Genomic DNA, 72,089 nt, shown 5'->3' on the forward strand with positions numbered 1-72,089 from the left:
TTCAATTAAATTGAGAGTACAATCTTATTCTTTTAGTGGAGATTAATAAATTATCTTGATTAATCATGAGTTAATTAAATCAAATTAATTTAATGGAGCTTAATTTAATTGGGTCCGATCAGGTCCCTTTAGTGGCTCGAATATAAACTCGGATAAATTATATGAGTTATAATTTATAGAATTTATAGGAATTAATTAATTAGATAATTGTGTCATTATCTATGGAAAGTTTATATCAGAAACTTCCTGATATAATATGATTTGATAATCCATTAATTTATGAAAAAGAGGTAATTGCATATTTTGGAATTATCTCACCTTTTTAGGCTACTTTATAAATAACGTAGTCGGGTAGAAACTACACACACATAATAATCCTATGTTTGAGTTTGCGAGAATACTAGAGAAGGCTTGGAAGTTTGAAGTGTAGATCCAATGTAGAGAAGAATTGTTAAAGCATGCTTCAAGGGTAATCTCTAATTCTTTATGTGTTGTGATTAACTATTCGTGCTAAATACGTAGAACAATCATGATCCTATGAAGTAGAGATTATTGGAATCACAAGAAACTAATTTTGTGATTTTGATATTCTCGACCTTAACTTTCAAATTATACCTATGTTGGATGAGCACAGGTATCAGGTGTAATTATTGGAGGTATCATAATGATTATACCTATGTTGTAGGATACATACATGTCTGTTGTGTACTATTAGTATTGCTACTAACTGTATTTATTGTTTACTAGATACCTGTTAGATCTACCCATACCTATAGAATTATGTGTTAGATGGATCATGAACTAGAGATACTTATATTGATTGTATCGTTACATTGATGATGGTTGTGTCTGTATCATGATTATTTATATCATGTCCATCATTGCACTACATGCTGATAAGTAAGTCTCCCTCTGTAGTTGAGAGAGTTGTATTCAGCTTGTCCTGGTTGTGCCAACTCGACCACTCTGTGTAGTGGTAGCTGGAGTCATGCAGACAGTGACTCTTCTTGCCATGTAGTTAGATAGCTATTCTGCATCTTGCCCATCTCGACCACATTAATGTAGTGGTAGCTTGGAGACACGTGCATATGCATATAATGCGCAGTGTATCTTTCATAGATATATCTGCATTTACTTGTGATTATTGCATTTGCTTGAGATAAGATTATTGCATATAGTTGTCATGCTTCATACGTGTTTATTTATCATACATGTATATGCTGTCATTTATATTGCTCAGGTGGTGTTATAAAAAACGGTAGGTGGTGACAGGGAAGTCGATGGTGACAGGGAAGTCAGTGACTGTCAGCTGCCTAAGCGGTTGAATTTTTTTAGGGTTCCTACAATAAAGAAGATAATATAACAAAATAATTAATAAAAATTCATCTTCATAATAATAATAAAAAAGTAATATCACTATTTATACCAAAAGTCTAAATTAAAATATTTAAAGTTTTAATTCAACATGACAACAAGTCAACAAGGACTCGACTAAATATAATTAATCTTTTAAATCATCTACACATGCAACTACATCCATAATCCTCTCATTATTGGACTCAAAATCAACATTTTTATTCTCCTCCTCCGATATATCTAAATCCTCATCAAATTCTCTAATAGAGATGTCTCCTTAGTTGTAGCATTTCATCCACTCCCAAGGCCTTCACCGTCATTTTCCAAGTAAGTCCCGAACCCAGTTCAACCTCATTTGCATCACCAACATCAACAAGCCAACCTTGAACTTCACCATCTTGAGAGGATAAAAGCAAATCTCCACTCATTTCTCTTTTACTCTTTTTCTTCATAAGATTGGCATTGAATTTGACATATACAAGATCATTCAATCTTAATATCTCAAGCTTATTCCTCTTTCTTAGTATGTATCTAAACAATTAGAAAATTATTTAAAATAATAAAAAGAAATAATATATAACATAATTAATGAATTACTACTTACCCCTTCAAATTGACTCCAATTTCTTTCACACCCCAATGAACTACTTGTTAAAGAGAGAAATCGCATTGCCATTTTCTGTAAGTTTGGAGTGTCCGTACCATAATTAGACCACCATCCAACTTTTAAAAAAAAAGTAAAGAAGAAAAATAAATAAATAAATAATAAATCCAAAAATAAATAAAAGAGACATGTATGCTAGTGAATAGAAATAAAGAAAAGAGATATACTTGGATCAAAGTCATGGTACACATCCACCTTCTCATATGTCATGACTACCATTTTTCATCCAAAGTTTCCAGATTTACTCTTATACTTCAACAATTCATCATTAAAAATGGTAGATTGTATATCCTCATCAGTGGAAAAAATTCTCTCAACACAATTTAAGAACTCATTCATAACATTGATGATCAACAAGTAAGCGGCATAATGCAAAGAACTATCAAGTCTATCTTTAGACTTCTCATCAATAATCTTCAAAATAGAGATGACATTTTCTTCTTTTTTTTGAAAGTTTTTTTAATCTCTTCCTTGGCTTGTTTAAATGCACCCCATAAAAAGGCCATTGAGGGTTTTTTGTCACCATCAACAAGGTTTAAAACTTCTACTAAAGGTGTGAAAACATTCAAAGCTAAAGAAACACCATTCCAAAAAAAAACTTATTACCGTCGCCTCCACTACTTTCCCCTTCACACTACTCCTTAATTTTGTGTTACTCCACTCCTCAGATGTAAACATAAATCTCAATTGATCTTTCTTGTCTTTGAGACTTTCCAATGTCAAAAAAATAGTAGCAAATCTAGTCACCCCGGGTCTCACAATATCCCTCTTCTTGGTATATTTCCTCATAATAGGCAAAGTACTATGGTGTGCATTGAATATTGTTAGTCTTTGCTTTTTCAAGTATTCTGCTAAACTTGAGTAACTTTCCAATTGCTTTAAGCATGAAGTTGATTGTATGACTCGCACAAGAGGTCCAAAAAATTTGAGGTTATGTAACCTTCAACAACTCCGCGGCTATCATATTGTTTGTTGCATTGTCTGTTACTACTTGAACCACATGTTGAGGGCCAATTTTATTGATATATTTTTCCACAAACTCAAAGATGTAAGTCCCGTTGTGTGCTTCCATGGATTCTTCAGTAGAACCAAAGTATGAAGTACCTAGTTTGCAATTAACACAAATTCATAATGCTTCTCTTCTTACAATCCATCCATGCATCGGTCATAATTGAACATCCATTTTTCATCCACTTTTCTTCATACTTTTTAAGAGATAATTTCTTTCTCTCAACTTCTTGTTTCAAAAGTGGCTCTCTTAGAAGATATTGACTTGGAGGTTTGTAGCCCGGACCGAATTGACCAACCATCTCTATAAATTGTCTAAAGCCTTGATTATTAATTGCATGAAAAGGAATCTTCGCCTCATAAATCCATCTTGCAAGATACTTATGCACATCATTTGTAAACTTTAACTTTAATGCATCATTTATGTTTTGTTGTCTTGCCTTTGTTAGATCAATTGTAGATGTCCACTTATCAATAGATCCGAGGTGCTTTGACTTTTTTTTAGAAGAATCTCCCTCCACTGGACAATATTCATCCTTACAGCAACACCTATATTTACTTCCACCCTCTCTTCTTTTAGTTCTTCCACCCTTTCTAGCTTCTTATTCTTGTTATTGTCAAGATGCTTCTTACTCTTTTTTTGTCTTCATCAGATACGTTAGGACATGCTTCAACTTGTCCTACAATACCTGCAATATGATATTTCATCCAATAAACTCCTCCTTTGATAAGCCTCTTACATAATTTACATGTGATCCAATCTCTTTTTTTCTCTACAATATTGTACCCCATAATTCAAAACAATATCATTAGACTTCCGCTTCAATTCTACTTTCGGTTGTTTCTCATTTTCCATCATTAATCTTCAATAATAAAAAAATTAAGAATTAAAAGTTAGTGCAATAATTTAATCTAAATATTAGAAAATTAAATATATAATAGACTAATAGTTAGGTATATCGTATATTGTACATGTGATCACTACATTTGAGATTTTTTTATTTTTTTTTTATTTTTTTTTTTTAGCTTGTGGGTATGCCATTTAGAATTTTGCCTTTAGGATTTAGAGGTTGGATTATGACATTAAGCATAAAAAAAAAATTAAACTGAAAAAATATTTTAGGTGTGGGCAGGGTATGCGATGTAAATTAGGTTTTAATTAGGTATATTTAAATTATCTCATTCATAGCTAAGAATTGATTAGAATTATTAATATAAAGTATCTAATTAAATTTGATTAAATCCTAAGTTTAAAAACAAATTAGAACAAAAAAAACCCTAGCTAGTTTCTGCTCCGTAAGAGCACGTGCGATGGACGCTCGCCAGACCTATCGCACGTGCATGGAAGCCTCATTAGACCCCGGTGATGCGTCAGAACACGTCGTCGAGCCAGGGCAATGTGTCTGAGCCTATCGCGGAGCCTCGGGGATGGGTCAGTGCCCTTGCGATGGGTTCGGCGAGGCATTCTTCGAGCGACCCTGCGAAGGAATCTCGGAGAAACTTTGAAATCTAGGTTTTTGTAAACCTTACCTGATGACAGCGGTGGCGGCGAGCCATAGCGACGAGCAGCGGTGGGCGGCTAGCTGCAGCAACTACGAAGCGCCTGCAGGCTGAAGGAGGCGAAGGCGGAAGGTGGAAGGCAATGAAGGGTTTTTTTTAACCTACCTGTTTTACCCTCGCCTTTTAAGGTCGCCTTCGACAAAAGCGAAGCGGATTACCTCCGCCTCCCACTAAGGCGGATTACCTCTTAGGAGGCCTCCTGCAATTCCATTTAGAACATGATTAGATCATGTTTTACCAAGACGAGGATCCAGTCAAGATCTCAACTTAGACTTCTAAAATAGATCTAAGTTGAACCAGCAACTATAGTCCCATTAGAGCTCGTCCTTACTAGATTACTCTCCTCTAGTGCTTACCTCAGACTTATTTAACTCTTGACCCATCAAGTCTTCCTGCCAGATGCCCCATCTACACTTCAGCTAGTTATCAGGTCTCATAGACCCAACTGGACTTCCTGCCATATATCAACCTATCTAGCCTTCATGCTAGTTCCCAACTAGACTTCAGTCTGGTGTTAGGTCTTATCAAGTTTTTCAGTCTTACACACTTAGTAAATAGGTTAAACCACAAGTTTAACTTTAATCTTTTTCATATATCAAAATCAGAGTTTGATTATTAGTGCAAACTGTACCAATAGTTTTGTCTTAGATTACAAATCAAATATTTTGTAGATGGAATTTTTATCCAACAACCAGCTTATACACTAAAGGTTTTAAAATGATTTTATATGGATAAAGCTCATCCATTAAGTTCCCCGATAGTTGTTCGCTCGCTTAATGTGAACAAAGATCCTTTTCGACCTAGTAAAATGGTGAAGAACTGCTTGATCTTGAAGTACCATATTTAAGTACATTTGGTACATTAATGTATCTTGATAATAAAACAAGACCAGATATAACATTTTTTATAAATTTATGAGTAAGATATAGTTCTTCTCCAACACATAGGCATTGGAATGAAATTAAACATATATTTAGGTATCTTTAAGGTACCATCAATTTGAGCTTGTTTTATTCTAATCTGTCTTCTTCAAAGTTAATTAATTAGTTATGCAAATGCAACATATTTATTTGATCCACATAAAGGTAGATCTCATACTGGTCATTTATGTGCATATGGTGGAACAACCACATTTTGACAATCTACCAAATAAATCATAGCTGCTACATCATCGAATCATTCAAAAATACTTGCAATACATGAAACAAGTCGGAAATGTGTTAGGTTGAGATCAATGATTCAACATATCAAGAAAAAATGTGGTTTAGCTGCTAATAAGAAAATTCAAACAATATTGTATTAAGATAACGGGACATGTATAGCTCAATTAAAGGAAGAGTACATCAAAAGGGATAGAATTAAACATATTTTGCCAAAGTTCTTCACTCATGATCTACAAAAGAATGACGATATTAAAGTTCAACAGATTCACTCTAGTAATAACTTGGCAGATTTATTCACCAAAGCATTACATATAACAACATTTAAGAAATTAATACATGGTATTGGCATGTGGTGATATAGAGATCTCAAATAATATTTCAAATAGAAGGAGTAAATTCTCACTATATCATATTATGTTATCTGGTAAATTTATAGTAATACAGTTACAGCATGACATACTCTTTTTTTCACTAGGTTTTTTCCCCATCGGATTTTTCTAGTAAGATTTTAATGAGACGGATTCCTTAATTATGGACATCCAAGGAGAAGTGTTGTCAAATAACATATATATGGACCTTCATGGACTCCGCCTTTATAAACCCCTAGTCTAGGAGCGGATTAGGGGTCACGATCTAGAGGATCCCACTCCATCATTGCTTAATAACCCATCATCTCTCATAACTTCCTAATTTATATAATGCATGAGCATGAGAATTTTAAGATGCTTATGTACCATAAGTACTTTCTTTTCGTATGCAATAATATTTGCTTCTGGTATGCAATTACTTCTAATTTCACAACATTATTGATATTTTTTAAAAAATATATCAATTGTCTTTAGTATTTTAATCCCTAAATAAGTCAATATAATTTGCCTTCCTCAATATATAATTTAGCATTCATAACTTAATTATTATTAATGACAACAAAATAAAATAGATAAAAATTAAATACGGACCCTTAGTATTATTATTATTAATATCATAAAAAAAAACACTCTTAGTTTTAAATTTATTATCTAATCAATACTCCATCTCCCTTCAGCCTAGTTTTTTTAAAAAAAAAAACCTTTAGTTTTTTGATAAGTAGCTACATCCATAACTACTATAATATAATATTAATCAATATTGACGAAGATGAAATATCTACGTTGAACTAGCTACTATTCATAATATAATATTAATCAATATTTACTAGAGACGAAGTGTCTATATTATAATAATTATAAACTATAATGATTACAATATAATATTACTAATGTTAATGGAACTACATATTATGACAATTATGGACCTCGAATAAGGATACTTTCAAGAAGAAAATGGATAAAAATAGGATAAGACGTTTTGATGATAAATAAAAAGAAAAGACATGGAGGATTCCAATAAGAAAAATACACCCTTTTAATTTTTATCCAAATAAATTATCTAAATGACTAATTGTATTAAATTAAAATTAGTCATATTAGAAGAGAGCAAGGCGAACAATTTAAGGGAACAAAGAATATAAGAAAAACAAAAAGTTCTTGCAATGGTTGAACAATTCATAGACTGAATCACAGGACTTATGATTCTAAAGCTTATATATGATGTTTTGAGATGATAAATTCACAAAATCAATCAAAATTGCATACCTGTATATTTTTAATACTTCAAAGAAAGACAGGATCAGATACATCCTCTTGTGCTCACTCAACAACCCACTTTTGCTCACCCAACAACCTCTTTCTCACCCAACAATCAGCTACTTCCTCTACAACTGCTTACCCAACAATCAGATACTTCAACTTAACTAGAAGTAGAAGACGGAGTGTTTACTGCCTCCATCGAACCCAGTGGGTCAAGCAATTAAACCTAAGAACCGGTTATCAATCTGATCTGGTTGAAATGATCAAAAAAATTTATCCTCCCAGGTAGGTCTTCAAAACTTTGTATAAATGGAATGCAGCAATCAACTAGTAGGATTCATCAGTTTCGGGCCAGCAATTTGATAGAAGATGGGATAAATGATCAATAATCTAAATCAGTTACAAAATCAGACTTACAGGAGTATCAAAAGCAATCAGGACATGGTATTAAGAAACTCAAAATAGTTATTTTTGCTCGCATATTCTTGTCTCCAAATCCTGTTCCGCTTCATCAATAATCTTAAGTTCTTCCAAATAAGCATTTAGTTTCCTCATCTGTTCTTCTTGGATGCTCAGAGGGGCTTTTTCTTTGTAACCTGCGTTATTCACTTCCTGTGCCAAAAGATCATGCTTCCTGCCAGTATCACCAAAAAGCATACAATGAGTACAAGGAACTAAAATTTATAACTAAGGAAATAAATACAGTTAAAAGTACAAGTAAAGGAACTAAAATTTATAACTAAGGAAATAAATACACTTAAAAAGTGGCTGACTAATAAGACAAATTAAGCGAATTAGATTTACTATGCAAATGGACTAAATTCAAATAATCATCTTTAATAACGGCAGAACAAGAATGTAGCGCTTACAACTGCAAATTTCAAATATTTTCTTTGGTCAATAAAAGAAAACCGGTTTGCAGGATTTGGTTCACTGATTCATCACCATTAAAGGAGTTGAAATTGTTAAATATCTCTTGGCATCAATGAGATAAAATGTCCGGGCACTGGAGAGCTAAAAGCGGTGCATGGTTACTGGAGATCAACAGTGAAGGTTCAAGGTTCTAAATGGTCGCTGAGGCAGCCACCTAGATGGGAGACGGACATCAACCGCACCACTTGAATTAAAGGCAGTATTTTAAGCGGTCAAAAGTCTACGTAAGCGGCTGTCGCTGCCATCGTCATTAAGTTGATATCTCACCATTTCGCCGGACTGGCACTACACAAGTACGACGTCAGCACGCCACAATGAGTCCGGGAGCATCTCCTGGGCCCGACGACTAATTTGGACCCCTCACACGAGCCCGAACGCGTCGCCCAAGCCAAGCGACAGGCCCGAATGCATCGCCCGAGCCCGGACGCATCGCCCGAGCCCGGCGACAGGCCCGGATGCATTGCCCCGAACCCTACATCCAGACACATCGCTCGGGTCCAGCAACACGTCCAAAATCGAAATAGAAAGAAAGTTAGGTTTTTCTTTTTTAACCGATTAATAATTTTAATCAACTCCTAACTATAATTGAGATAATTTAAATAGACTTAATTAAAACATAATTAAATATTTAGATTAATTTTTTTTTAATTAATGTATTTAAGCCTACTAAAATTATTATATATATATATATATATATATATATATATATATATATATATATATATAGGTTTGTTACCGTACACACCCGTTCGGTGCACACTCCTATATATATATATATATATAGAGAGAGAGAGAGAGAGAGAGGTTTGTTACCCTATACACTCGTTCGGTGCACACTCCTGGATGACCCTCACAACTCTAGGCGTCCAGATGCACCCTCGACGCCCAGATTCACTTTTGAGAATCAGGGCGCCCGGGGTGCATCAAGACATTCGGAGTTGTCAGGTCGCCCAGGGGCGTACACCCAACAAGTGCGCAAGGTAACAAAATATTATATATATATATATCTATATATAGAAATGTTCTCCTGCGGTGCATTTCTTGCGGTTTGGTGCGGTTGGTCGGTGATCGGCGTTTGACGCTGGCGGAACACCCCTCGGTCGGATCACAACCGGATTCCGGCCGAATCGCGGCCGGATTCCGGCCAGATGGCTGCCGGAATCAGGTCGTCTGCGCCGCGACGCTAGCAGACGCAACGCTGCCGATTCTGACCGCGATCCGGCCAGAATTCAGTCGCGATCTGGCCGAAATCCGGTCGCGACCGGATTCCGGCCGGATCGCGGCCAGAATCGGCAGCGTTGCGGCTGCTAGCGTCGCGGCAGATTTGGCCATGAAACGGCCGGATTCCGGCAGCTATCTGGCCGGAATCCGGCCGCGATTCGGCCGGAATCCGGTTGTGATCCGGCCGAGGGGTGTTCCGCCAGCGTCAAACGCCGATCACCGGCAAACGCCGGGAGAAGCGGAGGTTCCCTGATCGGTCCAGAGACCAATCAGGAGGTTCCCTGATCGGTCACCAGATCGATCAGGAAGGCAACCACACCAAACCGCAAGAAATGCACCGCAGGAGAACATTTATATATATATATATATATATAGTCAAAAAAATTCAACTGTATAAGCGGCAGAGGCAGTCAGTCTCACCACTGCCTACCGCCATTTACAACTCCAAAGATAAATAAATAACAGGAGAGACATTAAAAAAAATGCAGTGAAAATTACTTCTGTATCTCTTCTCTTCTTTTTCTCAGCTTTTCACGTTCAGCTTCTGCATCAAGTGTTCCTTGGAGTTGGAGATATACAGACAGTGATTCATTGACAACATCAACTGCACATCCAGCTGGAGCCATGTCATTCTCAGTTAGGACCTGCAGAAATCGACAACATAGATTAATATTTCAACAAGAGATCACAAACATTTTGTTGAGTTAATGCATAATCAGAAAGAGAATAGCGGCGGTGGAATTAACATGGTGAAGCCAAAACTAAATGAAATGAGCAAAGGTGCAACAAAAGGAACCAAATAGTACAAAAGAGAAGGATCAATCTACTAAAAACTACAAGTTTCAAATGCCATGCATCTTGGGGCTAATACAAGATTCAAATGAAGAATTTTAGCTGATTGAAGGGAACCACAGCATAGACCATAAATCAAATAACTCGAGTGACATGGAAAATAGGTAGCACAAATCTGAAAGAGAGGTAATAAAACATTATCCGCGTAATTAATATCATTAGGTTGGAAACTCAAAAGGAAAAATTAGGAACAAAAGAAGACATTATATTTTCTGAACTTCTATTGCATAATAAAACAAATAAGATATGTCACCAAATGTCAACTAGCTTGATATAGACAACAGATTAACCTTCAAAGAAGAGACTGTGGCAAGTGTTAGTATCTCAAACTCATAGGTCCTCATGGTGTTGGCAATATCATGTTGCCGACAAATTGCAAAAGCCGGATATCTGAAATGAGGATATAAACAGATATCAATAAAATTTCCCATCCATCAAGAAGCAAACTAAAATTATCATGCACATTTAGTAAGATACTTGTCAACCAGCATGACATTGTCATTTCAACCATTCTAGATAGGCATCATTTCATAAATGTAATCAACACAGCATGAACAGACAGACTGGATTTCATAGAATAGCTAGAACAATATAATTCTGGAATTTAAATTTCATCCCCTTAAGAAACTGACTACCAAATTGGTTAGTGAACATTTTGCAGCTTGTTTACATTTTCATAGAGAGGAATGAAAGAATTTTGTTCTAAGGGATATGTTAACTACAATGTTTGCTCCTGAAATTTGGATAGACTAGTGGGCAATGGAAACAAAAGACAGTCAATTAACCTGAAGAATATATATATATATGACGTACTGATAATGCTGGTCTGAAACCATATTATTATAAATAGCAAGCATTTAAATCCATGACTAACAAGAAAACTTGTTTTGATAGATTCTGTTTAAAAAACCTTTCACTTCTGTCACTTTGTGGACGCAAGGATCGAAGCTTCCTCACGGTAGCATTGACGATCTCCATATCATTCTCGATTTTCTCATTTGACCAAGCCTACAGAAAAGTGGAGGATTAAAATCTTAAAATTTGACAACAAATTCAAGGTAAGACAATGCTTACTTCTATAACTGAAGGGTAATCTGAAATCATAATAGATTCCTTCCTGCAGCTCCCTTCTATTTGAGGAAGACGCTGCCATAATTCTTCAGTAACAAATGGCATCAAGGGATGTAGCAAACGTAAGCCAGTATCTAGACAGATCCACAATGTATGCCTAGCATCTGCTCTAGCAGACTCAAACTTTGAATCGATGAAGTAGGGTTTGATAGCTTCAATGAATACATCACAGAGCTGAAATTGCCACCATGCATATACTGCTGTAGTTGCATCTGAGAATTTGTACAATTCAAAGGATGATATAGTTTTGGCTATAGCATTGTTTAGGACAGAAAGTATCCACTGACAAACAGGTGGCATGAATTTCACATCAAGCTTCTCTGGTGGAGCATAATCATCTCCAAGTTTCATCATCGCAAAACGTATAGCATTCCACAACTTATTACACCATTGTCGATAGCCAATAACTCTCAAGACATCCAGATTTATCTTGTCCGACTGACAGGAAAAAACCATGTTAATTCCACAAGACAAGCTTTGAAATGTCAACTAAATATGAGAAGAAGATGACCTGAGCTGTATAAGAAACAAGAGCAAAGCGAAGAGCATCAGCACCACATTCAGGAATACCATTGGGAAAATCTTTAGCCTGGTCCAACTTTGCCTTTTCCAGTTCACTTCGATCCAAATTACTAGCTTCCAACCTTTTGTGCAAGCCTTCCAGTGAAACTCCATTTGTTACCTCTAGCGGATCAATAACATTGCCTTTCGACTTTGACATTTTCTGGCCATGTGCATCTCTTATCATAGGGTGCAAATATACCTGAAGATAATAAAAAGTACAAGTGCCCAAGTAAAGTAGCCAATTTCATGTGCTAAATAGAAGCATTTCCTAACAAGCAATATCTAGTATGGAAAAAGTGTGGCAATTGAAAAGCAAACTAAATTGTCAATGGAAAAAAATATTGTGTGCTACAAAGATAGCACATTTGGTGAACAGCTAGGAGGGCAACAATACAATATATGATTGTAATGTACATCAATATCCATTGGACAACTGTGTTGTTTGACAACTTATGAATAAGAAAAGTAGCATTGAGGCAATTAGGAAAATATTTATAGGTATATCTTGGCAAAGCAAAAGGAAATACAGTAAATTGTTGCAACAACCTAAGACAATACTTCTAATGTTAATATATCAAGGGATACAATCACATCAAGTACAAATAGGTCAAACTATGGTAGACACTATGAGGTATAGAGGTTGAAGCTGCAAAATATTCCTTGAGTGATGACGTTATCATGTTGTTTCACCACATTATTTCTGCTTCCGCTCAGCTGGCATAAAAAACATAACCTTGAGAATTCTTTATTACACAATACAATAATTTTGCAGGATTTAGACTCTGAGCCAATGCCTCAAGGCTCAACACTGCAGCAAGGAACACCAGTGCCATACCAGTTGTAAGCACAGAAAGCATGCCAGAGAAGAAAATATACCACCACAGAAAACAAAGGGCAATGACTTCATTATTTTCCCTTTCTCTTTCTTCCTCTTTCAATCATCTCTCTCTTTAAATGCACGGCACTATTTCTTTTCTCGTCTCCCTATCTCTTTTTAAACAGCACAGAACTGCTCAGTTTTTTCTTTCATTTTGGTCAATAATGCCTTTATAATAAATAAAGAGAAATCCCATTCGAACATAGGTGACCAACTTAAAGAGAAATCCCATTCGAACATAGGTGACCAACTTAAAGAGAAATCCCATTCGAACATAGGTGACCGTAACTTTTTAATGAAGGTTTAGGTGACCAACTTAACTTAGGTAATTTAATTAGGTCAAATGAGCATAGAAATTTTAATTTTTATCGTAGAATTCAAACATCAGAAATAAAACAAACTTTAAATGAGATGCACAATGGAAAAACCGTTGGACCAGATGATATTCCGATAGAGGTATGGAAGTGCTTAGGGAAACAAGGTATTGAATGGCTTACAAAATTATTTAACATGATATTGAAAACGAAAAGAATACCTGATCAATGGAGGATAAGTACTCTAATTCCCTTATATAAGAACAAGGGAGACATACAAAATTTTGCAAACTATAGGGGTATTAAACTAATGAGTCATACTATGAAACTTTGAGAAAAAGTAATAGAAAAAAGATTAAGGAGACCACAGTGACAGAAAATCAATTTGGGTTCATGTCTGGAAGGTCGACAATAGAAGCTATACATCTCCTTAGACAATTCATTGAAAAATATCGAGAGCAAAAACAAGATCTACACATGGTATTCATTGACTTAGAAAAAACTTATGATAGAGTCCCAAGAAAAATTATATGGAGAATTTTAGAAAAGAGAGGTGTTAGCGTAACATATATTGAACTAATTAAGGATATGTATGAGGATGTAACGACCAGAGTAAAGACTATAGGGGGAGTAACTGAAAAGGGTTACATCAAGGATCAGCCCTAAGTCCCTATCTTTTTATACTAATTATGGACGAACTCACTGCGCACATTCAAGATACAGTACCGTGGTGCATGTTGTTTGCAGATAATATTATTTTGGTAGATGAGACACGTGAAGGAGTAAATGCTAAGCTAGAATCTTGGAGGGAAACACTAGAAGAGAAAAGTTTTAAGCTTAGTATATTAAAGACAGAATATATGGAATTTAAGTTTAGCAATATTAGAAATAATGAAACAATTGTTAAGATAGGAGAGGACGAATTGCCCGGAACCGAGAGATTTAAATATTTAGGATCATTTTTACAAAATGATGGAGGGATTGAGAGAGACGTCTTATATAGAATACAAGCTGGATGGGTGAAATGGAGGGGAGCGTCGAGTGTTTTATGTGACCGTAAAGTACCGCTGTTAGACCTGCTATGTTATATGGAGCTGAATGTTGGGCTATGACTCGAGCACATGAGCATAAGATGAGAGTTGCAGAGATGAGGATGTTAAGGTGGATGTGTGGACATACGAAGATGGACAAAATAAGGAATGAGAGCATTAGAGAGAAAGTCGGAGTTGCATCTAGTGAGGACAAACTCCGAGAGACACGTTTAAGATGGTACGGACATGTACTTAGACGACCAATAAATGCTCCAGTAAGGCGATGTGAAACTATGATAAACATGTATATCAAACGAGGAAAAGGAAGACCAAAAAAGACTTGGTTAGCAACAATAAAATAAGATAAAATTTATTTAAATCTAGATGATGATATAATAGGAGATAGAGCTCAATGGCATAAAAGGATTCATACAGCCGACCCCACCTAGTGGGAAAAGGCTTGGTTGTTGTTGTTGTTGTATACAAAACTGATCACTTTCTGAGCACTTTTTTGATCAACTACCATAAAGTCAAATCTGCAACCCAAAACAGACCCAAATCCCAACTTTGTTCCTTGTTATTATCTAAATTATTCAAACCCTCAAATTTTGCAGGCAGGAGAGTTCATAATATCTTTGACTGAAGTTACATAAATGCTACTCTTTGAACTGCAAAAATCATATGAAGTTGCTATATAATCCTAGTAATTCCTGTTATGAATGTTTACATACCTTTCTGAAGGGCACATCACCACCAAGTTGCATCCCCAGCATAACCATCCGTGCAACCCAGAAGAAAAGGATATCATGTCCAGTTTCAAGCACAGTAGTAGGATAAAATGCCTTAAAATCAGGTGTAACGTCTGGCCAGCCAAGAACAGACAATGGAAAAAGACCAGATGAAAACCATGTATCCAGCACGTCTGGATCTTGTGCAATCTCAAATTTCTTCCCTGAGAAAATCTTTTTTGCCTCAATGATTGCCTCCTGCTCATTTCTTCCAACCACCCAATGATCATTGTAAGAACCCACATCTTTAAGTTGATCATCTTCAATTGTCACATACCAGGCAGGGATGCGATGTCCCCACCAAAGTTGCCTCGAAATGCACCAGTCACGTATATTCTCAAGCCATCTGCATTTATAAACAAACAAGATTAACGACCAAAATAGATGACCTATTAGAAAAATACATGTAAACTCTCAGCTTCAGTCAGCTACAAATCTGAATTTACCTTTTCCATTCTTGTTCATACTGATGTGGAATAATCTCAATCTTCTTATCGTCACTCATGACAGCATCAAGAGCTAGTTTTGCCATGCTTTTGCAATCAACAAACCACTGAGGTTTTATCATGGGTTCCACCACATCATTACTTCTAGAACAAATGCCAAGTTTCATTTCATTTTTCTGAGCTCCTCGGTATAAACCCTGTTCAAAGGAAGAAATACAATAAAATTGGTGAAATCACAAAATTAAATGAAAATAAATGCAAATAAAGTAGATGCACGTATACCTTCGCCTTCAATGCTTCTACAACAGCTACACGGGCTGCAAATCTAGGCAGCCCTTCAAAGTCGGCACCGCCATTGCTATTAATCTTCCCTTCATCAGTAAAAATATTAACGAAAGCAAGATTATGACGTTTTCCAACTTCAAAGTCATTTGGATCATGTGCAGGAGTGATCTGCAATATGATTTCAGGAAGATAAGTATTTTAACACAGTAAAAGGCAGATGTAGTGATTGATTATAAAACTGTTTGTGGAGATACAAGCTTACCTTGACAGCCCCAGTTCCAAATTCAGGATCAACCAGGATATCATCACATATTATTGGTAGCTTCCGCTCATTGAAAGGATGCACGGCACACTTTCCATGTAGATGAGCATACCGTTTATCCTTAGAATGAACAGCAATTGCAGTATCACCAAGCATTGTTTCCACTCTTGTGGTAGCTACTACAATCTCACCCATGCCTCCCTCAAGTGCATAAGCAAAGGAAGTCAAGACACCAAACTGAACTTCATGCTCATAACCAGGGACCTTTCGATAGGTCTCTTCTGTAATTTCCTCATGATCAACCTAAAATTAGTAGACAAATAAAGAGTATCAAAGCTAATAGAACATTTAATGCAATTTTAAATAAAATTTCACCCATACCTCAATATCAGATATTGCAGTTCGTAACGTGCAGTCCCAATTGACAAGACGATGATCCCTGAAATAGGACCATACATCAATGTGAAAAGTTTCCAGAAAACAAAAACTGAGAGTAATAAGATTGAACATTGCAACCACTATTTTGAAATCCAACTTGATAGGCTGTTTATGTGACCACATAGGCTTATGCAATAAGAAATCGCATTCCATCAGTTTATAGCTGCAAAGAGATTATGGAAGCTAAACAAATCTCTAACTTCTTAAAGTCCAACACAGACAGTTATAAGAATCCTGTTATTAGCAATTCAAATTGAATGATTTGCTTCAATCAGGACCCCAATGATACCACCCATATGGACGAATTGTGGGTTAAGAATTGGTGATTTGATACAAATAAACCTGATTCCATATGAATACACCCAATTCCACAAACGAATTGATTCGCAGATCACTATGGAAAATACCAGATTTATAACTGTCGAGAAAAACAATCACAATACTTTAAGGATAAAAAAATTTATTGTTCATAGCCTTCTCTTTTATGCTACATCGCCTTTTTCAACTCTTCATGTAATCAAATGTTTCTTCTTTAAAGGTGCTTCTTACTCAACCCTCGTCCTTCAGTCCTCTTCAATCAGTGGACATCAATCAAGCCACATCCTCAGCATTTGACATCGACCAGAGAATGACAGCAACCAGAAGACATCAAAGAAGCTACTGCTTCGATGGCTTCATCAATCTTCAATGAGAGGATAGGAATGGAAATGGGTATCTAATAATTGAGAACTTCACCCACTTAAGTCAAGTTTGCGAACCTAATTATGCTGTGAAATTGCCATGTAGCCTTTGTAGGCATCATGCCATGCCCATAGCCGGTCACCTACTTGGAACTTGACATAGAATCCTAGACCCAGTTTTGGTTTAGCAAATTTGCTAATTGGTAGTTGGAGTCTGAAGAAGTGGCAATCAATCCTTATATGCTTTGTTTTCTCTTGGAAGAGAGATCAAAAGTCATGTCCGTAGCAGTTTAATTGTCCCAATCAAGCTGACTCTAGAGGAGCATTTCCCTAGTTAGTAAGTTATTTGATTCAGCTAAACTTAAATGTTGCTACGGTTATAAACCTATATTTTATCTTTGTACTGGGCATCTAGACCTGCCTATAATTGCTCTTCTAAACAATCAGTTCTCCGAGAAGAGCTACTGATGTGAATCATCTACCTATAGGAGAACTTACTCAATTCGTATTGATACGGTGATGAAGAGGACCCCACCAAAGATGGGTCAAAGCATGGAAGAGCAGCTGACGTAGATGTCAAAGAAAAAACAGTCAAAAGCCCAGGTCCACAGACATATGAAGTTGGCTGAACGGGCCTCCAATGCCGATCGGACGTAACTGTCTAGACGGCTATCCTCTGAAAACTTGAGACTGAGATTAAGAGTCAAATAGTAAATCTCCAGGACCACCGTCCCTGCCGATCGGACGGCATGTCCGGTCAGACAAAAGGCAGCTCTCCGACAACAGGAAAGCTGAGTGAAGGAAAATAGCTTTATTCAATGCGACCAAGCTGGGACATCCTCCGATCGGCCTATAGTGGGACCCACCTACATATCTCATCTTACCCTTTTAGAAGTTTGTGCCACTGATAACAAAGCATGTCCAGCGAGCAAATCGTACTTTAGAAGCTTCCAACCTATCACATTATAGATTTGTGTGCTCGCTTAAGAAAAGGTATCAGAGACACTTTTTGACTTGGTTTTTCTTAGGACGTTTTGGAAAGAGTGCATATGCTTTGAGATACATGCACAAACACTACAGTGACATTATAAAAGGGGATTTCCATCCACAGGCGAAAGTATGCGATATCTTGTTACTCTACACGCTTTGGCTACTGTTTATATTCTTCTCCACTAAGTCGAGGACTGACTTGAGCGTCGGAAGGTCAACGCCGGGAACCCCTTCCCGGCTTGGCACTAACGCTCTTGGTTTTGTAGGGCAGTGAGGAGTCTCCATCAAGTCAATTGCAAAGCCACATTCCCAGCCTACCGTCTTCTCCGCTTTCAAACAGGATCATATTTGACGTCGTCTGTGGGAATCTTCACTTATAGCCGAAACATGAAAATGGAAGACGTTGGATGACTCACCACCGCGACGCTAACCCAAGAAGATTTAGAGATGCTGTAAGTGCCAGGGCTGCAAAGATGGTGCAACAACAACAAGTGACAGCAGCCGACTGCTGAGCACCGAACGACCCAGCCACGTCGGTGACAGGCCAACGAGCTAACCTAAGAGCTTGAGCGGAAGACCCCGTCGACCGCAAGACGAACAACAGGCCGACTGGCACCTTCTAGGAAGCACCGAACCCGCCAATCCTATATCACCAGGCATTATTCTGCACGCCTCAGAAGAGCAAGGCGGAGCTGAAAGAACACAAGGATCCTCTTCTGAGAATGCATCGTCCAAGATAAGCACAAAGGCAAAACACCCCGACTCGATGACTCTCCCAAGCGAATCAATAGGCAGTTCTCCCAAGAAATCTTCAATGATCAGCTGCCACCTCACTATAGGCCTCTGACGATCGGGGTCAACTGACCCCGAAGACCAACTAATAAAGTTCGACAACATGGTCACTCTCCACCAGTACACCAACGGAGTCAAGTGTCAAGTATTCCTTACCACGCTCTCCAGATTGGCACAGAGATAGTTCAAACGCTTGCCAATCGATCCATCTACAGCTTCAAAGACTTCCGAACGACTTTCCTATAGCACAAGGGCCCAAGGAAGCATTGTGGGCCTACAATAAGAGATTCAACTAAGTAGTCATGGACGTCCCATCGACCACCCCGGATAACTTGATAAGTTCTTTTTCGCATGGACTTACAGATGGCGACTTCTTTCGCTCACCAATTCGGAAGCCCCCGAGAGACTTTGACCATCTGCACGGGCGAGACTAAGTACATCAACATTAAGGAGGCTCAGTCAGCTCGGAAGAAAAAAGTGATTCCTGAGCCGCCAGTCGCCCCGGAGCGCCGAGCGGCCCACACCCACCAGCCACCAAAGGGGCTCCGAACGGGGACAGCTCAACAACATCAGGAGCCCCGAGCCCATGCAATCCAACATGTGGAGGCAGAGCAGACAAAATTTATCGAGCCCTGACAGTGGACTCCGCTCTTCTGCTCTTATCATCGCTCAATGATGTCAGGCAGGATAGCGATTATCCTACGGGCTGATGCAAAACGGAAAATTAAGGAGAAGACAAGAAGAGGAACCTTCAAGAAGGAAACCTTTTATTAAAACTTGAGGGGTTAATCTCTCAACATCTAAATATGACTCTTATGTAGACCACAACCTAAGACTCAAATAAGAAAAGAAATTACAATAATTACAATTAACAGATCTTAATTCCAATTTTGTAAAGAAAGGAAATAGATTTTTACCCGAAAAGGAAAGTAATTAACATAATGATCTTAACTCAAATCAAGACGCAGATCAAAACAAATCTTTTCTAAAAAATACCAAAAATATGAAAATTACCCTAAATACCAAAAAAAACTGAAAAATAGCAAAAAGGCCTTAAAAGGTTTAAACGTCGAAATTTGGAGCTGAAAATTGGCAGTTACGGTTAACAAATGTAGGTTTTCAAATTCGGCACACGTGACCACAGACAGAGCCTAATTCCGAGTCCCGATTCAAAAGTTATGTCCGTTTGAAGTTTGAAGACTCATATTAGACTTCAACACGGATTAGACCTGCATCAGTCTCCCCGGCTTGAAAAGAACTCACCCTCAAGTTTAGATTAACTTCATTAGCAATCGTCGAATAAGGAGTTAGGTCCTTCACATTGAAGACATCAGAAGTCTTTAGATGACTAAGAAGGTGCAACCTGTAAACATTGTCATTAATCATCTACAGTATCTCGTATAGTCTGATTTTTCGATCTTTTAGCTTATCATATTCTCCAACAGAGAAACGATCATGAGTCAATACAACCCAGACAAAATCTTCAATCTCAAAAAGCACCTGTCGACGATGACGATCGACCCGAGCCTCATGCTTAGTATTAGCTTTCTATAATTGCCAATTTCACTTGCTCATGAATACCTCGAAGATGCTCTGTCATCTCATCTGCTTTAGGACAAATTTACCCTACACATGGAACAAGGGCTAAGTCTAAAACTCCTGATGGATTCCGGCCATAGACAATCTCAAAAGGACTCAATCTCGTGGCCTTATTTTTCAATCTGTTGTAGGCAAACTCTACATGAGGTAACGCCAAGTCCCACTATTTTGGATTAGTTCCTGAAAGGCGTCTCAGAAGATTACCCAGACTCCGGTTCGCCACCTCAATTTGACCATCCGTCTGATGGTGGTAAGCACTGCTAAAGTTGCTAGTTTAATTGTGTCCCCAATTTCCCCTATAAGCTTTTCCAGAAGTGACTAATGAATTTGGTATCTCGATCTAAAGTCATGGGCTGAGGAACACCATGTAAACGCACGATCTCCTTGAAGTAAAGATGGGCAATCCAACTAGCATTCATAGTCTTCCTGCAAGCTACGAAATGCGTCATCTTTGAGAATCTATCAACAACAACAAGAATTGAGTCTGACGTTTGTTGGGTGCGGGGTAATCCTAATACGAAATCCATGCTGGCATCGTGCCAAGGAGCTTCAAGAATGGGTAGGGGAGTGTATAAGCCTGCATTGGTTAGAACCCCCTTAGACCACTGACATACAAAATATCGATCAACAAAGTGAGTCACATCGTTGGTCAACTTAGGCAATAGAAATTGACAGAGATGAGGGTCAACGTCTTATCACGTCCAAAGTGCCCCTCATTATGAAGCTCGCTCATAATCTGCTGCCTTAGAGAGCAGTCTGGACTATACAACTGCAACCAACGAAACAGATAACCATTATGCGAAATAAAATCATGCCGATAACCATCATGTACCTCCTGGAATATCCTTCCGAATGATGGATAAACTGCATACATATCTGGAAAAACCTAAAAGTCTGCAACGCTAGTATTCATGGAGGTGAGTAATGAAGAACGCCGACTCAAAGCATCTGCGACACAGTTCAGACTTCCCACTTGGTGATTTAGTGTAAAGGTGAACTCTTGTAAGTAAGTCACCCACTTGGCATGCCGTCTGCTGAGCTTGTGTTGACTACTGATATACTTTAATGTTTCATGATCAGGATGAATTCCTTCTGTACTAGGTAGTGTCGCCAATGCTTCAAGGACTGAACAATAGCATAGAACTCCAAGTCGTATGTAGAATAATTTTTCTTAGACCTAGAGAGCTTCTCGTTGAAGAAAGCAACAGGTTGCCCAGAATCAGATTGACTCAAAACACCCCCGATACCTACGCTGGATGCATTATAGTTGACCTCGAATATTTTGTCAAAATCAAGAACGGCTAGAATGGGTGCTTTGGCCATCCTTTGTTTGAGCAATTAAAAGCTAGTCTCTACTTCTTTATACCACTTAAAATCTCTTCCCTTGAGACACTCCGTGATAGAAGCAATCGGAGTGCTAAAATTTCTAATGAACCGATAGTAGAAAGAAGCTAAACCATGGAAGCTTCTGACATCGTGCAAGGTCCTCGGTTGAGACTACTGCAAGACTGCATTTATCTTGGTTTGATCTGCATATACACCAACAGTAGACACAATAAAGCCGAGGAAAGTTATCGATGTAGTAAAGAAAGAGCACTTCTTGTTTACAAATAAGCACTCCGTTTTTAGCTTTTCAAAGACAGCACGGAGATGATCAAAGTGTGATTGCGATGTCGGACTGTAAACGAGGATGTCGTCAAAGTATATCACCACAAACTTTCCCCTAAAGGGCCGCAAGATCTTATGCATAAACCTCATGAAGGTACTGGACGCATTGGACAGTCCAAAAGGCATGACCATCCACTCATATAGCTCATGCTGCGTCTTGAATGTTGTCTTCCATTCATCACCAGACTTTATTATGATATGGTGGTATCAGCTTTTAAGGTCAATTTTTGAAAAGACCTTAGAGCCGGATAGGTAATCCAACATGTCATCCAAGCGGGGAATTGGAAACCTATACTTCACTATAATCTTGTTAATGGCTCTACTATCGACACACATACGCCACGAGCCATCTTTCTTCGATACTAGTAGGGCAGGAACTGCACAAGGACTTATGCTCTCTCGAATGTGTCCCTTTTCCAGCAACTCCACCACTTGATGCTGCAATTCTTCTGCTTCTTTAGGGCTAAGGCAAAAAGCTGGCCGATTACGCAAACTCAACCCCGAAACAAGGTCAATCTGATGTTGAATATCACACATCGGCGGTAGCCTAGAAGGAAGATCCTCTAGCATCAGCTCATCAAAATCCGCTAGCAACTGCTGTACTTCGGTTAGTAACTTTACGGTCATGGTCAGAGCAATGCTTTGGCATGGTAGGAAAGCATATACAACTCCTTGCTCTACTTCATCTAAAAACCTGGATATAGAAAGCATATTAGTATTTTTAGCTATCGAATCTAGAGTAGTTCCTTCCTGCCGCGATGCGAACACAATTTTTTTCCCATTGACGTTAAGGGTATAGGTATTCTTCCGCCCATCATGAACAGCACTGCGATCATACTGCCATGGTTGCCCCAATAATACATGACATGCATCCATGACCACCACATCACACTAAGCACTATCAAAATATTTCCAATTGAAAAGAAAACGAAGCATCGGTCTACTATTACCACGCTTTCTTTATTCAACCAAGATAACTTGTAGAGTTTAGGATGACGATCTGTCTTCAGTTGTAAGTTGTAATTTCTGAACAGCCTCTGCGAATATTATATTCTCACAACTATCGCTGTCGATAATCATCTTGCAGACTTTATCCGCAATGATACAGGTAGTATGAAAAATATTGATTCTCAACCAATTGTCCCCCGAATCGCCCTTAGGAGTCAGACTCTTGACCAAAGTCTCATGACCATCGCCATAAATCACTTCGTCAGATGCTTTCATACATCGGATCGTCAATTGCTATTATATCTTCTATCACCTCTTCCTCGATTTTACCCTTTGGATCAGTAGAAGAGGACCTGCATTGGTGCACCATATGTCCTTGTTCACCACATTGATAACATCTGACAGGAGTTTCAGAGTGAACCAGTGGTGAACGCGGTGGTGGTCGCTGCAATGGCTGCTATGGTGGATGCTGTTGTAAGGGACGAGAATTTTAAGGGCGAGTTGGTTGATTATTCTGGTCGCCTCTCCCCCCTAGTTTTCTATTTTATTGCTTTTCAGCCACCCGTGCAAGCTAAAAGGCCTCTGACACCGTCGAGAGTGAATGAAGACTAAGGACATCTTGCAAGGCCAAGCGCAGACCCCCTAAGTAGCGTGCCACCTGCTGTTCCTCCATATCGGATAGGTCATTTCAGGCCACCAGCTGGAAAAACTCTTCTATATATTCGTCGACCGTTCTCACGCCCTGTCTTAATGAGCGACTTGAGTTTAAGTGCAGGTAAAGAGAAGGAAGTGTTCCTTCATGTTTTCCTTCATATCTTCCCAGATAATTATTTGAGATTTACCTTATTTGTCCCGAGAGCGCCGTATCTATTCCCACCATGCTAATGCTCGCCCTCTAAGTCTAATGGTAATTAATTTCACTTTCATCCGATCTGAAACTGCCTATAGTCGAAGATCCACTCTACCTCGTTGATCCAGTCAATGAAGTCCTCTGCTCGCAACGAACCAGAAAATTCAGACAAATCCCGAAATCCAAAGTCTCTAGCACGCTCCTCCCGTCCATGACAATCCTGAGGTGAGTCCCGCCAGTGATATGAGTTCTTGAAGGAAGACTCGTATCTACGATCTGAAATCTCACGATCTTCGAGATCCCGCACCGCCATATGCTGGGTTAAATCTACAACTTACCTCCGTAAATTCTCAATCGTCATTATATCCTGGACGCTATGACCACGGTGCTCAGCTTCCTCCGCCGAAGCTTGCATGTTGTTGCGACCGCAACTACGACCACGACGACCCGCCATTGGATCTGATAATGACTTTCACGCGGGTCATCCGAGTTGGTATGTGGCGGGTGTTGCCACAATGAGGTCGCAGGGTCGATCCTCGGGGTAGCTGGAAAATAAATCCCCTATCCCCGTATTACACCCTGTCCGTCACATGCTCGCTCGGATGCTGCGATTTACCTCCCTCGTGATGGCCTTGAGGCGGGTACAGTGGGGGCGCTGGGGGCGAGCGTTTCGCCTTTTTGCCACAATGATAATGACTTTCATGCGTTCTGATACCAACTGATGCTAGGCAAGATAGCGATTATCCTGTGGACTGATGCGAAACGAACAATTAAGGAGAAGACAAAAAGAGAAACTTTCAAGAAGGAAACTTTTGATTAGAACTTGAGGAATTAATCTCTTAACATCTAAACATGACTCTTATATAGACCACAATTAAGACTCAAATAAGGAAAAAAATTATAAATAATTACAATTAACAGATCTTAATTCCAATCTTGTTTACCCAAAAAGAAAAATAATTAGCTTAATGATTTTAACTCAATTCAAGACACGAATCAAGACAAATCCTCTCTAAAAATTACCAGAAATACGAAAATTATCCTAAATAACCAAAAAATAAAAGTTACCAAAAATAGCAAAAAGACCCTAAAAAGGGTTTAAACATCGGAATTTGGGGCTAAAAATTAACGGTTATGGTTACCCCTGTAACAAATGTAGGTTTTCGAATTCGACACACGTGACAACAAACAGTCAAATTCTGAGTTCTGAGTTAAAAGTTATGTCCGTTTGAAGTTTGAAGACTCATATTGGACTTAACACGGGTTGGGCCTACATCACTCGGCAAATCATAACATGAGAGATTGCTACCATCTCAAACCAAAGCCACACCGACCGACTCCCTCCAAGATTCCGTCATCGATCTCCATCTCCTGATCGCCGACATCACTGTCGATTGAGCAAACAACACAAGGAAGGCAGGCCAGCTACTGAACAGCACCAGCCGCAGCCCTAACGAAGAGATTATCAATAGCATGTCGGCCATCGGCCGAGCGATCACGCCCGTCAGCCCGAGAAGAAGAGAATCGCAGCAATGCCGCTCGAGGCAACATTCGACGTAATCATAAGAGGCCCAACCAAAGGTAATTCCAATCGGGCCTGAAAGTCATATACCCGGCGATTGGAAATCCATGCCGTCGGATGCAGCAAAGAGAGCGGAGGCACCAGAGATCAGTTTTGTTCCTCAAGATTTGGAGGGAGTAAAAGTCCCTCATATGACACCCTGATCATCAAGGCGATAATTGTTAACTATAATATTCACCGTACTTTGTAGATACATGCAGCTCAGTGAATATTATATTCAAGAAGGCATTTGATCAACTTCAGATTGATCGGGGCGAGATTCAACCCATGACAACGTCGTTATATGGCTTTACATACAATGAACTGTTGCCAATCGGCCAGGCTCGGCTGACCATATCACTTAGAGAAGAGTAACTCAAGAGGACGAGGACGACAAATTTTATTATAGTGGATGCGCCATCCGCTTACAATGTTATATTGGGTCGACCGGCGATTAACGAGTTCCGAGCGGTCGTCTCCACGTTCTGCCAAAAGATTAAGTTTTCCATGGAAAATATTACTGACTTGGAAAATATTACTGGCTAGATATTTTTAGCCTACCTTGCAAGCAGATGTCGACCAGACAGTGGCAACTTGCCTATTTTGTCAGAAATACCAGAATATACCACACCGACCTACAAAAAAAGTTGAAGGCGTCCATCGTCTCTTGGCCATTTGACTAATGGGGCATGGATATTATCAAGCCTTTTCCCATTATGACCGATCAAAGAAAATTTCTACTCGTAGCTGTGGACTATTTTTCTAAATGGATAGAGGCTGAACTACTCACCAAGATAACCGAGCAGATGTTATCAAATTCTTATGGCAGAATATTATGCTGGTTCGGCGTTCCTAACAAGCTAGTCTCCGACAACAGAAGACAATTTCAAGAACGGAGGCTTAGAGAGTGGTATGTCGGCTATGGAATTTTGCAGACCTTCACTTCAGTAGCCTACCCTCGGAGCAATGGCCATACGGAAGTCACTAATAGAGAAATCTTCAGAGGACTCAGAACTTGGCTAGATCATCTCAGAGGAAGTTGGGTCGACGAACTTCCAAGTGTCGTACCACACCGCCCCTCGAGAAGCCACTGGTATAACTCCATTCGGTCGAAATAGGCGTGGAGTCCGATCGGAGACACCTGTATGACAAAGACAATCCTGAGCAGCGTCTTATGGAATTAGACTTGATAGATGAAATCAGAGATAAAGCAGTCGAATGGCATACCAACAAAGGATAGCATATCAGCAAAGGATGAAGCATAACTACAACCGAAGGGTGATTCCCACATCATTCCAGGTCAGTGACTTAGTCCGGAAAAAAGTCAAGTCAGTCGGCAATGTTAGCAAATTAAAGGCCCCATGGGGTGGACCGTATAAAGTGATTCAGAAGCTCAGCTCGGGATCTTATTATCTACAAGATGAGAATGAAAGGAATCTTAAGTGGCCTTGGAGTGTAAACCATCTATAGCCTTATCGGGCCAGGTAGTAAGTTTACGATCGAATTTATGTACATTATAAAAATATTTGTTCTATGAATACAAAAAAGTTTAAATGAAAAATTATAGCATTCTAAACTCTTAAGTTGTTCGGCCAAGTTATAAGCAAGCAAAGGTCTCGCGCTAAGTGTCAAAGATTCTCGCGTCGTTCAGTCGAGTTATAAGTGAGCTAAGCTCTAATGGCTCCATACTCTTGAGTCGTTCGGCCAAATTATAAGCGAGTAAAATCCTCGCGTTAAATGCCAAAGACTCTCACACCGCTAGGCCGAGTAATAAGTGAGTTAAACTCTCATACCTCCAGACTCTTGAACCGTTCGGCCAAGTTATAAGCGAACAGAACTCTCGCGCTTCGTATTGCTCGAGCAGACCGAAAAAGCTAAGTCTTAAAAGACAGCTTTAAATTAGCACATCTACAAATCAAGAACTCAAGAAAGTAGAATGAGAATGCATTGAACTGAACTTAGTAAACTTTTACAAGTGCTTAGTGTGTACAAGGAGCTTTTACAAAATTAACAAAACAACTACGTCATATTAGTGACCACGTCTTCGAGCAGTGTTTCCACGATTTTTCCCTCTTACTGAACGTCGTCGGCACCTCAAGATAGTCGCCGTCCTTTAGCTGCTAAAGGGTCCCCTCAATGCCATAACTGAACAACTGAATGGTCTGATCAGTCAGCATCTGATTGAAATCCCTGGAGCGGAGATACTCCACCACCCTATAGGATTCTAGGCGGGCGGGCTCTTCTTCTTTAAGTTTGGCCAGCTCAGCCTTCAGCGCTCATAGCTCGACGGCTTTCTCATCAACTGTTCTTTTGAACTTGCCAAGCTGGAGTTCGTGGCTCCCATGTTTGGCCATACAGCCAACCTGCTCAACGGCCAATGTGTTTTCAATCTCCTCGAGTTTTTTAGCTAGAACCCAGACTTCTTTGTTCTTTATCTCCAAGTCCTCAATAGCCCTGAGCTTCCTAGCATTGGCAGAATTGATCTTTGCCTTAAAATTATGTGCTTGCTTGGTCGATCAGTCGAGTTGGAAGGCCTGGTCATGATTTTTGTTCTTTTCTACCACCAGCACCCATTCGGACCCTAAAAGTTTCTCAGAGATAGTGTCTAAGCCTTTCTTCAGTCGCAACACCTCATCAGTTAATTGCTCAACCCGAACCTGCAACGCGCTTGTCTCCTCGACCGAGATCTGCATCTGTTTATTTTCATGTTCGAGAAAGGCCAGCTTTGGCACATGGCTTAGCTTTCCATCCAGAACTACAAGTGAAAGAAGTCAGTTACGACCAACCGGGAAAAATGAATTTGAAATTCCAGTTAGGCTTACCCAAGTGGATTTCTGACTACAGCTGTCAGTCAGCTCCCCGGGCAGAATTGTTGCCGCCCTAGTCCTAGCATCTGCCCAGGTATGGGCTAAGGGACCTTGTATCCTGATCTGGTGTTCTGGGGAGCACGACTCGGCGTCATCCGGATGGCTCCATTCGTCTGTTGGTAGTTTGATAATGGTCGTAATATGCCTACGACCACTCGGATCTAAAGGCTATGAAGTAGTTTTGCCCTTGGACTTGGACATTGGAGAGGAACGAATTATTGAAGTAGGGGCCGCTAGGTCGGCCAGGGCGACATCAGGTAGGAGATCGACTGCGCTATAGTGGCCCCAACCGGCAGCTCGGATAAGGGGTCCAATCGAACGATGGCGGTGTCGGCAGGTCGGCCGCCCTCTCGAGGACGACGTATGAAGAACTCTCACCCTGCTCAGATGGAAGTCGAAGAGCCGACGCAGCTGCAAAAGTCTGTGGATTAGATGCCTCCAAGCGGGAGGAAGCCTCCGGTCGAAGCCTCTTCCAACGTTGGCGCTAGATCAGGGGTTCGCCGAAGGTGAACAGCTACTAAGACCATGGAGGGTCGGCCAGGTGGAAGCTCGCCTGTGGTAGCTGCAGGAAGTCGGACGAAGAAGTAGTGATCCTTCCCGCCTTTATTAGATGTGGGCATCTTTTCAAAGTAAACAACACACTTGGGCTTGAAAAAGGAAGGTGTCGGCTCGGAGAGTTTTGGGTAGTAAAAGTAGTGGAAAATACAGGACAAATGAGGAATTCCGTATACACGGAATAGTATCACAACCCCGTACAGTAACCTAAACGAGTTACGTACCAACTATTGTAAGGGAATGTGGATATACCTACAAACTTTAGAAAAGAAAGGGTGAATAGGAAATCGTAAACTGGCATAGAATTGGTCTTTGAAGAAAGGAAGAAAACCATTTGGAGACGTATGAGGGCGAGCATAGGCGAAAGGGATTGCAATTTGGTAGTTGTCGGGAATGTGATAGGTCATCTTCATTTGAATGACCTCGTCACCGTTGAAATCGGACATGGTAGAGGTATACCATAGCCTAGGGGGGACGCCATGAGACAAAAGATGGAAATCGAAGATTGAAAGGGAGGAAGGCAAAAGAACTTGGGAGAAAGATCGCAGGTGAGGAGCAGAGGGCAAGAAGCAGTGGGGACGAAGGCGAGAGCAAAGGAGACGATAAGGCGAAGGAAGAAATTAAGGGTTTAAAAACCCTGTTGACGATTGCCCCGAGCCATTCGATCAAGGGCTTTAGAAAACGGGGCTTAATCTTGGCCGTTGAATTCGAAAAGACAGCAATCACATTAGATCCCAACAGTCGTCTATCACATCACACATGCGATGACAAAGGATTACGACACATGGCATTCAGTCATATGTGGCATTAATGAGGAATAGAAGTGTATGATTAAAAGGCACGGTCGGCGTGCTTTACATTAATGGCCAAGTATTTAAACGGTTTCCAAGAAATCATGATGATGTCAGCAGCAATTAAAAGGCACTAAGTGAGGAGGGCTGCTCGAAAAAGAGATCAGAAAGAAGTTAAAAAACGACTAAGTGTTGTTCATATCGGAAAAGTTGCAGAACATACTAATTGTCCAGTTAGTCGGACTGGCAGCCTCCTTCGACTAGGTTTAAGGGAAAGGCTTGTGATACGGTGATAAAGAGAGGCCCATCAAAGATGGGTCAAAGCAGGGAAGAGCGGTTGACGTGGATGTCAAAGTCAAAATAGTCAAAACCCAGGTCCACAAATCAGGCGAAGTTGATCGAACGGGCCTCCAATGTCGGTCGGAAGTGAAGACGGCCATCCTCTGAAAACTTGCGACTAGGGTTAAGAGCCAAATAGTAAATCCCCCGGACCACCATTCCTGCTGATCGGACGGCATGTCCGGTAGGACAAAAGGCAACTCTCCGACAACAGGAAAGTCGAGTGAAGGAAAATAGCTTTGTTCAGTGCGACCAAGTTGGGACGTCCCTGCCAAGTGGCCTCCGAGCGGCCTCCAATCAGCCTACAATGGAACCCACCTACATATATCATCGTACTCTTTTGGAAGTTGTGTCACTAACAACAGAGCATATCCATCAGGCAAATCATACTTAGAAGATTCTAGCCTGTCATATCAGAAATTTGTCTACTCGCTTAAGAAAAGGTATCAGAGATTTGTGTGCTCGCTTAAGGAAAAGTGTCAGGGACACTTTTTGGTTTGTCTTTTCCTAGGACGCTTTGGAAAGCGTGTCTATGCTTTGAGATGCGTGCACACGCTATAGTAATACTATAATGAGGGTTTCCATCCACAGGTAGAGGTATACGATATCTTGTTATTCTCCACTAAGTCGAGGACTGACTTGAGCGTCAGAGAGCCAACGCCGAGAAACCCTTCCCGGCCTAGCACTAACGCTCCTAGTTTTGCAGGACAATGAGGAGTCTCCATCAAGTCAACCGCAGAGTCACGTTCCCAGCCTACCGTCTTCTCCGCTTTCGGACAGGATCAAGTATCAATGTATCTCAATACCTAAAGATCATATATTTGGAAAAAGGAGCCAATTTCCTAGTGCATTCTTGAGAAATTATAGCATATTTAGAGTCATTTCCGAATGATCATGATATGAGGGATCTCTAAAATATATGACTAAGATGTTAGGTCTTGTAATTATACAATCTTGTTTTCGTACTTGTCTTCTATACTTCCTAAGGTCACTTAAAGGTTCAATAAAAAATTATATAATGTGTTAATAAAAATTCTACTTTATTCATAATAGTTTCAATATCTAAAAGGATGTAAATATCATATTTCATTTAACAGCATAATACAATAAACGGAAGAATTTGACATTGATTTATAACAAAATTATGTTTATATTTTCAACTCATGATAATGTTTAAATTATTATTTATTTTATTTTATTAAAAAAATAGTTGAAATAAGCAATAGAAAGCTTCCTCAGCAAATGCTTTTGACATAGAAAATCAATTGTCATCAAATGCATTTAACATAGAAAAACAATTGTCATCAAATGCTTTTGGCATAGAAAAGGACTTGTTGTCAAATGAAAGATCTTAGATGTGACACCACTTTTTAAGTCCATCAATTCTCACCCTTATTGTCATTTTATTTATAAATGATTTTGTATTTATATCACTGTGAGATTTATTCTTCTCAATGATTAGGTATTGGATGCACATTGATTATTGCCAACTTTGTCTCTATTTGACAAGATTTATGTATATATTATACACACCATAGAGTTATGTTGCACACCATGCAGTGCTAGTGTGCAACTGCGCGGTGCGCAGCATTTTCATTTTTTTTTTCTTGCAGTTATGTCATTTAGGGTTTTGACTTTAGGGTCTAGGGGCTGGGTTATAGTATTAAGTCTAAAAAAAATTCAAACAGAAAAAATACATTAGGTTTAGGCGCTCACGAGACGTGCGGCGTAAAGTGTGCGGCATATCAAATCCCTATATATATATATATATATATATATATATATATATATATATATATATATATATATATATATAGCCTGCACACCTTTATGTGAGCGGCTGTCCGACGGGACGATCTGACACGGTCAAAATCTAATTTTTTTAATTTCCCTCATCTGCATGTAATAACTCTCTTCTCACTCCTTTGGTGGCATGCAAGGTGATGTTGGTTTGCAGAAACCAGCGTCGAGGTGGTGCTGACACCACCAAACCAGCACCATCCACCTTCTACAAACCAGCACCACCTTGGTGTTGGCACAACCAAATCAGAATCATCCACCTTGGTGTTGGTTTATGAACCAAGTGTTGGTTTCTACAAAGCACCACCTTGGTGGTGCTGGCACTAAGGTGGATGGTGCTGGTTTGGTGGTGTCAGCACCACCTTGCATGTAAACAAAAGAGAGAGAAGAGAGTTATTGCATACAGATGAGAGAGAGATTAATAAAAAAATTAAATTTTTGCAGCGTCAAATCGCCCAAGTCAGACGTTGTGGGTGCTCACATAAAGTTATATAGACTATCATTCTTATATATATATATACATTTTCAATATACTAGCATATTAGGTTTAAATTCATGTTTTTAATGTGTTAGATTTACTTTTAGCTATTAAATTTAACTTTTAATTAGTTTCCTTTTTAATTTTAGAATCATATAAAAATAAGATTTGTTGAGAATTGTATTGATGGTCACAATTCTTTCCCGTATGGCTATAAGTGAACCAACCGTTCATGAGCAAGTTTGGTAAGAGTTTATTTATGTCTATTCAATATACACAAGGTCAATTAAATAAGCAAGCTTCAACAACTATTAAACTAAATAAACAAATTTGAATGCAAATGTGTTCAATGTTTATGAACAAAAATCATGAAATGTTTGTGAACAATATTCATAACAAAGTTTGTAAACCATATTCATCAACAAAGTTCTAATCAAACTTGTAAATAAACAAACAAGATTTCAAAACACCTAAACAAACTTGTAATACTAATCAACTAAACAAGCTTAAATGTAAAATTTTCAAACAAGCATCTAAACAAACCAAGCTCAAGCTCATAAAAAAAGAAATCAAACCAAGCTTGAACAACCATTTCAATGGCTTGATTCATTTTAAGTTCGGCTTGGCTCGGTTACCTTATCAAACAAGCTTGAACACAGCTTAGCTCGGCTTGGCTCATTTACAACCCTACTTTTCCCTTCTAATTATCTAAAAGAGTATTGTTTTATATGTGAATTGTATTGTATTACATTGCAAATCATGAATTATATGATTTAAACATCTATTCCTGGAACTAATTTGACATTAGGATACATTAAAATGTCAATTTGTTTGGCCCTAAGCATACCGACCTCATCAAGATATGAGACTTTACTAGCTCAAACTCAGTATAGAGAATGTAAGGAATCTGATGGTGAACAACTTATCTAAGTGATCTTGCATAACTCTGACAACCAACGTGATCCAGAAGATGTCACTTATATAAAATGTAAAAGCCTAAAATTAATTAGCGTGGGTGGTCATCTCAGTGTTTTACATAATTGGAAGAGATTATCAATGTCATCATAGCCCTGACACATGTCACCATATAAAAGTCTCTTGCTTATGTCCAAATCTCATAGCAGAAGAAGAAACAGCATATGCTGATAAAAGTAACATCAATGGTCTATCAAACAAGGGCAAGTAATTAAGCATTAAACTGCTCCTATATAGATTTGGTAGACTCATAAATCTCAGCATCTCAGTGATGTGAGGTGTCCTAACTCAGCTTGGCCGACAAACCAAACTCTAATTGTCGCAACCCACAAAATATAGGTGTTATTTAGTTCATCTATGATAACAATCATGGAACCAAAAAAACTCCAAAACCCAACAGTGGGAGTTAACGAGGATGTAGTTTAGAAATCAAACATCATGAATTCAAGGGAGTTTTGAAGGATCGATCAAACAAAATAAATGTGGATTCTTTTAAGTTTTTTGTTCTTTTTAGTTTTTTAGAAAAAATGAGATCAGTACTTTAACCCAATTGGCCTGCCCAAGAAGCTACAGGGGTCTTGATATCTGTTGTTGATCATTAGCATTTAGCAACATTAGCGATTCAGGTGGCAATGGTGTTTTTCATTGCTTCCATAGAAGGGACAACAATGCCAAAACTATACAAGCAAGCAAAGGATCTTAAGTAGGGTCGTTAGCTCATGTGGCATAGGTGTGCGCATGAGAAATGAGATGTACATGTGTGCGAAAACGGCAAGTTCTGACCCAGCAGTGGCAATGTTGCTGGACAGCAGCTAGATATGCATGAGCAGCAATGGTGATGCTAGATAGCAATGGTGCTTCCAATCAGAAAGGTACAGTTCCATGAAGCAGGCCTTTATGCCTAGGTTATCGAGATCATGCGGTCGCATGAAGGGCATAGAGTTTCTAACAGGGGGGACCACATAGCAACTATTGTGCAAAGGTTCTATAATTGCACAGCAGCATTTTGGTTATTAGAGAAAAGCACAGTGAGAACCCCACGAAGGCTGACATGATCATGAGGGATCGCACAAGGGACTTGGAGAAGGTTAATGTGATTGCAGGGCTCAGCTTGATGGATCGAGATCACACATTGCTAGAAAGAGAGGAAGGATTGAGCAAGAAAGCCCTAGGAATCCGATGCCATGTTGTGGGGAAAGTTTAGTCTATTCCTCTATTTCCTTTTGTTTATATATATAATTAATCAATGTAAAAAGTTACAAGTAAAGCCTTGATATTGATGATATTTACATTTACTCCTACAATAGCTATATTGTAAGGCAGATATAAACTTTGTAATATATGATACCATACATTATTGTGAGTACAATTAATGTCATGTTTTTTAGATATGGAGTGCGTATCATCAGAACACCACATGTGTTATGCATTGGATAGACTGGAAGTGCTTTCCTAAATTTTATTGAGAAAAAAAGTGTTGTCAGTCGTAGGGATTATAGGATCTCAAATGTCCACACAACTGTAGTAAACAACAAATATTAGTTGAGGGAGCTAACCTGTAAAGTAAACCTTTTTTATAAAGCCTGACAAATGCTTCAGTAACCGCCTTGGATCTAGCATCATCCATGGTAAAACACTGTTCTAAGAAAGAGGTAAACAATATGAGATAGGGCGTTATTTTCTGAGAGTGTGTGAGTATGCCCATTTACGATCTCCTATACTGACCTCACGAGACCAGTCAAGCGAAGCTCCTAACCTACGTTCTTGGTTTAGTATTTGACCACCATAGTCATTTTTCCATTTCCAAACCTACCAAATAAAAACACAAACATTAACTGAACAAGCATGTGAATATCAATTAGGAAAAGCAAAATTCCCAATCAACACAAAACATCACATTGAAGAGAAATCACTATTTCTACAAAAGGATGTTAGTCTTTGAAGCTATAGAAAGTCAAGTCCGAAATAAAATACTGGTAAAGAATCCACCTCAGACACAAATTTTTCACGCCCAATATCATGCCTGGTTAACTTGCTTTCACGCATGAGCTTCTTCTCCACAACAACCTGATAACAAAGTTATCAATTAGGCATAGGATTTGGTGATAGACCTTAAATATCACTTTCTTACTTATGCATGCAAGCAGATAATTACAATACCAGAACACAATAAAGGGCTTCAGCAGATTTAATTAGCAGGAGTGACTCAGAGAGATGGTGATAAATAATGGAAATGAAAACACTTCTGTCATTCTCCAAACAGGTTGCATACAAAATCTTTAGCATTGTAAGGCATATAAGAGAAATCCAATATTATTGATCCTTAGGAAGTAAATAACTTATTGGACCCTTTTAAACTCAATGCTCCTATTGAATTGCACCGCAATTTTGTTATTCATCAATCTTACCAGTCGAATATTAACAGAAACTGATATTTTTTTCAACCACGCCTACTGTTGGTCCAATATACCCACCTTAAATCAATAAAATTGCAATAGATCAATAGAAGATTCGGGAAATCTGATGAACAAAAACCATGTCTAAGGGCATAGTTGTCATTTGTGGAAATTCTACCTTATCACTCCCAAAAATAGAGATTGCAATATGGGTTATTAAGAAAACCCTTCAAATGCACTTATTCTTGTTTTTATTGCAGACGTCTCAATTCACATGTTTGTTTCTGATCCTAGATTATCAACCATTCATCACTAATCTTCTTAAAATGTTCACTAGATCCATAAAACTGTATCGCTACTCCTTGGAGCTAACTTTGGTTATAAATCACTGTCACAGAAGGACCGATATAATAGAAAATGATGGGAAATAAGAAAGAATTTAAGATCTGATCAGGCAAATAGGAACACTACTAAAAGATATTGTGGTCATCAAAATCAGTTTCAGCATACTACATACAGCCTGAGACTGAACCCAATGGTGGTTGCTCAAACTTAAAAGTTGACAGACACCACAACTTGCAAAGCCCTGCTGATGTAACTAAAAACATGAGCACTCTGCTATCAATTGCATTGATGCATTGACACCTCACTCATCATTTTTTATTTTGCATAACTAAAAAGTCATGCCCTACAGAGTAAACAAGATGGAACAAAATCAAGCCTAAATATAGTTCATGAGCATTATGAAAAGAATTACTACCTGGGTTGCTATACCAGCATGGTCCATTCCTGGCACCCATAGGACATTATAGCCAGACATTCTCCGCCAACGAATAATTGTATCCTAAGATTGCACAACAAGCCATATAAATGCCAAATAAAACAGAGAAATAAAAGGACAGATACAGTAACACAAGATAGAAAGTAACAAGGAAAACCTAATATAAAAATCACCTGTATAGCAGCAGTAAGACCATGACCTATGTGAAGAGCACCAGTCACGTTTGGAGGCGGGAGGACCTATAGGAAATATATGATTGCTAAAGTAACTTATATTATGACTAAAATGGAAAGAATGAATATCAATTTTTTCTTGAAAAACAATAACAGTCATATCAGCTTGCTGCCACCTAAGAACCCATATTAGCAAAGGCTTCATTTGTTTGGGTCCACTTTTTGTTTTCTAAGACTTCTCATTCAGACAACAAGTAATTTCCTCTCAACCTCATGAATTTCCAAATGACGAATCTATGGGAAAGGAAAAAAAAACAGAAAACAAAAAAAAACAAAAGTTGCAGTCAACGAGACTAGAAAAGGAGCGCCATCTCAACCACACTATTTATAAATGCTATTTTTTAATCTTTTCTATCTCCTTTCCAACACCATGACTCCCTGACTTCTGGTAATTTAGACTGCATATCTTGTAGAATATTATAGGATTAAATGAGCTTATTCTATATCAAGACAACTAATTTCTTAACTTAAAAATGTTGTATTTCACCAAAAAGATCCATAGATTGAATTTTTCTGCTTTAACTTTTCCTACACGTAAAAGACTTCAAACTCACTTCACTGGAGTAGTAGATTTTCAGCTAATCATTCATAAGCTATCCATGATAATTGATACCAGAAAATCTGTGTAGAGTTAGATATTATATGTGGGTTAGTTTTTTGTAAAGCACATACAATTACAAAAGGAGGTTTTGAGCAGTTTGCATCGGCTACAAAGAATCCTGATGCTTCCCACCATGAATACCATCTAAGTTGATACAGAAAAAATATATAATATGGTCAGAAAATCTGCAAACTTTTGTTATTATTTGAAAAGGTCAAATATATTTACGATTTCTCAACAACACTTGGATTATATTGCTTGGCCATCTGGCGAGAAAGTTGCTTTTTTTGTCCATCAGGGGTAGCAGGGTCAATAAAGTCCTCCGTCCTCTCTTCATCAACATCCCTTCTTCTCTGCCTTCGATCACTCTTCTTAGGATCATCAGTTGGCTTTTGTGCCTATCAAGCAATGTATTGTAAGAATTCCAGAAACTAAATCTTTGTTATCATGATATCTATGAAATAATGAATTCAGGTAAACTTTTACTCTAAGGATTATGTCATTACCTGGAGTTTTGCAGCCTCTGCCTTTTGTGCAGCCTTGAGTTTTTTTTCTTCTTTCAGTTTAGCCTATTAAGTTGGAATAATCAAATAAAAAAATGAATGAATGAACGAAGACAAATTTCCAAGAGGAAAAAAAAACCATTTGATCGTGTGAATAATAAATATTGATCAACAACAAATATGAGGAAAGAGAGGAATGAGAAAAAAGCATGGAAAAAAGGATTCATACACCTTACATTACTTATTTGTTCATTAATCTTCTCTAATTTTATTTAATTTACTGCTGGTGCTGTCAGAAAACAAGGACCATGTTAATAGGAAATTGGATGTTGAGGAATCAAATATTGCTTATAACAAAATCAGTATGTAGATTGTGTGCATTGAAACCCTTTCTTAATAAGAAGGATGTGAAGTGTCAGTACTAGGGTGGGAGAAAATCCAATTTTTAAGTGCCAAAAATGGAGAACACCATGGCATTCTTTCAAGATACATTCTGAAGTAGCATAACAGAATCAGTCTGTTGATAGTCATTTTTAAGCAAATTAAGAAGAGACTTGAGAAATGAAAGCAAAAGCAGAATGATTTTGGCTCCAAATAAACTGTTGCAGTTTTCGCCTCGTTAATGGAGAGTTCAAAAGATAATAGTAACAATCAGGCAGTCGAGTGCATGAAGCTCCTGCCAATGTGAGGTACCAGAGAAGGATCAGATCATATTAGATCTATGGTGCATAGCCTTAACCTCAATTGCAAGAAGTTGTTTCCGCAACTCAAATCCGTGGCCACAAGGCAACAACTTTACAGCTGTGTCAAAGCTCCCCTTCCAAAAGATCATAGTAACAATGGACAACAATATTTATTGTTTACAAGGCAAGTATAGTAGCATAATTATTAACCAAAGAACAGATAGGATATGCATTTCTTTATAAACAATAAACCTTTTGCTCCTTCTTGATCTTCCGTTCCAGATCTTGATCATCAATCTGCATATCAATTCAAAGCTAAATGAGAAATGCTAAAATCTTTTTTTTCACTCTAGTAGATCATACAGAAAAAACAAATATCTACTAAGTCCTTCACTAAAAATGATATCAGAGATGGACATGACTTAATTTAATTATTGTCGTAACAATCTTGAAAGAAGATGAGAGGGGAACATCGAGTGTTTTATGTGACCGTAAAGTACCTCTTAAACTTAAAAGTAAGTTCTATAAAATCGTAGTTAGACCTGCTATGTTATATGGAACTGAATGTTGGGCTATAACTCGAGCACATAGGCAGAAGATAAGAGTTGCAGAGATGAGGATGTTAAGGTGGATATGTGGACATACGAGGATGGACAAAATAAGAAATGAGACCATTAGAGAGAAAGTCGGAGTTGCATCTATTGAGGAAAAACTTCGAGAGACACGGTTAAGATGGTACGGACATGTACTTAGACGATCAATAAATGCTCCAGTTAGGCGATGTGAAACTATGATAAACATGCATATCAAACGAGGAAAAGGAAGACCAAAAAAGCCTTGGTTAGCAACAATAAAACAAGATAAAATTTATTTAAATATAGATGATGATATAATAGGAGATAGAGCTCAATGGCGTAAAAGGATTCATACAGCCGACCCCACTTAGTGAGAAAAGGCTTGGTTGTTGTTATTGTTGTTGTAGTAACAATCTTGAAAGAAAAATGTCATGATTAATTAAAATTTCAAGAAAATTATGTTTTCTATTGAGACAAACAAATTGCTTTTTGAATAAATGCTAAGTGCTAATTAAGTATCATTATCATAATTCCAATATTTTTCCTATGTAGAAAGGATTAAGGGATAGGAGAAGGTGAAGAGTTCAAAGTAATGAAACGGTTCTGGATAAAGCAATATCAAAGCAGGAACAAAGATTTAAAGAGTGGCATATAATGAATCCTAACAAAGACAATGCATCGCAGGAAAAAAAACATACCTAAATAAACAGTGCATCAGATTTAGTTACATGAATTAAAATGGTTAAAACCTCAGAGAGTATTAATGTGACTAATAAAGAAAGGAAAACATTGAAAACAATTTGAAGACAGACAAGAGAAAGGAATTTGAAAATGAACAAAAGGAATTCTATGGAAAATATGGATCTGACAATAACTAGTAGTTGGAGTCTTGGAGAGACTTTCATAGTTCAAGCCTCCAAGGACAGGTATCTGGAAATTTAAAATAAATTATAATAAATATAATTGTAGAATTGAATTAACAAATTGTGTATTTTAGCAGACAAAAGGCAATCACCATTCAGAAAAAGACATCACATAACAGTATCATAATCTAGTACCATCAACGAAAACCATAAACAGATAAAATCAGCAAACCTTATCTACTTTATTTGGATTTTCCAACTTATCATCCATGGGCTGCATAGAATTATTAGAAATTTAGTAAAGAAAAATTACCAAATAAATCACATTTTTCATACAACAACTAGTACAACAAATAACAACCATGCTTAGCAAACAAACTTCAGAAAATAATATATTTATTGAAGCTTTCAAATACATGTATGTGAGAGACAAAGGACCCTTTTTCGGTTATTTATGAGCTTGCTTTTCTGTTCAAAACAAACTTGATCATCCATACTCATAACTAGAATCTGACGGGAATGAAGGTGAAAGAAAGTCGTCAAAGCTAACCCATTAAGCAATTTAGATATGGCATTACCATGCAAAAAAAAAAAAAGATTTGACTTACCGGAGCCATTGAACAATCAGCCTTACTGATCAACTCACCAATTTGAGCACCTATTAAGCTTGAGCACATTAGAAAAATACTAGAATAAACAAAAACAAAAATCATCCTGTAGTAGTTAAAATAGATAGAAGCCACTAAAACAATGTTAACAAAGAAAATTCCACAAGACTTTAAATGGAGTAGAGAAAAAAAAATCCAAACAATCGTCATTGGTTCCACCAATTCTTCAAACTTTTGCATCATCGTTAGAGTAAAAGGGATGATCATTTCAAAAATGGCTTTTGACTCCCTACTCAATCCTCCAAGATTCCAAATTTTAAGTGCATCCTCAAAAAACAAATGTATCTAAAAGCACCCAAACACTTAACAATATTCGTTTGTAAATTGCCAAAAGCTGAAGGATTTAATTCATCCCGCGAATGTAACAAAAATATATACATGTCCCAATTTATCTTGTCCTATGTTACTGCCTATGCATGGGAAGAAAACTCAAGGCACCAAACGGCGTCCGAGTGTGAGAGAATACAACATCCGACAGCAGCGATCAAAAGAGAAAACAGAGGCGCGAACACGGGATAAGGATAAATAGAAGATTTCGGAACAAAGAAGTTACTTTCAGATGTGCTTCGCGCGCTCCGCTACGGTTGACGGAGGTCGCGAATTCGGCGGCTGGGTAGGAGGAATGCCGAAACAGAGTCTCACACGAGCTCTGAGTTCGACGTCACCAGATGCTGCCTATTAGGGATTTAAGCATTGAACCGGTGGGAGTTTGGCAATTCGACACGGTTGGTTCAAGTGACAATCTAATGAACCGGGACTCTTGAGAGAAATAAAAAACAAAGTTTTATTCAAAAAAGAATCTGATCATATTAAATTTATGAAAAATGATATATTCAAAAAATCTTAATAAAAAATTCAAGAATAAATATATAAATTTATGGGGCCATAAAAGTGAATTTATATCTTTTCTTTTCATTCTCTTTTTTTCACAAGGTAAACATGCTTTAAACATATCATAATTGTCAATAATCCGCCCATCTTAGCATAATTCGTTCAATTTCGTCATAATTTTTAATTTTTTATGTTTTTCAATAAATAATTTCTGAGGATTTTTTAAATAATAATAATAATAATAATTTTCATATATATAATATTGATCTGATGTGGTTTAGGACATAAAGGTAATTGGGGAAGAAGGCAGGGGTTTTTTGGTCATTCGGCATGGGTAGGGCTTTGCTTTAAAAGAGGCACTGTTCATCTTCGTGAGAGAGGGGGCTCTTCGTGGCTTCCTTCGGCCGCCGCCAGCAACCTCCTTCATCGGTCTCGTCGGCACCATCGAGAGATCGCCGTCGGCACCGGGATCTCTCCTGCCGAAGGAACGCCGTCGCCAGGAGAGGGCCAGTTCGTGTTTCGGGGGAGGAAAGGGGAGTGTTTCCGCCGTCGCCAGGGAGAAACAGAGGGGGCCGCCAACCTTCTTCCTCCTCCCTCGCCGGCGCCAGAGCCGGTTGCTGGCTACTCCTCTCTTCTACCCCTTGCCTTCCAGTCTCCACTACAGTACCGCCGTCGCGTATAGCGTCCAGCGCTGCCTCCTCTTCCGGCATCCAGTGCCGCCTCCTCTAGCAGAAGCCGGCGTATCCAGCGGCCGGTGCCGCCTCCTCCCGCAGTAGTCGGTGTCTTCAGCCGCCTCTGGCAACCGCCGACGTCGGCGATCAGCATCTCAGTCGCCTCCAGGCAGCTGTCGTTCGAGTGCTCAGGTATCGTACTACTTGTATATTCCGGCCTGCGAGCCGAGAGTGTGTTCGGCCTTCGCGCCGCTGTTGTATTCCGGTCCTCTTGTCCCTATTCCAGCCTGCGGGCTGATGCTGTAGTCGGACCGTGCTTCGTCCTGCGGATCCACATTGCGTCCGGCTTCGAGCCGTCGGAGCCAGCTACTCATCTGGTGGACATCTATATACTCTGCACAGCAGCGGCGACTCGAGCAACACGGCGATCAGCTCACCCATCCATCCGAGGGCGCCCCCTCCCCCCGGGCCAGGGTATGTCCCTGTATTCATATCTCATTTACGTCATTATTCTGCTATTCATTTATTCGACTATTTATATATTATTGAAATGCACCTCGAGCATCGGGGTACCAGAGACCGGGGTGACCCGGTCGATGGCTACAAGTGCTGTTGATCAGAGGATTCCGAGCGACTTGGTCAACACAGGAGACAGCTCACCATCCAGGTCATGGAGATGCGGTCAACATTCTAGACACGATACACCGGCAGGTCCGTCTTCTCAGCTTCCCGACAGGATCAAATTGGCGTCGTCTGTGGGAACGCACTTGGTCTGAAATGTGAAGACGGACGACCCGGAAAGTTTCGACATCCTCATGGCCCTGAGGGGTTTCAACGAGTATATCGTATCCTCCTCACTCCACGGGTATTCGGGTGTCGAGAAATTGAGTCAGACCCTCTGCTGGTCGGCAGGTTAGTTTTTCAGCTATATTCTCTTTCGGTCATAGAGTTTATCATAGTCTCTCGCTGACAAAGACCCCGTGCCGATTGCCCGGGCGTGTATTATCCGAGCCCCGAGCTCGTTGACGAAGACCCCGTGCCGATCGGCCGAGTGTGCATTATCCGAGCCTTGAGCTCGTTGACGAAGATCTCGTGTCGATCGGTCGGGCATGCATTATCTGAGCCCCGAGCTCATTGACGAAGACCCCGTGCCGATCGACCGGACGTGCATTATCCGAGCCCTGAGCTCGTTGGCGAAGACCTCGTGTCGATTGGCCGAGCATGCATTATCCGAGCCCCGAGCTCGTTGACGAAGACCCTGTGCCGATCGGCGAGGCGTGCATTATCCGAGCCCCAAGCTCGTTGACGAAGACCCCGTGCCGATCGACGGGGTGTATATTATCCGAGCCCCGAGCTCGTTAACGAAGACCCCGTGCCGATCGGTCGAGTTTGAGTTATATTTAAAGACCGTCGAACGACGACGTTAAATCACAGAGTCAAACCGGTGACTATAAAAACTTCGGCTTGAAGACCGTCGAGCAGCGATGTTAAATCGTAGAGTCGAACCGGCGACTATAGAAACTCCAGCTTGAAGACCGTCGACCGGCGACGTTAAATCCTAGAGTCGAACAGGCGACTATAAAAACCCCGGCTTGAAGACTGTCGAGCGGCAACGTTAAATCCTAGAGTCAAACCGGCGACTATAAAAACTCCGGCTTGAAGACCGTCAAGCGGCGACGTTAAATCCCAGAGTCGAACCGGCAACTATAAAAACGCCGGCTTGAAGACCGTTGAGCGGCGACGTTAAATCCCAGAGTCAAACCGGTGACTATAAAAACCCCAACTTGAAGACCGTCGAGCGGCGACGTTAAATCCCAGAGTCGAACCGGCGATTAAAAAAACCCCGGCTTGAAGACCGTCGAGTGGCGACTTTAAATCCCAGAGTCGGACCGGTGACTATAAAAACCCCGGCTTGAAGACCACTTCATGTACCAATTCCTCGGATGTCCTTTCTCCCCCATTCGGGGTCAAGCTTATCAGATTGTGTATCTCCCCCATTCGGGGTTAAGTGACTGGCTTATCAGATATTTTATCTCCCCCGTTCGGGGTCGAGTAATTATCATTAATATCAGACCAGTGTCAGATATTTTATCTCCCCCGTTCGAGGTCGAGTGTCTTCACTGGTCTCGGACCAGCTCATCGAATCTTCAATCTCCCCCATTCGGGGTCGAGCGGTCGTCACTGGTCTCGGACCAGCTTATCAGATATTTTATCTCCCCTGTTCGAGGTCGAGCGATTGTCACTATCATATATTGTATCTCCCCCGTTGGGGGTCGAGCATTCTTGGCCAACATTTATCTCCCCCGTTGGGGGTCGAGCATTTTTGGCGAACATCTATATCCCCCGTTCGGGGTCGAGCAGTCTTCACGAGCATTTATTTCCCCCATTGGGGTCGAGCATTTTTGGCGAACATCTATCTCCCCCATTCGGAGTCGAGCAGTCTTCACGAGCATTTATCTCCTCCGTTCGGGGTTGAGCAACCTTCACTGGTCTCGAACCAACTTATCAAATATATTCTATCTCCCCCGTTCGGGGTCGAGCGGTCGTCACTGGTCTCGGACCAACTGATCAGATATATTCTATCTCCCCCGTTCGGGGTTGAGCAGCCTTCACTAGTCTCGGACCAACTTATCAGATATATTCTATCTCCCCCGTTCGGGGTTGAGCAGCCTTCACTAGTCTCGGACCAACTTATCAGATATATTCTATCTCCCCCGTTCGGGGTCGAGCGGTCATCACTGGTCTCGGACCAACTTATCAGATATATTCTATTTCCCCTGTTCGGGGTTAAGCAGCCTTCACTGGTCTCGGACCAACTTATCAAATATATTCTATCTCCCCCATTCAGGGTCGAGCGGTCGTCACTGGTCTCGGACCAACTTATCAGATATATTCTATCTCCCCCGTTCGGGGTTGAGCAGCCTTCATTGGTCTCGGATCAACTTATCAGATATATTCTATCTCCCCCGTGCAGGGTCGAGCGGTCGTCACGGGTCTCGGACCAACTTATCAGATATATTCTATCTCCCCCTGATCCTGTCCGAGCGCTGAGTCGACGGACGCTGGCGACGTGGGGTTTCCCGACGACAACCCTTTGACGCTCAAGTCAGGCAACGAAAGAGGCAGCGTAATGTGGCTACAGTAAAGATTTGCGCATACCTTCTTCGACGTCTGGGGGTCCTTATATAGGACTCCGGGTAGGCGTTGGCACGCTTCTCTATGCGTGCACACTTCCCCAAACATACCTTAACAAGCCTCTGTAAGAAAAATACCTCTGGCGTCATTCCACAATCATCCGAGCATATCCCGGATGTGACGGTGGAAGCTTTCGCCGTATAATCCTGTGTACGGCTCGGCCGCAACTCTGCTGCTTGTCGGTGACAGGTGTCTCGAGGATGATGTTATCCCCTGTCTCCTTTGTCCTCTTGCGTTCCCCGTCTGTTCCAGGGCCGAGTGGGTAAGCCGCTCGGCAGGCGTATTACTTCTGTCGTCGGTTGTAGGTATTGGTTCGACCGGGAGGACTCCCGGCCTTATGCTCGGATGAGATTGCTCCTGTCTCTGTTGCCTGGTGCCCTGGCTGAACGGACATCCCGCTCGGCCTTGAAACCTTTTTTACCTATGAGCATCAGAAACCCGACCCCCAGTCGGGTTGTCTTAATTCGGTTCGGGGGATTCCCGGTCGATCGGCCTGCAATGTCCGGTCGATCAGCCTGCTTCGTCTGGTCGGCCGGTCTCAGGGTTGAATCTCTCGACCTTTGACCTCCACGTGTCGTTGACCTTTCGCCAACGAGGATCCCCCATCCTTATCACCGGATCACATGTCTCCCCTTCAAGTCTAATCGAAGGAGGTGCTAAGTCCAACTGACTGAACTGCCGATCGGCCTGAATGACATCGCCATGCCACCCTGGAATGTCCCTCCTCACGGCCGTTCGGCTCCTTCCTGTTAGGATGTATACTAAAAGTCTAAGCTTTTGGTATAAACATTTATCTAGAAATAAGAATCACATTGGTTAAATATCTACATTTATGATAAATGTAGTTGTTCAATTAATTTATATTGTAGATAACATGGTGTGTGGTGTCACACATAGACGATCATGTTATCAGTACCTCATAAATTATAAACAGTAGCTCACGACCAAGATGGAAAGGAACAAACCATTGGAAGGTTGTAGTGTAATTAGGTATTAGTTTATCTTAACTATATAATTACACTAGTACACTTAGAGTGTATTGAGTAGGACCATTAGAGGTTGTTTCTTTTATACTGACTTTATAAAGGAACAAAGACCTCAGTTATTATGAAAGTGTGTGCTCTTAATCCTAATATAATAACAAGCACATATATTTGATATTTATTTCTTTAATTTATCAATGGGTGAGATTTAGTTCGATAAATCAATAAGCCCGATAAGTTGGGAAATGATATCACTTATAGTGTGTGTTGTTGATTATAAAAGGAAACTGTGTCCTAGTAATCTAGGTTGAGAATATCCCCAAGAGGAGCTCATAAGGATTGTCATGTTAAATCCTGCAGGTGGACTTAGTCCGACATGACGATAAAGTTGAGTAGTACTACTCTTGGAGCTAGATATTAATTAAGTGAGTTGTCAGTAACTTACTTAATTAGTGGACATTTGTTATCTTAAACACAGGGAGACTGACACACTCATAATAAGAAGGAGCCCAAAATATAATTTGGGATTGGTGCGGTAGTTCAATAATAGTTCTTTAGTGGAATGAATTATTATTGATGAAATTAAGTTATGTGTTCGGGGCGAACACGGGATGCTTAATTTCATTGGGAGACCAAAACCAATTCCTCCTCTCGGTCCCTATCGTAGCCTCTTGTATATAGAGATTTATACCCACCACATACTCACCTTCTTACTCATCCTGGCCGGCCAAGCTAGCTTGGAACCCAAGCTAGGGCCGCCAAGACCAAGTGGATGAGTTAGTTGGTGGCCAAAGCTTGGGTCCCAAACTTAGGTGGCCGGCCACTAGAATATTAAAAAAGATTTTTATTAAAATTATTTCTTATGTGGATATCATGATTTTAAAAGAGAGTTTAAAAATTAAAAAATTTCCTTTTATAGCTTTCTACAAAAGATTAAGAGAAGAGATTAATCTCTTTCCTTATTTGTAGATTAAAAGGATGGTTTTAATTTTTGGTAAAAACTTTCCTTATTTGTAAATCATCTACATGTTTAAAAGATAGTTTAAAATTTGAAATCTTTCCTTATTTGTTGATTAAAAAATGGATTTTAATTTTAAGAAAACTTTCCTTTTTAACCATGTTCATGATTTAAAAGAGAGTCTAAAAATTAAATATTCTCTTTTATAAGTTTTTACAAGAGATTAAGAAAAAATTTGATATCTTTCCTTATTTGTAGATTAAAAGAGATTTTAATTTTTAGAGATAACTTTCTTTTTATCCACATGTTTAAAAGAAAGATTTTAATTTATAAAATTTCATTTTTATTAACCAATCATGAAGGGATGAAAATTATTGGAGAAATTTTTTATAAATTTCTGGAGACAAATTAGGAAGTTTTAATTAATTAAAATTCTCCTTGTTTGTAGCTTTAATATGGCCGGCCATTATAATTGATGAGAAGAAAATTATTTTTAATTAAATAAATTTTCTTTTTCAATGGCCAAAGAATTAAGAAAGTTTTTATTAAATTTTCCTTATTTGCCAAGACCAAGGATTATAAAAGAGGGGGTAGAGGAGGCTTCATGGCAAACAACCTCTATTAATTTCTCCCTCTTTTCTTCCTTGGTGTGGTCGACCCTTCTCCTTTTCTCTCTTCCTCTTGTGTGGCCGAAATCCTTTATCTCTTGGAGCTTGGAGGATGTGGCCGGATCTAGCTTGAGAAAAAAGGAGAGAAAGCTTGCATCCTTTGGAGCTTGGTTGGTGAAAAAAAAAAGTTCTTCATCCTTTAGAAGATATGCTTGGCCGAAACTTGAAGGAAGGAAGAAGAAGGTGCCTTGGTGGTTCTCGTCTCGGAAGATTGTTGCCCACACAACGTCCGGTATTAGAAGAGGAATACGGTAGAAGATCAAGAGGTCATTATCTACTAAGTAAGGTATAACTAATATAGTTTTCCACATCATTTTAGTTTTATCTCCATGTAAAAATACCAAATACAAGAGGCATGCGATTCTAGTATTTTGAATTAGTTTTCGATGTTGTGTTCTTTTATTTTTCTTTTCCTTGTGATTTGATTGTTCCTTTTGGTTGACCTAAAGTTATTTAAGGAAATTAAATATTAGCTTTCCTTAAAAGGCTTTGTCTAGGCGGTGGTGGTTGTTCCCATATCCAAGAAGGTCATGTGCCTCGCCATGCAGTCCTGGAAGCCAATTTTGGAAATTAATATTTAATGGAATTAATAACCTAGGTGATTTGGATCGAACGTGTTAAGTTCCGCAGGAGATCCAAGTCTAAACTTGAAAGAACAAATAAATTAAACTTAGGATCAAACGTGTTAAGTTCCGCAGCCCGCAGGCGATCCGAGTTTAATTTAAAAGAACACATGGTAGCTAGGAAAAGGTTCAGACCTTTGTACAAAATTTTTGTACAGTGGAACCATTAGGTTTTCCAAGTAGCAACCAACACTTCCGAGCGCTGGGATCGCTGCTGCATCGACTGTCAATGCTAACGCCCTTCGGATCTCCTCGGAATTCGTGCAAATCCTCTCCATTAAGACCGAGCATGCGCGCTGCGTGCCGTAATGGCGCTCATTAAATGCGCCCCTATGGCATGGTGCCACGTGGCGCCTCCGCTGGCGTCATCGTACGGCTCGGCGATGTGTCCGATGGGACGTCGGCGGTTTGAAATGAACGGCCCGATGGGGGCCTCGGTTCCTGTGACCTGCATCGGACGGTCGAGGTCGATCGGGTCCGACCTTATAAAGCCGCCACCTTCCTACGCCATCACACTTTTGCCTTCGCGTATCTCGCCGCCTTTCTCCGGTGCTTCAGCGTTCCGACGACCCCTGCTCTCCGTTTTCCGACGATTCCCCACCGCCTTCCTTCGATCCCCAGCTTCTTTGTAAGGTTCCTCCGCCTTCCCTCTCTGTTTTCCTCATCTTTTTTGTAGAGTTCCCGTCTTCTGGTCACTGTCCCTTCCATCGTCTCCTTGCCGTGTGTCGTTTTCTATTATCTCGGCTTTTGCTTTCCTGCCCGGTCGGATAATGGCCAGTTCATCCCGACCCGTAGATCTCACTTTAGGTCCCTGGTATACTACCATGGAGTCTCATTTCGATCGGCGTGACGCCGAGGCTCTGCTTGATGGTTTTGACATTCCGTCCGACTTCGAACTTATTCTACCCTCACCCACAGCTCGGCCTCACAAACCGCCGAGCGGAGCCATCTGTTTTTTCCGCGACCAATTTACAGCCGGTCTACGGTTTCCTCTTCACCCCTTCTTTGCCGATGTTTGCAACTTCTTTGGTCTTCCGCTCGCCCAATTAGTTCCCAATACTTTTCGCCTTTTGTGTGGAGTGGTGGTACTGTTTAAGATACACCGCACCCTCTCCGACTGGAAATCTTTTACTATTTTTATTATCCCAAGCAGTCCGAGCTGGGTACCTATTTATTCCAGGCTCGGCCCGGTCTAGTCTTCTTTGATAAACTTCCCTCCTCCAATAAACACTGGAAGGAGTATTACTTTTATCTTCGTCTCCCCGAGTGGGCTCCCTTCCAAACCAAATGGCAGGTCGGACCGCCTACCTCTCCCGAGCTAAATAGATTTAAGACCCGACCGGACTATCTCGAGGCCGCGAACCTGCTTGCCGGTCTGAAGCTCGATATCAACAAGCTTCTGCCTGAAGGCGTGTTGTATATATTCGGCCTGAGTCCGAGCCACACTCCACTTCCGAGCAGCTTCGGTAAGAATTTCACTTGCACAAATACTTTGAGTGCTAACTGATTTTTTCTTTTTCCTTTGCAGCAAATATCGTCATGGAGTCTGTGATGCTCGGGATTTTAAAGAGAAAAGCCGAGGCGCTTGAGGCGGCAGCCGCCAAAGAGATGGAGCGACTGGGCATCACTCCGGTCAGCTCTCACGAGGGTGAGAGCGAGACACATGCGGAAGAGTCAGCCGCTCATGCCTCCCCTGTGGAGGTGACGGGAGGCAATACTTTAAACAGGGAGCCAGCCATGCAAGAGGAAGGCTCCGATCCGGAAGACAAGCGCCCGCTTAGGTAAAAAAGGCGCCGGACGGATACACCATTGCGATCGGCTACTTCTGCTGTTTGCGTATCCGAGCGGGCGGGGTCCGATTCTCGTGGGAAAACTCCAATGGTGGAGGCATTATCCTCCGATCGGACTCCGTCTCAACTAAACTTGCCTGCCAACACTATTGAGGCTGTGCCGGTCAGCGCTCTTCCACCTGCCCCCAGCCGGGTCCAGCGCTCGGTTATTTTGTCCAAATTCTCCGCCCCAGCTTCTGCTCCTTCTGCATCTGCTCACACGTCTCCCGGTCGGAGCCGCACAATCAGAGCCACCTTGCATCTTCCCACCGAGGAACTTTTGCCCGAGTCTGATCGACCGACTGCGCCCGAGCATATGATCACCATGAAGGGGCCCCTCGCCGAGATGTGGGCCGATGCTCGGGCCCGTGTCGCGTTGATTCCACTCGGCAAACTGGCCAACAGCTATATGCAGCAGGCCACTAGGGTAAGTGTGTTTTCTTCCGAAGTCCTTTACACCCTCTTTCCGATCGACTATTAATACTCTTGTTTATGTCAGAGATGGGTGGAGGAGATCGCTGTCGCCAATCGACTGGCCATGGTGGACGAAGAGCTGAAGAAGCTGAAGAGTTCAGGCGGTCCGTCCTCCCAGAGCCTCTCATATGTCGAGCTGCAGAAAGAGCTCAAGAAGACCAAAGACTCGTTGGAGGCGGAGCGAAAGAAGACGGCCGACCAGGCCCATACTCTGGCTGAACTCGAAAGACAGGTCAAGACACTTGATCGGAAAAAAGCCTAGCCACCGATCGGAAAAAGACGGCCATCGCCGATCTGGAGAAAAAAAATGTCGAGGCGCGGGGCCTGGAACAACGAGTTAAGGAGTTGACGGAGCAGCTGGACGATGAGAAGACGAGCCGCTCGGGTGAAGCGATCAAACATAAGGACGAACTGAAGAACTTGCAGGAAGCTCTTGAAGCTTCCCAAGCTGCCTTCAAGAAGTATCAAGAGGCCGAGCCAGGCCGGGTCGCCGCCCTGAAGCAGCAACACATCCGCTTGAACGAATTTTCTGAGAAGGTCTGTGAACGGATGTATACTGCCTTTGAGTTGGCCATTACCGCCACGACGGACTATCTGAAGTCCAAGGGTCAGCTCCCCGACTCCAAAACCATCCCGGCTGAAGACTACGTGGTGCTCCTTTCTTCCATCCCGAAGACCATTTATGATTTCCTTGAGTAGTGTTCTTTGTAACCCTTCCGATCGGCTCTAAGGGCCTAAATTCTAATGAAGATATGCCGTATTTTTATTAGCTTACTCTTTTGTTTGTCAATGCTTGTGTCTTCCGATCGGAGCGCGAACTACTGCCGTTCACGTCTCCCCCTTGTTAATCGTTTCTCGTCCAGCCTTGCTTTCCAAAGGAATTTTTCATGAAGTATTCTTTGTAACCAGGCCGCTCGCCTGAACACCCCCCACTTCTTTAAATGGGATTCCCGATAGATGTTCACAAAGTACCTTTGGGAACCTGGTCGATCGGCCTCTCGACTCACAGGTCGACCTCTTTATTATCTTTTTCCGACCGGAGAGTTTATAGTTGCCGATCCGACTCTAGAGTTTAACGTCGCCGCTCGACGGTCTTCAAGCCGGGAGGTTTATAGTCACCGGTCCGACTCTAGAGTTTAACGTCGCCGCTCGACGGTCTTTCGACCGAGGGGTTTATAGTCGCCGGTTCGACTCTAGGGTTTAACGTCGGAGCTCGACGATCTTCAGGCCGGAGGGTTTATAGTCGCCGGTTCGACTCTAGGGTTTAACGTCGGAGCTCGACGGTCTTCAGGCCGGAGGGTTTATAGTCGCCGGTTCGACTCTAGGGTTTAACGTTGGAGCTCGACGGTCTTCATGCCGGAGGGTTTATAGTCGTCGGTTCGACTCTAGGATTTAACGTCGCTGCTCGACGGTCTTCAAGCCGGAGGGTTTATAGTCGCCGGTTCGACTCTAGGGTTTAACGTCGGAGCTCGACGGTCTTCAGGCCGGAGGGTTTATAGTCGCCGGTCCGACTCTAAGATTTAATGTCATTGCTCGACGGTCTTCAGGCCGGAGGGTTTATAGTCGCTGGTCCGACTCTAAGATTTAACGTCGCTGCTCGACGGTCTTCAGGCTGGAGGGTTTATAGTCGCCGGTTCAACTCTAGGGTTTAACGTTGAAGCTCGATGGTCTTCAGGCCGGAGGGTTTATAGTCGCCGGTTCGACTCTAGGGTTTAACGTCGAAGCTCGACGGTCTTCAGGCCAGAGGGTTTATAGTCGTCGGTTCGACTCTAGGGTTTAACGTCGGAGCTCGACGGTCTTCAATAATGAGCTTATAGCTCGGATAATATACGCACGGCCGAACAGCACGGGATCTTCCCCATCGAGCATTTAGCTCGGATAATATACGCCCGGCCGAACGACACGGGGTCTTCACCATCGAGCCTTTGGCTCGGATAATATACACCCGGTCGAACGGCACGGGGTCTTCGCCGTGTTTTCATACAGATAACCGCTGGGCGTACAATACTCGTGCCTTTGTTTTGTTCTTATAACTTTCATTCCTGCAGCCAAAAGATACATCCGAACAGAATATTCATGAAAATATGTTATATCGGCGCACCTTTCATCCGGCCCGATAGGGCTGGAGGTGGTTTGCGCTCCATGGCCTATCCAGCCGTCGTCCATCCTCATCCTCCAATTAGTAAGCTCTAGATCGGAGCTTCTCGACGACCTTGAAGGGTCCCGCCCAGGGAGCCTCCAGCTTGCCTACGTCCCTGACCGGCTTCACTTTCTTCCAGACCAAGTCGCCCACCTAGAATGCTCGAGGAATCACGCGGCGGTTGTAGTTCTGCTTCATTCTCTGCCTGTAGGCCATCAGCCGGACGGACGCTTTGGCTCGCTCCTCGTTGATCAAGTCCAATTCTAGCTGCCTCCGCTCGGAATTATCTTCGTCGTAGTTCTGGATCCATAGGACTCCCGCCAGCTCGTCCACCCAGCTTCCTCCCATGTGGTCGAGCCAAGCCCGAAGAATTCGGAGTATCTCCCGGTTGGCTACTTCGGCTTGACCATTGCTTTGGGGATACGCCACAGATGTGAAGTGCTGTTCAATGCCATATCCATTGCACCATTCCTCGAGCTGCTTTCCGACGAACTGCTGCCTGTTGTCCGACACGAGCCGACGCGGGATGCCGAACCGATAGATGATGTGCTGCCATATGAATTTCTTGACCATCTGCTCGGTTATCTTGGCTAATGGCTCGGCCTCCACCCACTTGGAGAAGTAATCTACTGCCACCAATAGAAACTTCCGTTGTCCGGTCGCCATAGGGAAGGGTCCTACGATGTCCATGCCCCACTGGTCGAACGGGCAGGACACTGTGGACGCTTTCATTTCTTCCGTCGGCTTATGCGAGAAATTGTGGTACTTCTGACAGGAAAGACAAGTATCCGGCCAGCAGGATCTTCTTAGCCAAAGACCGGCCGCCCGGATGACCTCCGCAAGATCCTTGGTGTACCTCCTCGAGAATGTACTCAGCATCTTCCGAGCTGACGCACTTCAGCAGAGGTCGGGAGAACGCCTTTTTATAAAGCTGATCTCCGATGAGCGTGAACCGGCCAGCTCTCCTCCTCAGTAGCTGAGCTTCGTCCCGATCGGGCGGCGTGACACCCGAGAGTAGAAACTCTGAGATGGTTGTTCTCCAATCACTCGGGAATGTGAGGTCATCCATCCGGTCCACGTGCACTACCAAAGATACCTGCTCGATTGGTTGCTGGATGACGATCGGCGATATTGAGCTTGCGAGTTTGGCTAACTCATCTGCCGCCTGGTTCTCCGCTCGGGGTATCTTCAGGACCACTACCTCGGTGAAGCCGGTCTCTCAAAAGCGCCCATGAGTTGCTGAATGGCAAGCTGGGAATCTGAGTGGATCACCACCCGACTGGCTCCAACATGCCGTGCGGCCTGCAATCCGGCTATGAGGGCTTCGTACTCTGCCTCATTATTTGTTGCCCGATAGTCCAGCCGAACGGATAAATGCATCCGCTCTCCCTGAGGCGAAAGTAGCATGATCCCAATTCCGCTTCCGAGCCGAGTGGACGATCCGTCTGCCAAGGACTGTGCTTTGATCGCCGAGCGGGGTTGGTATTGGATGTCAAATTCGCTTAGCTCCGTCGTCCACTAGATGAGTCGTCCGGATGCTTCAGGGTTCAGGAGTACCCTTGCTAGCGGGCTATTCGTCATCACAATAATGGTGTGCGCCAAAAAGTAAGGGCGCAACCTTCTAGCGGCAAGGACCAAGGCGAAAGCTAACTTCTCGAGACCGGTGTAGCGAGACTCAGCATCCTTTAAGATATGACTTAAAAAGTATACTGGCTGTTCCTCTCCGCTCGACCTTACTAATGTTGAACCCACAACATGCTCAGTTGAAGATAGATAAATATGGAGCGGCTCACCTACGGCTGGTTTCGCCAACACGGGTAAGGAATTCAGATAAGTCTTCAATTCTTCGAATGTCCGATCGCACTCCTCGTCCCATTGAAACTTGGTGGCTTTATGGAGAATCTTGAAAAATGGCAAGCTCCGGTCGGCGGTCTTAGAGATAAACCTTGACAGCGCTGTTATCCGACCGGTGAGACGATGTACCTCTCAGAGATTTCTGGGAGGCGGCATGTCCTGCAATGACTTTATCTTACTGGTGTTCGCCTCTATGCCCCGCTCGGTCACAATATAACCCAGGAAGCGCCCGTCTTTTGCTCTGAACAAGCACTTCTGAGGGTTAAGTTTGACGCCATATCTTCTCAATGTTTGGAAGGTCTCCTCCATGTCCGCGTAGAGATGGGCCGCCCGGAAGGACTTGATAAGTATGTCGTCCACGTACACTTCCAAGTTACGTCCGATCTGCTCCCTGAAGACCTTGTTCATCAGACGCTAGTAGGTGGCTCCTGCGTTCTTTAGCCCGAACGACATTATATTGTATCAGTAGGTGTCGTCCGCCGTGACGAAGCTGACCTTCTCCTGGTCTTCTCGAGCGAGCGACACTTGATGGTAGCCTTGGTATGCATCCAACATGCATATCAGTTCGCACCCCGCCGTGGAGTCCACCAGTTGATCGATCCGGGGCAAGGGGTAGAAGTCTTTCGGGCATGCCTTGTTCAAGTCCCGGAAATCGATGCAGACTCTCCACTTGTTGCCCGGCTTGGAGACCAGAACCACATTTGCAAGCCAACTCGGGAATTGTATTTCCCTTATGTGGCCGGCCTTCAGAAGCTTCTCTACCTCCGCCCGGATGATCACATTCTGCTCCGCGCTAAAGTCCCTCTTCCTTTGCTTCACCAGCCGAGCGTCCGGCCGGACGTGCAGTTCATGCTGCGCTACGCTCGGCGAAACCCCTGGCAGCTCATGGGTCGACCAAGCGAAGACATCGCAGTTTCGCCGTAGGCATTTGATCAACTTCTCCTTATGCTTTTCCTCCATATCGAATGCTATGAAGGTGGTAGCCTCCGGTCGGGAAGAGTCAATCTGCACCTCCTCTTTTTCTTCATAAACCAAAGAAGGTGGTTTTTCAGTAATAACATTTACCTCGACTCGCGGCACTTTCCGAGCGGACTTGAATTCGGCTCGGACCATCTCCACATAGCATCTCCGAGCCGCCAGTTGGTCTCCCCGCACCTCCCTTACTTGATCTTCCACTAGGAATTTGATCTTCTGGCAGAAGGTAGAGATGACCGCCCGGAACTCGTTGAGCGCCGGTCGTCCCAAGATAACGTTATATGCGGAAGGAGCATCAACCACGATGAAGGTGGTGGTCCTTGTCCTTCTGAGCGGCTCCTCGCCCAACGAGATAGCTAGTCGGACTTGGCCGACCGGCAAGACTTCGTTCCCCGTGAATTTGTAGAGGGGGGTCATCATTGGCAGTAGTTCAGCTTGGTCTATTTGCAGTTGGTGGAAGGCCTTCATCGTGTGGGACTTCAACTCCTTCAAGGTCCCTAGGCCCGAAGCTGATCTCGGGTCCGCTCGCCCTTTCCTGGCTGCAGCTGACCGCATGAATCCTCAGCTGCTTTGCGTGTGCCTTTCTGGCTCTATTGGAATCTCCGTCGGTCGGGCCTCCGGCGATGATGTTGATCTTTCCCTGAGATGCGTTGCCCCTATTTTCCTCCTCCCGAGCGGAAGGTCGAGGTCATTCGTGTGATACCCGATGGTGGGCTCCGTGCTGCTGACGATGTTGCCGCTCGGGGGATCTCCTTTCTATCCTTTGAACGAGGCTCTATTGTTGATGTCGCCGGTCTGGTGAAGGCGATCGGCGCCGGTAGCTCCTCGGCGTAGGATGAACAATGGGGGGGAGGCTCCGATAGTCGCGGGTGTTGTGAGTAGCCAACTGATGGAGTGAACAAAACATCGGAGTCCATACCTTCCCCTTAGGCTTGGGGCGATCAGCCGCGACTTGCTGGACGACGTGCGGCCGAGTGTGTTGATGAGGATGGATGTCTCCAGCTCTCGGTCCTCTGGGTGGCTGGTGACTGATGGGCTGCTTCCGCTCGGCGGAAGTTGGTTGGTCACTCAGGGCTTCTTTCCTCCTTGCCGCCTGGGCTTCCTCCACATTGATGTATTCGTTGGCCTTGTGCACACCTGGTTGAAGCGCTGAATGTACGCTCGGAGCGGCTCCCTTGCACCTTGCTTGATGGCAAATAGGTTGACGCTTGTCTTTTGGTGGCGCCTGCTGCTTGCAAAATGATAAAGGAACGCTATTCGGAATTTCTTGAAACTTATGATGGATCCATCCGGTAGTCTTCGAAACCACCGATCCCGACAACGTGGTGAGGAACACCCGACACTTCACACCATCGGTGTATTGATGCAGAGTGGCAGTTCTGTCGAACTGACCTAGGTGGTCGTCTGGGTCGGTTGTCCCGTTGTACTCCCCGATCGCAGGGGGCATATAATGCTTTGGCAGCGGATCGCGAAGAATGGCGTCTGAAAACTGTCGGTTGATCCGCTCGGGTGATGCGTCCGTTCGGGGCGCCTTTCCTTTTCTGACGTCCCAGACGGGTGCTTCGTCCGATGAAGATCCCTTGTCTTGATTAGCTTGCACCACCTTCGAGGGCGTCTGGAACAAAGCCCGATGAAAAGGTATCGGGGCAGGCAGCGCCCCCATCTGAGTGCCGGTCGGCCCCTTGTTTTGCCCCCATATTGAGAGCTGCTCCTGCCTGTCTTCGGGTGGCGCTCGGCCCCCCGAGGCTGATGTTGCCTGCTGTGCTGCCCGCTCGGCCTGAGCTTTCTGCTGCTACTCTATCCGACGCTCAAGTCAGGCAACGAAAGAGGCAGCGTAATGTGGCTACAGTAAAGATTTGCGCATACCTTCGTCGACGTCTGGGGGTCCTTATATAGGACCCCGGGGAGGCGCTGGAACGCTTCTCTATACGTGCACGCTTCCCCAAACATACCTTAACAAGCCTCTGTCAGAAAAGTACCTCTGGTGCCATTCCGCAATCGTCCGAGCGTATCCCGGATGTGACGGTGGAAGCTTCCGCCGTATGATCCTATGTACGACTCGGCCGCCAACTCTGCTACTTGTCGGCGACAAGTGTCTCGAGGATAATGTTATCCCCTGTCTCCTTTGTCCTCTTGCGTTCCCTTCTGTCGCCAGTTGTAGGTATTGGTCCGACCGGGAGGACTCCCGGCCGTATGCCGTTGACCTTCCGCCAACGAGGATCCCCCGTCCTTATCACTGGATCACCCCCGTTTGGGGTTAAGCAGTGTTCACTGGTCGCGGACCAGCTTAGCGTATTTTCTTATCTCCCCTGTTCAGGGTCAAGCGATTTCCACGGGGCGCAGGCCGACATATTAGAACATCTCATCTCCCCCGTTATGGACAAGAGTGTCTCCACTGGTTTCGAACTAGAATATAGGCTATGCGCCCGTTCTGCTCACGACTTTCGCTTCCACGCGCCTTCGATTCACGGGTGGCACTCCAGTTCAGTCCACATGCGATGCGCCCTTTGGGCTCACGACTTTTCGTCTCTGTTCGCATTCGATTTCACGAGCTATGCTCCCGCTCAATTTTTAGGCTCCATGCCTGCCCAGCGCTGCTTTGCCTCTCGCTCAGTCTCTCAGTCGCGTTTTACGATAATCCGAGCGGCAGTTTATGATAGCTCAGCCGCCCGTTCACCCACACTCAAATCACTTGGTATAGTGCTCGACATTCTCGTGATGGTCTAGTTAGCATCTTATGGTCGACCGACCGACACTTTCTCGATCGCGCGCTTGGCACCGTCTACTTGGCGTCTACTCACTCGATTGACATCCTTCCGATCACCCGATCGGTCTCTTTGTTGTTGCGTTTCGTCATCGCTCATCCGCTCGGCATCCTCTCACTCAGCGCTACTCGATTGCCGGGCCAGTATTTTATGATCTCCCGATTGGCCATTCTCGGAGCCGCTCGGTCAGCACCAGTGTAGCCATCCGACCAGTATCGCTCGACTATCCATTCGGCCGCACGCCCGATACTACTTGAGTCACTTGCCCGGCATCGCCATAGCTACTCGGTCGACGTGTAGCGATTATGTAGTTTTGATTTCGCATTCGGTAGCGATTCTGTTACGAACCTTGGTCTAGTCAGTCGGACTTGCACTTCCTTCGACTAGACTTGAAAGGGAGGCTTATGATCCAGATGTGGTTTAGGACATAAAGGTAATTGGGGAAGAAGGGAGGGGTTTTTTTTGGTCATTCAGCATGGGTAGGGCTTTGCTTTAAAAGAGGCACTGTTCATCTTCGTGAGAGAGGGGGCTCTTCGTGGCTTTCTTCGGCCGCCGCCAGCAACCTCCTTCGTGGGTCTCGCCGGCGCCACCGAGAGTGTTAGAGTGTATACTAAAAGCATAGCTTTTGTAAACATTTATTTGTTGAAATAAAAGAATCACATTGGTCAATATCTGCATTTATTTGTTAAATGTAATTGTTTAATTAATTTATATAGTAGATAACATGGAGTGTGGTGTCACACTCAGAAGATCATGTTATCGGTTCTCTATGAATTATAAACAAGTTGCTCATGACTAAGATGGAAAGGAACAAACCATCAGAATAGTCGTAGTGTAATTAAATATTAGTTTATCTTGACTAATAAATTACATTAATACATTTTAAGTGTATTGAGTAGGATCATTTAGGTAAGTTCTTTTTGTACTAACTTAGTAAAAAAATTAGACCTTAGTTATTATGGAAGTGTGTGCTCTTAATCCTAATATAATAACAAGCACATATATTTAATATTTATTTCTTTGACTTATCAAAGGGTGAGGTTTAGCTCGATAAATCAATATGTCGATAAGTTGGGAAATGATATTACTTATAGTGTGTGTTGTTGATTATAGAAGGAATCTGTGTCCTAGTTATCTAGGTTGAGAATGTCCCCAAGAGTAGCTCATAAGGATTGTCATGTTAAACCCTGCAGGTGGACCTAGTCCAACATGACAATAAAGTTGAGTGGTACTACTCTTGGAGCTAGATATTAATTAAGTGAGTTGTCAGTAACTTACTTAATTAGTGGACATTTGTAATCTTAAACACAGAGAGACTAACACACTCATGATAAGAAGGAGCCCATAATGTAATTTGGGATTGGTGCGGTAGTGCGGTAATAACTCTCTAGTGGAATGAGTTATTATCGATGAACCTGAGTTGTGTGTTCGGGGCGAACACGGGATACTCAAGCTCATCGGAAGGCCAAAACTAATTTCTCCTCTAGGCCCCTGTCGTAGCCTCATTATAGCCTCAAGTGCATCCAAATGTAAGGCTGGCTCTTCTTGGTGTCCAAGAAGTGGGCCGGTCCAATGCTTGGTGACCAAGCAAGGGCCGACCACATCCTCTTTATAGGGGTCGACCCTATTGCTTGGTGACCAAGCATGTAGGGGTCGGCCAAGATTAATTCAAATAGGAGGAGTATTTTGAATTTTTAAAATCTTTTCTTTGTAGAAAACTATAAGTTTTAAAAGAGAGATTTTAATTTTAAAACTTTCCTTATTTGAATTAGGCCACATGTTTAATAGAGAGTTTTAAAAGTTTTAAAACATTCCTTTTTTAACCATCCTCACGGTTTAAGAAAAAGGGAGATAAGTTTTAAAATTAAAATTTTCTATCATCATGTTAAGAAAAGGAAATTTTGTAAGAGAAGTTTTAAATTTTAAAAACATGGTTTTAATTTTTAGAACTTTCCTTTTTTAACTCCTACTTTAGGAAAGAGAGCTTGTAAAATTTTATAAGAGTTTTTCTTGTAAAATTTTATAAAAATAAAATTCCTTTTCCCCCTTGATGAGGTGGTCGGCCACCTTGCTTGGTGCCCAAGCAAGTGGCCGACCATATTAATTTAATTAAAATCATCACAAAATTAAAATTAGTGATTGATTCAATCAAGATGAAAGAAAAGGAAAAATTAAAAGGAAAAAGGAAAAACTCTTGGATGATTTTATTTTTTGTAAAAAGTTTTCCTTATTTGTCTTGGACAAGTAATATAAAAGAAGGGGTGAGGGGGCTTCATGAGACACAACTCTTATTCTTTTGCTTGGAGGATCTCTTGGTGGCCGACCCTCTCCCTTCTTCCTTTCCCTTTGCTCTCTTCTCCTTGGTGGTGGTGGTGGCCGGATTTTAGAAGAAGGAGGAGGAAGCTTTTGAGTGGTGTTCATCTTGGAGGATCGTCACCCACACGACGTCCAAGACGAGGCGAGGAATATGACAGAAGATCTTGAGGTCATTAGCTTACAAAGAAAAGGTATAACTAGTATTTTTCTTCCGCATCATACTAGTTATTTTTCCTTTGTATGAATTCTAAATACAAGCGGCAATTAGATTTAGTTTATCGAATTTATTTTTCGAGTTTGTGTTTTCTTCTTTTTCGAATTTGTGATTCGATTGTTCTTTTTGGTTAACCTAGAATTATTTAAGGAAATAAATATTAGCTTTCCTTAAAAGGTGATCCTGTCCGAATGCTGAATCAACGGACGCTGGGCACGGGGCGCTCTTCGACTGCTGATGTGGATCTTCGACTGGTGGCACGAAGCTCCGACAAACCTGCACAGAAGTCGGGCCGGGAAGGGGTTTCCGGCGGTGACCCTCCGACGCTCAAGTCAGGCGAAGCTCAAGAAAGAAACAGTGGCTTCAAAACTCATAGTATGCGTACCTCCGGCGAAGAATGAGGGCCTTTATATAGGGCAGCGAAGAAGTGAGTGTACACCTACCGAGGTGTACACGTGTCCATGGCCCATACTCCAGTAAGGACTTGTCAGTGAGCTTCCCTAACCCATACTACTACAGTCTCAGCATGTCCTCGATGGGACAGCGGAATCCCCTGTCACAAGATTTGGAGCATGGCCCACACGTGAAACATACCTGCTGTCAGAAAAAGACGCTCCTTGTCCTTTTCCCCTTTGCTCCAGATCTGGCTTCCGGGCGGACAGCTCCCTCAACATCCGGCCGGCATATGCGGTGGTTTACTTGGGGAGATCCTCCATCACGTGCTTTGTGGAGACTATTAGCAGTGTTACCTTATGGCTTTGGCCGAGCGTGAAGTCCGCTCGGCCCCGCGACCTTTTCCACTGAGCGCCGGAACCCTGATTTCGACAGGGCGCCTTTAACCATCAGCCGAATATCGTCCGGTCGACCAGCCGATCGGACCCATCCCTCTCCGGACGTTCGATTCCATCGGACGGCCGGCCGGCCGTCCGGTCGGACCCGGCCCTCTCCGGATGGACAACTGCCACTGTGACTTCCACATGGCATTGACTCCACAGGGCGGGGTCCCCTGTTCTTACTACCGGATCACTTGCCTCCCCTTCAAGTCTAGTCGAAGGAGGCGAATAGTCTGACTGACTGGACTTAGAATCTGGTCGAGCGGCTCCTCCGTGCTGGTATCCTCCGCTCGGCCAACCATAGAGGTAGCCTTGAGCGAATCAACCATGGCATTCACCGGATCTCCTCGTGTTCTGCGCCAATCTTCGACATTAAGGTTGAGCATGCTTTCATTAAATGTTCCGAATGATTGAATGCCACGTGGAGCACTGCCATCGGCGTACGGCGGCGGTGGCGTGGTGTTTTGATGTGATCGAAGCGATTCAAAATAGACGGCTCGATGCATGCTTTAATTCCCGTGACCTGGATCCAACGGTGGAGGCCGCCCGGCCTTCACCCTATAAATTCTTCGTTTCCTTCTCTCCCTCACTTGCCTCTGTGATTTCGACCATTGCCCCCTGTGCTTTGGAGCTCCGGCGATCCTGTTTCTGCTCTCCGACGCTCTCCGGCGCCTCTTCCTTGATCCCTTTCCCCGCAGCAAGGTTTTGTATCTTTCCTTCCTCCTTTCCAGTGTTTCCTCCGCATTTCTTTCTCAGTTTCGATCCTTGAAACCTCCTTTCGTTTGCTGTTGTTTTTCTCCTGCCTTTTTGCCTTTTGATTCCTTCCGATCGGCTCATAGCTAGCTCTTCCAATCCCGAAGATCAGTCGCTCGGCCCATGGTACATCACCATGCAGTCCTGATTCGAACAGCGGGATTTCGATATTTTGACAGACAATTTCGAAATCCCAGAGGATTTCGAAATTCGCTTAGCTGGTCCTTCCGCTCGGCCTCACAGGCCGCCGCGCGGAGCTTTCTGTGTCTTCCGAGACCAGTTTATCGCCGGTCTTCGTTTTCCTGTACATTCTTTCATCATAGATGTCTGTAATTTTTTCGGTGTGTCGCTCAGCAGTTTAGTACCCAATACCTTCCGTCTCCTTTGCGGTGTTGTCGTTTTGTTTAAGATTCACAACATCCCCCTCCGACCGGAGATCTTCTTTTATTTCTATTACCCCAAGCAAGCCGAGCCGGGCACCTTCATGTTCCAAGCTCGGCCCGGCTTGGTCTTTTTCAACAAACTTCCTACTTCCAATAAACATTGGAAGAATTATTTTTTCTACATCCGTATGCCTGATCAGGCCACCTTCCCGACAAAGTGGCAAGTCAACTTACCCCCCACTCCCGAGCTGAAGAAATTCAAGACCCGACCGGACTATCTCCACGCCGCAAATATGCTAGCCGGTCTGCGACTTGACATCAATAAGCTTCTTCACGAAGGAGTGATGTACATCTTCGGCTTGAGTCCTATACGGACTCCTCTTCCGGCCGGCTTCGGTAAGAGCTTTGGTTGGGCATTTTCTTTGATTGCTAACTGATTTCTTTTCCTTTCTTTGCAGCGGACATCATCATGGATTCGATCATGGCCGGTGTTTTGAAGAGAAAGGCGGCCGCTCTGGAAGTCGCGGCGGCCAGAGAAATGGAAGCTTTGGGTATCCAGCCGGTCGGATCCCACGAAGGAGAGAGCGGGACTCAAGCTGAGTCGGCCGCTCCCGCTTCTCAGCAAAATGTGGCCAGCGGAGCCACCCCTCCTGGAAAACCAACTGCCCCTGAGGAAGGTTCCGCTCGGGAGGAGGAGCAGCCTCAACAAAAGAGGCGTTGAGTGGAGACCTCCATGCGGTCGGCAACCTCCATGGTCCACCCATCCGAGCGGATAACTGAATCTGCGCGGGGTAAGGCGCCAGTGACCGAAACCATCTCGTCCGACCAGACGCCTTCGGACTGGGAAGAGCCAGCTGCTCCGGTGGAGGCTATTCCCATCAGCATCCTTCCGCCCGCTCGCCATTCAGCCCAGCGTTCGGCCATTCATTCCCAGTTCTCTGCGCCGACTTCTGACCCCCTTCCGACCGCTGGTACGACCCCTGGACGTGGCCGCACGGTTCGGGTCACTCTTCATCTCCCGACTGAAGAGCTGCTTCCAGAGGCCGATCGGCCATCGGCGCCCGAGCACACAATCACCATGAAGGGCCCCCTAGCTGAGATGTGGGCGGACGCTCGGGCGCGGGTCGCAATGATCCCCCTCAGCAAATTGGCCGATAGCCACATGGAGGAGGTCACTGGGGTAAGTATTTTTTCCTTCCAAGTCGTTTATATGATATTTCCGGTCGGTCGTTAACAATAGTTGTATTTATTGCAGCGATGGGTCGAGGAAATAGCGGTCTCCAGCCGTCTGGCTGAGGTGGAAGCAGAGTTGAAGCAGCTGAAAGCTTCGAACGGTCCGTCTGGCTCTTTGGGCCCGACGTATGCCGAGCTGCAAAGGCAGCTTAAGGAGACTCGGGACCAGTTATCGGCCGAGCAAAAGAAGACGGCTGATCAAGCCCATCATCTGGCCGAGTCCGAGCGGAAAATCAAGTCGCTTGACCAGAAGCTGACGCTGGCCACCACCCGGAAGAACACAGCTATCTCCGACTTGGAGAAGAAGAACGTGGAGGCTCGGGGACTGGAGCTGAAGATAAAGGAGTTATGGAGCAGCTCAGTGCGGAGAAGACTGCTCGCCTGAATTCTCAGAGAAAATATGCGAGTGGATGTACACAGCTTTCGACTTGGCTATGACCGCCACCACTACTTATCTGAAGTCTGAGGGTCTTCTTCCGGAGTCTACTACTATTCCGGCCGGCGATCAAGTGGAGCTTCTGAATAATATTCCCCGGGACCTCTATGATTACATTGAGTAGCTTTATGTAATTCGGCCACCCGCCTGGATATCATCCTTTTTGTAATTGGGCCGCTCGGCTTAAGGCTTTACCTTCAATGCAATGTTTTCCTTGTATTTGCTGTCTCCTTTCATAACCAAGATGTGTGTTTATCCGCTCGCACACTATTATGTCTCGTGCTCCCTCATAAGGGCTTTTAACAAAGTAATCGTCGTGATCTCCCCGCTCGGCGAAATATACCATGTTCTCTGATGGTAGAGCCCGCTTGCCCAATGCAAAGTACTTTTGGATACTAGGCCAATCGGAGCGTAGAGACGATCGCACGGTATCGAAGTCGCGTGTCTTGGGACATTAGATGCTTTAATCCGCTCGGATTATTTAGAGACGCCGACTCGTCTCTCGATATTTAACGTCGAAGCTCGACGGTCTTCCGCTCGGACGTTTATAGACACCGGCTCGTCTCTCGATATTTAACGTCGAAGCTCGACGGTCTTCCGCTCGGACGTTTATAGATGCCTCTCGTCGATTTAACGTCTGAGCTCACGCTCGACGCTCGTCTCGATTTTAACGTCGGGCTCGGCGGTCTTCCGCCGTTTATAACGCCGGCTCGTCTCGATTTTAACGTCGGGCTCGGCGGTCTTCGGCTTATTGGCGGCGCGTTTATAAGCGCCGCCGATCTCTGCGTCCGGGCTCGTCTCTAGCGCCTTCATTGCGATACAGACGACGGTCTTCCGCTGGTTTGCCGAGTCGATTCTATAACGCCGATATTTAATGGAGTTCCCGGACGCTCGGCCTCGGCTATAGACGGGCCGCGTCTTCCGCTCGATTTTTAACGCCTTCGTCGAGGTCTTCCTTGGAAGTTTATGACGTCGGCTCGCTCGTCTCGATTTTTAATGCGGAGCGCGTATCGGACATTTATGCGTCGGCTGCCCTTCCGATATTTAACGTCGGAGCTCGGCGGTTTTCCGCTTCGGACGGCGCTGCCTCTCTCGATTTTTAACGTCGAGTCTCGGCGGTCTTCCCTTCGCTTATAGACGCTCGTCTCGATATTTAACGTCGGAGCTCGGCGGTCTTTCGCTCGGACCGGCTCGCCTCTCGATATTTAACGTCGGAGCTCGGCCTTTTTCAAGGCTAACTTCAATACAGCCGCTCGACAAACCCATTGGCTATCCTTTGGATTAATTTTGCTTCCTGCATTACAAGGGTACAGGCGACCAAAATATATGCAAAAATAAGTTACATTAGTGCACCTTTCACCCATTTCGATAAAGTGGAGATGATTCGCGCTACGGCCGGTCGATTGGCCGACTTCATCCTCAAATAATAGGCTCCCAGCAGCTTTTAATAACCTGAAGGGCCCAAGGAGCTTCTAACTTGCCGACGTCACCGATCGGCTTGACTTCTTCCACACAAGATCTTGGGATGATACGGCGGTTGTAGTTTTGCTTCATCCCTTGCGGTACGCCATCAGCCGAACGGCTGCCTTGGCTCGCTCCATGTTCCTCCGCTTGGCGTTGTCCTCATCATAATTTTGGATCGGCGATTCAACTCCGACTTCACGGAATGACCGCGCCATACACGGTGGAAGGCGTGGCCGTTCCTTCCTTTGGAGTCGTTCGGATGGCCCATAAGACGCCCGGTACTTCATCTACCCAACTTCCTCCCAAATGATCGAGCCGAGCGCGTAGAATGCAAAGAATTTCCCGATTGGCTACTTCGGCTTGACGGTTGCTTTGGGGATAAGCCACGGACGTGAAGTGTTGCTCGATGCCATAGCTTTTGTACCAATCCTCTAGCATCTTCCCTGTGAATTGCCGCCCATTGTTGGAAACCAATCGGCGAGGGATGCCGAACCGACAGATGATGTGTTGCCAGATGAATTTTTTGACCATCTGTTCGGTGATCTTTGCTAGCGGCTCGCACTAGCAAAAATTTCCTCTGCCCGATCGCCATCGGAAATGGACCAACAATATCCATTCCCCATTGATCGAGCGGACATGAAACGGTTGATGCCTTCATTTCCTCTGCAGGTCGATGGGAGAAGTTATGGTACTTCTGGCATGAAAGGCACGTGAATCCGCGCGCAGGTTGGCCAAAGTACCGCCAAGAGGATCTTCTTGGCTAATGATCGTCCGGATGCCCTCGCATGATCCTTGATGTATTTCTTGGAGGATGTAAGCCGAGCTCAGCGGTCGAGAGAAAGCCTTTTGTAAAGCCGATCGCCGATGAGTGTGAACCGTCCTTCTCAGCTGGGCTTCATTCTCATTGGATGGTGTGGCGCTCGGCGGAGGAACTCTATGATGGGTGTCCATCGCTTGGAAACGTGAGTCCATCCATCCGGTCGACGTGCACCACCAATGCTTTTTCAATTGGATCTTGAATGGACGGCGTTATTGAGCGAGCTTGGCTAACTCATCGGTCAGCTTGATTTTATGCTCTGGGTATCTTCCGGACAATAACTTCTCTAAAATCGGCTTTGAACTGAAGGCTTGTAGTAGAGCGAGCACTATTGATTCGAAGGTACCAGCTGCCTAGCGAATCAGTGAAGCGTTACCCGCCCCATGACAGCAAGGCTATGAGGGCTTCATATACCTTCATTGTTCGTGGCTTTATAATCCAGTAGGACGGATAAGTGCATCTTCTCTCCTTGAGGGGAGAGCAGCAGATTCCAATCCCGCTTCCAAGCCGAGTGGACGATTAATCCACAAATAATTTCCACATGGCTTCGGCTCTGGCCTCTGCACTTCGCCTGCGCTTTGATTGCCGAGCGGGGCTGGTATTGGATATCAAATTCACTTAACTCCGTCGTCCATTTGAGCCATCCGGATGCCTCTGGATTTAGTAGAACACGGCCGAGCGGGCTATTGGTTTTGACGATGATAGTATGCGCCAGGAAGTATGGGAGGCTACGAGGACTAAACAACTTCGAGCCCGGTGTAGCGAGATTGACATCTTTTAAAATGTGACTAAGGAAATACAGGCTCTTCTCCGCTCGTCCTCACTAAAGCCGAGTCGATTGCTTGCTCGGTTGAAGACAAGTAAATACAAAGCGGCTCAGCTAGCACAGGGAGAGAATTCAGATATGTCTTCAAATCTTGAGCACCCGATCGCATTCTTCATCCCAGTGAAACTTTGTGGCCTTGAGATTTTGAAAAAAGGAAGGCTCCGCGGCGGTTTGGATATGAATACGGACAAAGCGGTTATTCGACCCGGGTTGCGCACTTCCCTCAGTTTCTTGGGGCGGCATGTCTTGTAGGGCTTTTATTTTGCTGGGATTTGCTTCAATACCCGCTCGGTCACTATGTACCCCAAGAACGCCCTCCTTTTAACAGGCACTTCTGGGGATTTAGCTTGACCCCATATTTGCGTAGCGTTCGGAAGGTTTCTTCCATGTCCTTGAAGAGATCGGCCGCTCGGATGGACTTGATGAGGATGTCGTCCACATACACTTCCAGATTTCGCCCGATCTGCTCTCAGAATACTTTGTTCATTAAGCGCTGATATGTGGCTCCCGCATTCTTCAATCCGAACGGCATCACATTATAGCAATATGTGCCGTCGGCCGTCACGAAGCTGACTTTTTCTTGATCTTCACGGACGAGCGGCACTTGATGATTCGGGCAGGCTTTGTTGAGATCCCGAAAATCTATGCATACTCTCCACTTGTTGCCCGGCTTGGAGACTAATACCACGTTCGCCAGCTAGCTAGGGAACTGCACCTCGCGTATATGGCCAGCTTCCAGAAGCTTCTCCACTTCCGCCCGGATGATGGCGTTCTGCTCGGCGTTGAAATCTCTTTTTCTCTGCTTCACAGGCCGAGCGTCCGGTCGGACATGGAGCTCATGCTGCGCTACACTTTGTGAAATTCCGGGCAGCTCATGCGTTGACCAGACGAAGACATCGTGGTTTCTTCGGAGGCATTGGATCACCTCCTCTTTCTGGTTGGCCTCCAGATCAGACGCGATGAAGGTCGTGGCCTCCGATCGGATCGGGTGTATCTGCACTTCCTCTTTTTCTTCATAAACTAAAGAGGGAGGCTTTTCAGTTATGGCGTTTACCTCGATCCGGGGCGATTTCCGAGCGGAACTTGCTACGCTCGGAGCATCGCCGAGCTGCCATTGGTCTTCCCGTACCTCTCCCACTTTGTCTTGACGGGAATTTGATCTTCTGGTGGAAAGAGCGCTGGTCGTCCTAAAATGGGAGAGTCGACCACCACGAAGTTCGCTGTCCTCGTCCTCCTGAGCGGCTCCTCTCCCAGCGAGATAGCCAGTCGGATTTGCCCGACCGGTAGGACTTCAAAGCCCGTAAACTCGTAGAGCAGGGTCATCATGGGCAGCAGCTCGGCTTAGTCAATTTGTAGTTGATCGAACGCCTTTTTAAATATGATGTTGACCGAGCTTCCTGTATCAATGAATACGTGGTGAATAGTGTAGTTGGCTATTACCGTTTTGATGAGCAGAGCGTCGTCGTGGGGCACTTCAACTCCTTCCAAGTCCCCAGGTCCAAAACTGATCCGACTGCATGGATCTGGAGCTGCCGGACGCCCGCCTTTCTTGCTCGGTTGGAGTCCCCTCCGGTCGGCCCGCCAGCGATAATGTTGATCTCGCCTCGGGAAGTATTGCTTCTATTTTCTTCCTCCCGAGCGGATGGTCGAGACCTTTCTCTTGACGCTCGGCGATTCTCCTGCCTTGGAGAGCGATGCCGATCGGGAGTCTGTTGCTGTCGCTTATAAGCTCGCGCCCGGTCGGCTTCATGAGTTATCTGTCGTCGGTCGACTGAGGGAGACCGTCGGCCGCCATTCCGGGGAACGGGATGAGCCACAAAGGGAAGACTGCGACAATCCCTTGTGTTGTGCGTGTCCGTCTGGTGGAAAGAGCAGAACATCGGGGTCCATTTCTTCTTTGGCTTGGGCCGGGCGGTGGCTACTTCTTGCACGTGAGACCTGGTATGGGGGGAGCGGATTGCTTCGGCCCTCGGTCCTCTGGGCGGCTGATGAGCGGCGTGCTGTTTCCGCTCGGCAGGAGGAGCCCGCTCAGTTGGAGTTTCTTTTTTCCTGGTCGCTTGCGCTTCCTCCACGTTGATGTATTCGTTGGCCCGGTGTAGCATATGGTCATAGTCTCGAGGCGGCTTCCGAACGAGCGAGCGGAAGAAGTCCCCGTCCACGAGGCCTTGTGTAAATGCGTTCATCATTGTCTCTGAGGTGGCCATTGGAATATCCATGGCTACCTGATTAAACCATTGGATATAAGCTCTGAGCGGCTCTCTCGGCTCCTGTTTGATGGCAAACAGACTAACACTGGTTTTCTGATAGTGCCGACTGCTTGCGAAGTGGTGGAGGAAGGCCGTTCGGAAATCCTTGAAGCTTGTGATGGATCCGTCCGCCAGCCTCCGAAACCACCGTTGAGCCGATCCCGCGAGAGTGGTAAGAAAAACTCGGCATTTTACTCCATCTGTATATTGATGGAGCGTAGCTGTGTTATCAAACTTACCCAGATGATCATCTGGGTCAGTTGTCCCATTATACTCGCCGATCGTCGGAGGCACGCAGAGGATCTCGTAGAATAGCCTCTGAAAATTGGCGATTAATCCTCTCGGGAGATGCGTCCGCTCGGGGGGCTTTCCCTTTTCTGTCATCTCGTCTAAGCATTTCGTCCGAAGAAGATCCACGATCTCTATGAGCTGCTGCGGCTTCAGGGGTGCGGAATAAGGCTCGATGAAATGCAACGGTGGCTTGAGGTGCTTCCGCTCGGCCACCAGAAGCTGAGGTTGCTTGCTGCTCCGGCCGCTCGGCTGTGGCTTTCTATTTTTGCTCCACAAGCTTGGCGACCCTTATCTCGATCAAGGCGTTGAGTTCCTCCGTCGAAAGCGTCACCGTGTGTTGTCGTCCAGCCTCGTCCATTGTTTCCGTTCGGATGCCGTTCCACAAACGCGCCAAATTGATCTGTCCGAATCTTTGAATGAGCGGGCATGGCGCGGGCGCTCCTTATTGCGATGTGGATCTTGTTGGTGGCACGAAGCTCAAGCGATCCCGGCGGCGACCCTCCGACGCTCAAGTCGGCAAGCAAGAGAAAAGAAGTGGCTTCAAAACTCGTAGTATGCGTACCTCCGGCGAAGAATGAGGGCCTTTATATAGGGCAGCGAAGAAGTGAGTGTACACCTACCGAGGTGTACACGTGTCCATGGCCCATACTCCAGTGAGGACTTGTCGGTGAGCTTACCTAACCCATACTGCTACAGTCTCAGCATGTCCTCGATGGGACAGCGGAATCCCCTGTCACAAGATTTGGAGCATGGCCCACACGTGAAACATACCTGCTGTTGCTCCAGATCTAGCTTCCGGGCGGACAGCTCCCTCAACATCCGGCCGACATATGCGGTGGTTTACTTGGGGAGATCCTCCATCACGTGCTTTATGGAGACTATTAGCAGTGTTACCTTATGGCTTTGGCCGAGCGTGAAGTCCGCTCGGCCCCGCCGGAACCCTGATTTCGACAGGGCGCCTTTAACCATCAGCCGAATATCGTCCGGTCGACCAGCCGATCGGACCCATCCCTCTCCGGACGTTTGATTCCATCGGACGGCCGGCCGGCCGGTCGGACCCGGCCCTCTCCGGCCGGCCGGTCGGACCCGGCTCTCTCCGGATGGACAACTGTCACTGTGACTTCCACGTGACGTTGACTCCACAGGGCGGGGTCCCCTGTTCTTACTACCGGATCAAAAGGCTTTGCCTAGGAGATGGTGGTTGCTCCCATATCCAAGAAGGTCATGTGCCTCGTCATGCAGTCCTGGAAGTCAATTTTGGAAATTAATATTTATGGAATTAATAACTTAGGTAAATTTGAATCAATAGTGTTAAGTTCCGCTTGCGATTCAAATCTAAACCATTAAGAACAGATAAATTAAATTTGGAATCAACGATGTTAAGTTCCGTCTGCGATTCCTAATTTAACTTCTAAAGAACACAATAGGTTATTTAAGGAAAGGTTCGACACTTGTACAAAAATTTTTGTATAGTGGAACCGGTACGTTTTCCTAGGACTAACCAATAGAGAGACCGCCGCCGCCGCCGGGATCTCTCCTGCCGAAGGAACGCCGTCGCCAGGAGAGGGCCAGTTCGTCTTTCGGGGGAGGAAAG

At 43.4% G+C, this 72,089-nt stretch overlaps 1 protein-coding gene across 2 annotated transcripts; it reads right to left on the reverse strand.

Moving 5' to 3' along the window:
- Positions 1–7,737: 7,737 nt before the first annotated feature.
- LOC122028751 (valine--tRNA ligase, mitochondrial 1-like) lies at positions 7,738–41,427 on the reverse strand. 2 transcript variants are annotated; one of them, XM_042587619.1, is made up of 23 exons: positions 41,271–41,427; positions 40,658–40,707; positions 40,282–40,323; positions 38,864–38,908; positions 37,932–37,994; positions 37,654–37,823; positions 37,497–37,569; positions 36,765–36,830; positions 36,571–36,654; positions 35,404–35,481; positions 35,140–35,223; positions 34,971–35,050; positions 16,465–16,522; positions 16,084–16,386; positions 15,819–15,989; positions 15,537–15,733; positions 15,034–15,436; positions 12,028–12,279; positions 11,460–11,954; positions 11,296–11,393; positions 10,676–10,775; positions 10,032–10,177; positions 7,738–8,013 (listed from the first exon to the last, which is right to left on the reverse strand). In XM_042587619.1, the coding sequence occupies exons 2-23, from the start codon at positions 40,664–40,666 to the stop codon at positions 7,845–7,847; spliced, it is 3,186 nt and encodes a 1,061-aa protein (XP_042443553.1). In that variant the 5' UTR covers positions 40,667–40,707; positions 41,271–41,427; the 3' UTR covers positions 7,738–7,844. The 2 variants fall into 2 exon arrangements, with proteins under 2 accessions (XP_042443553.1, XP_042443555.1); XM_042587621.1 differs by lacking the exon at positions 40,282–40,323.
- Between the last annotated feature and the right edge of the window lie 30,662 nt (positions 41,428–72,089).

This window comes from Zingiber officinale, chromosome 10B (genome assembly GCF_018446385.1).
Source record: "Zingiber officinale cultivar Zhangliang chromosome 10B, Zo_v1.1, whole genome shotgun sequence".
Taxonomy (NCBI): Eukaryota; Viridiplantae; Streptophyta; class Magnoliopsida; order Zingiberales; family Zingiberaceae; genus Zingiber; species Zingiber officinale.

Excerpts from the sequence above, each read along its gene's own strand:
- LOC122028751 (XM_042587619.1), bottom strand. Across the intron at positions 35,482-36,570 it reads ATGCTGGTATAGCAACCCAG|GTTGTTGTGGAGAAGAAGCT; the intron begins GTAGTAATTCTT and ends CTTTGTTATCAG. Across the intron at positions 10,178-10,675 it reads CCACAGTCTCTTCTTTGAAG|GTCCTAACTGAGAATGACAT; the intron begins GTTAATCTGTTG and ends CGATTTCTGCAG.